The sequence below is a fragment of the Pistacia vera genome, unplaced genomic scaffold (genome assembly GCF_008641045.1).
Source record: "Pistacia vera cultivar Batoury unplaced genomic scaffold, PisVer_v2 Contig1143, whole genome shotgun sequence".
Lineage (NCBI taxonomy): Eukaryota > Viridiplantae > Streptophyta > Magnoliopsida > Sapindales > Anacardiaceae > Pistacia > Pistacia vera.
Window position 1 is genome coordinate 294,613 of NW_022195186.1, and position 72,089 is coordinate 366,701.

General features: G+C 35.1%; 1 protein-coding gene and 1 pseudogene across 1 annotated transcript; both read left to right on the plus strand.

Moving 5' to 3' along the window:
- Positions 1-2,070: 2,070 nt before the first annotated feature.
- LOC116144857 lies at positions 2,071-7,418 on the plus strand (annotated as a pseudogene).
- Positions 7,419-11,060: 3,642 nt separating this feature from the next.
- Positions 11,061-24,010, plus strand: LOC116144887 (GLABRA2 expression modulator-like). The gene is made up of 4 exons (XM_031430308.1): positions 11,061-11,597; positions 11,677-11,778; positions 21,588-21,859; positions 23,549-24,010. Exons 1-4 carry the CDS (start codon positions 11,177-11,179, stop codon positions 23,735-23,737), a joined length of 984 nt encoding a protein of 327 aa, XP_031286168.1. The 5' UTR covers positions 11,061-11,176; the 3' UTR covers positions 23,738-24,010.
- The last annotated feature ends 48,079 nt before the right edge of the window (positions 24,011-72,089 follow it).

A 72,089-nucleotide genomic window follows, 5' to 3' on the forward strand; every position in this document is an offset into this window, starting at 1 on the left:
TTACATACTTTGCACGTCTCTTCCCCCTTCCCACTAGGCTTTGCTTGTTTTGATTTGGTAAAGAATTGTCATACCCTGGACACGACCCTCTTCGACGGTCTTGTCGTGGTGCTGCAGCTTGCTTGTGTTTGGTTGGATGTAGTCTCGATTGTTTCTGGTTGTGGAATTGCTACGTCTGGAAAGGGTGAAAATGGATCAAACCCTTCCATTTCTTTGGTGGATGGAGGAACTAGAACATAATACTCATTTGGGATGATGATCCTCCGAATCCATAATTTAGGGAATTCACAATGAATTTATGATAAAATAATAAATAACTAAAATGGAAGAAATTAAATAATATAAATAATAATATGAGTAATAGATGAATGAATATAAATAAATTGAAGAGAGTTTGAGAGCCGGAGTAGAGAGAATGTGAGATTGAGAGTTGAGAATTGTGAGGAAAATAGGTGGAAATAAGGGGTTATTTATTGTTTAGGTTAGGGGGGAAGTGTAAGGCCCCCCCCTCCCCCGGTGATAGTTGTTGAGGCAATGGTCCAATTTTTTTAATTTTTTTTTGTAAAATTTTATTTTAACTCCTATATTTATTATCAATTTCATATAATATAGGGGGTTATGGATATTTTTAGGAGTTTAAATGCAATTGGGGAGGGGGTTTTGGGCTTGGGCTTGGGCTTGGGACTGGTCTAGGCTCAGCCCCTTAAGGAAGGATTGGCCCTAGGAACGATCCCTCCTCTTTGGGCTTAGTGCGGTTTTAGGCTTGGGCCTTATAGGACCGGTCTTGGGTCCTTTTTTTGGGGCCGGTTTTTTATGCCTTGGCCAAAATTCCCACCTCTACTAGTACAAATGTTAAAACTATCATTAAATCTTTATAAATGATAAATTAAACGAGTGCCAAATTCAACCATCACAAAGTTCAAAACTCTAACACAACTTTACAAATGCAAACTCCAACTCGTAAAAAATTGGAAAAGTAATATATAATCCCTGTCAAAAACAAAAATTAGGCCCCTATTTGTTACACTATTTCGAATCAATATTTTGTTATCCTATTTGGATTAAAAAATAGAATATGTGTTTGTTTACATATTGGGCCAATTCATTCAGAAAATTAATCTAACTCAAATAGATTTTTTTGTCTCAAAATGAAAAATGGGTGAGACTTGTTTTCTATTATCATATTTTATTCAACTCAAAACATTTTTCCAACTCTATTCAACTAAAAACAATTACCTTTCACTCATTCCAATCTGAAAATTAATCCACCCAAGACCACCACCTCCGATCGCCAGTCACCACTGCTGCCATCACTAGCCATCATGACCGTAACGACGCACGACCAGCCAGATGTGGTCGATTGTACGCCGATTATACTGTTTCTGACAAAATCTATGGCTAGAGATCTTATCGTTGATGGCCAGATCTATCTAACCGTCGACAACCGCTAGATTTTGGTTATAGATCTAGCTGTTTTCGGCAAGATCTATGGTGGATCCGGTCGAAAACGGTCATATCGGTGCACGACCAGTCAAATCCAGCTAGTCGTGCATAGTTCCAGTGACTGTTGGCTGCCATTCGACGGTGGCGGCCGACTGTCCTCTTGGGTGATTGAGGTGCTTTAGTTAATTCTTAATCTTTTATTGTGAAGGGTGTTTAGCTAAATTAACAAATATAGGATGTTAAAAAATAGAATCTAAAATATTTTTCAAAAAATGTACCAAACAACTATTTAATATTTTATCAAACTTTGAATATACTTTTCTGATATTTTAGCAAACACATTTTCAGAATATGATCCAATTCAATTTAATCCAACTCAACTCAACTTAAAATAGTTTTTCAGAATAACATTTTTCATATAATCTATCAAACAAGCCCTAGACTTTGGTTAAGGAAAAAGGAAAGTACTAATGAATTATCATGTATATCAAGACTGTCCTCAATGGAAAATTACTGTGCATATATACACATGAGTATAAATAAACTACAGAGACTTGTCGGCAGGGTCAATTCTCATGGTTGGTGAACTAAAAGCTAAGAGTAAGCTAACAGAAGAAACCAATTAGAATGGATAGCCAAATCCAAAAGAAGCTTAGAATTATGTGTCTCCGTGGATTCAAAACAAGCAAAGAAATCTTGAAGAAACTGATTGGAAGATGGCCTCAAAGTCTACTCCAAAAGTTAGATCTTTATTTCCTTGATGCTCCATTTCCCGCATAGGGGAACTCAGATATTGAAGGTATTTTTGATCCTTCATACTACGAATGGTATCAAAACAATCAGGTTCGACTTCGATCTTTCCAACACAACATGATCGTTATCTTGTTTTTAAATTCTCAGTTTGAGATTTTTAAGTAGTAACGGTGACTATTAATTTTCTTATTTTAGGATTTTGTAGAGTATAGTAATTTTGAAGTGTGTATTGCATATATAGAAAATTGGGAGAATGACAATTTCCCATCCAAGGTTAGGCATAAGTAAGTTTTCCCACCCGAAAGGTTTTAGAGAAACAATGTCCCACCCATAGTTTAAATTCATTTGTTAACTTCAATTGAAGAAGGATAGAATGGTAAATTTAGTTTTTATCAAAAATCAAAATTAAAAAAAAAATAGACAAAATTCCTTAACCCCATCTTTCTTCCCCTGTCCCACCCCCACAACCCCAAAATCTGCATGTCTTCTGATCTTCTCCATTTAGCTTCCCCACCTCGCCTTACCCGCCCTCCACCATCAGTTCCTAACCTCAGCCAATCTAACCAAATCTCACTCCCCCCGCCTTGACAACCCAATCCCCCACCACACCCCCCAAACCATTGCATCTCTCATCCCCAAGTCCCTCGAGCAAGGCCGCAACAGTGGCTACAAGAGAGGCCATGATTGTGGCCTAATATACCTAAATCCTTATCTCTTGCCTTGACCTTTCTTGTTTTTCTATTTTCTTTTTACTATTTGTTGTTTAGAGTGGAATGGGTATACTGTTGGGAACTCATTAGTATTGTGCTACGAAATGAAATAGAAATTCCCAGTGATTGTGCAACGAAATGAAATAATATATGTGTTCCCAATGATTCCCATAAAACCCAAAATCAGGGAGTAGATTATATATGTGTTTACACACACACACACACACAACAACAACAAAAACATAAGGCTTAGTTTTATACTTTCGTTGGTGGTTCCTTATCTTTGTTCTTTGAATGTTTTCGTAAAACCGATTCAAGGATACAATCGAACTCACAGTATCGACACGAAGGCATCCAAAGAGAGACAAGAAAGATCAACTGCTATGTTGATTAAATGCAGTCTGGAAACTTTTGTGAATAGGAGCGGCCATGGGTATTTTCTCACTGTAATAGTGAAGGAATAAGTTTAATAGCTGCTTTTATTTTATTATGTGTAATTTTGTTAATCCAATTCCAAGAAGGAATATACATAGGCAACAACTTATATCCAAAACGAACAAAATGCCCCTTTCACTAAATTTCTCAAACCACCCTTTTGACTCAATTTATTAAAGGGATGTCATCTCCAATTCCTTAAAATTATGCAACAACATTATTCTAGGAACATGACAATCCATTCCATAAATATCAAGCCTCTGGTATTCAACCTCCTTATGTATGTGACCCGTAGAATCCCTATCATATTAGTAGTAAATAGAATCGTGATTGACATCAAACAATCATCTCCCTGTACACAGACCAAGATTGGCCTCTAGTAATGTATCATGGCCATCTAATAGATTAAGATTCAGCGAAAATTGTAACATATCAATAATATGATTACCGTGCAATCAAATTCTTTTATCACTCATTCTCTCATCAAGGCTGAGGCACAGAAGTAGTGTCATCCTCAGATTTGTTCCTTGATATATTGGTGTTTGGTTATCAGACCAACGACCAAACTTAAATTAGATTAAGCGACAACTCAATCCCATTGTGGCCACAACTTCCTAGTTGTTGCTATTTAGTCGAACTATGCGGTAAGATAACGACTCTCATAACCAGGAGTGATGGATCATTTGTTGATTGACCACAATCTCAATATACTTCTCGATGCAGCCAATCACTATTGTTCTGATAGTCCTACCAAGGACTGCTTTGGCCTAGTGTTAAACTACACTAATTTGTATACAAGATGCTCTGGTGATCTCAATTCTAAAGATCACATGCACTACCATTTGTTAGAGGATTTGTTTTATAAACACTAGGTGTACCATCTGCATGGAGTCCTCTGGTGGGTTATGTCTAGTGAACTTGCTTTTAACAAGCACTCATGTGTCACACCAGATTGTCACCAAATAACCTTGACATGTGAGATCCGCCATTACCTCTCGGTAGGGTTGTTCAACACGATGATAGTCTTACCGTATTATCTGTGCCCTTAGTCAGAATGACCACCATCTATGCTCACAGGGCCCTCACAATCAAGATTTAAAATACTTGATACCCTCATCACAATTCTACCATTCTAAGGACATATATCATAACATAAGTAATATACATTACATGATATAGAAAATTTGCCTTTATTAATGTATAAACATGATATATAAAGAGTCAATTACAAGATTATGATTGGCTCTAGGGCACCTACTCTAACATATACAATTTATTTTATTTTATTTTATTTTAAGTGTTGGATGAGTTTCTATTTTTGCAGTTGATTGTGAAAATATTATTGTTGTTGATGGTAGGGATTGGAAGTGTTGAATGTGGATATTTCGACAAAATCGCACCTAGTTGGTGCGATATAACCTGAATCGCACCTAGATTGTTGTGATTCCATCACTGGCGGCAAATGTTGCTACAAAAAATATGGAGGTTGGTGGGGTGGGTCTTTAGGGGTTGGTGAAGAACATGGCAGTTGGTAGGGGTGAAGTGCGTGGTGGTCAAACTTGGTCAAACTAAGTCAAATATGTTAGACCATGAAGTGCGTGGTGGTCAAACTTGGTCAAACTAAGTCAAATATGTTAGACCAAGAAGAACAATCGACAAAGGTTGATTTTTTTTTTTTTTAATTTGATTTTAGATTGTTTGGTGATTGCTTTTTATTGTTTCTGATTAAATGGGTTGAGAAAAATTGAAGTTTGGCTTGTACGGTGGGGACTTGTAATGGTGGCTCTACTTAGCAACCATTGTAGCTGCAACAGTGGCCTTGTAAGGTCACCATCGTGGCTACAATAGGGGCCTTGCAAGGTCACAATCACAACCTTCCAAGGTCGTTGATGACTTCGACTAGTGGGAGAGCAAAAGTGGAGAAAGTGGATGTAGGGATGGAGGTGAGGAAATGGATGAAGTGGGTGTGGGAATCGAGGACAGGAAGTGAGGTTGGAGGTGGAGTCGACGGTGGAAGACAGAGGACAAATTGGTAATTTACATTGCATTAATAGTCGAGGGCATATCAATAATTTTATATTTAAAAAGCAAGTATATAGGTAATTGACTATGTTGACATGACATAAATAATAAAAAAAATTATTAAGTCAAATGGTGAAGGGTATTTTCGACCTTGTAGTGATTGTATCATGTCAGTTAATGAATTTCACTAATGGATCTTATTGAAACCTTTTGGGTGGGAAAATTACTTACGCCTAACCTTGGGTGGGATATTGTCGTTCTCCCATAGAAAATTACATGGTAATGCATGGCCCTTTTGATGGCTTGTTGGGTTTCTCTCAAATGATTTTCTGGAAAAAAAAAAAAAAAAATCCTTCCCAATTTCTTGATATTTGAGATTTTAGGGGTCATTTATAGAGGTGGAAATTTTGGGCCGGGTTAGGCGGGTCAACCCTAACCTGGCCCGGACAAATGCGGGTTGAACCCAGACCGCCAAGATGGCGGTTCGGGTTGACCCTAACCCGGTGGCAACCCCCGGGTGGGCCGGGTTGCACAATGGCAACCCGCAACCCAACATGTTGCTGTTTTGTCTCTTTTGCAAGAGACCCGGCAACCTGCCGGGTTGGTTATGTGTAACCCGGCAGGTTGTAACGGCCAACCCGCCGGCTTGCAACAGCCAACTCGGCGGGTTGGCCAAAAAAAATAAAAAAAAAATTTATTTTATTTTTCAAATTATCCCTTTACCCTTGAAATATAGCCGTTTTATAGCCGTTGAAGTGGTCTTTTTCGTCATTTTTCTTTCCCATTTTTTCCTATAAATTGGCCCTAAACTCTCACATTTTTCTCACAACTCAAATTCTCTCATTCTCTCATATTCTCTAATCTCTAATCTCTCAAGTCTCAATTATTCATTTATTAGTTTTTGCAATTTACTCATATTTTAATTTTTATTAGTTTTTGCAATTTTTAATTCATATTTCCAATTTTCCAAATTCCAATTTCCATACTCCAATTCTCTTTCTTTAATTTAATTATTCTTATATTACAATTTTAATGTATTAAAATTGAATTAATATTTGGAATGTTAACAAAAAAAAATTAATTTAATTTAATTATTGATATTTGAAAAGAAATTAACAATTAACTAAAAACAATTATATTTATAAATTGTTAATTATTCATTTGAAAAGTTAATTAAACATTTAAACTTAAATAAAATAAAACAAAACAAAATAAAAAAAATAGTCAAAAAGCGGGTTAACCCGACCCAACCCGCGCCTAATCCAGCGGGTTAGGGTTGGCGGTCCGGGTTGGGCCAGCCAATTCTCTAATGTTGGCGGGCCTAACCCGGCCCGCCAATGTCGTCGGGCGGGTCAAGACCGACCCGTCATTTGCAGTAACCCGCCAAGGGCGGGGTCGGGTTGGGCTGGGCCGGACGAGTTGCTTTTCCACCACTAGTCATTTATATTAGCTGCTTTGCCAAGGATGCAAGAAGAGGTAAATATCAACTCTTAGTTTAAAATTGCATTTTGAATATTATTACTATTTTATTGTGAACAGAGTCAGATTTGTGTGGAGGGGAATGAGATTTGATGTACATACATAAATTGTGAAAATGTAGGCGGTGGCTCTTAGCCTCTTACAAAAGTAAAAAGAATAAACTTTGTGATATGGCGGATTCAAGTTTGGAGTCTTTGGACAACCCAAGCTTGCGGCTAACGCAATTTCATCTCCCATCCAGTGCCCATCTCTCCATTTCTTAGGTAACTCCACAAGGTCTACAGTTCTCTGGGCTTTGCCATAGTTTTTTTTTCTGAATATTGCCCCTAAATTTAATTAGAAGAACAAATATATATAAATTGAACAATAATGCTACATATACCAAATTGAGACCAACTGACATGAATTTAGAGAATGTTCAACAATGTATGGGTTGAGAGTCATAGGCGCGAGGTCAGAGTGAGAGACATGATTTTCATTTGTGGTGCAGGTGAGTCTGATTTTTTGAAGCAGGGAGGAACTACTCTTCTGGAATCATTTGTGGACCCCAAGGGGCCACTCTGTACCAAGACTTGATTAGTTAGGGGGTGTTTGTCTGAGCTTATGAAAATTAGCTTATAAGCAACAAGTACTTATAAGCTAATTTTAGCTTATAAACATTTGAAATTTTAAGCAATTACGTGTTTGGTTAAATTACTTATAAGTGACTGATAAGTAGTTGACGTGTTTGGTAAAATGTGGCTTATAAGTACATTTTATTATAAAATGACTAAAAAAGGTACTACATTAAACAAAGGTATACTATGGAATTTTAAAATTAAACAAGGATAATGTGGTAATATACTTGGTCAAACTAACTTATAAGCAGAGTGCTTATAAGCAAAAAAAAAAAAGTACCTCCCCCCAAACTTATTTTTTTAGCTTATAAGTTGGTCAAACTAACTTATAAGCAGAGTGCTTATAAGCCAAAAAAAAAAGTACCTCCCCCTAAACTTATTTTTTTAGCTTATAAGCTCAACTTATAAGCTTAAAAAAATTATAAACAAACAGGTTAGCTTAATTTTAGAGCTTATAAGCAAGTTTGACCAGCTTATAAGCTTAGACAAACACCCCCTAAAAATCTCCTCGTTTCAGTATTTCTACCAATTTAAACAACAATAATGTTCTGAAATTAATGTCACTTCAATGCATAAGAACCTGATGATCTTTATTTTTAATATCTTATGCTTGAGAAGTTATAGCTAACCTTAGGGGTGTTCAAAAAAATACAAAAACCGAATTAAACTGAATCACTAACTGAACCGAAAAACCGGTTAACTGAAAAAATGGTTTGGTTACGGTTTGAAAAATTCAAAAAACAGAATTTTTGGTTCGGTTACCAGTTCGGGAGAAATTAGAAACGGTTACCCGAAAACCGGCTTTCTAAACTAGTTTTTCAAATATATATATATTATATTAAATAAATAAATAATAACCTAAACTAAAATAAATTCCTAATTCACTCAATCTAAAATCCCAACCCAATTTTTTTTTTTTTAGTTCCCAATGTATTGTCTATATTTACAATTTAATTTAGGACAAAATTAAAAAAAAAAAAAAGGGAAAACCGATTAACTGAAAAACCGGTTTTCCCTAAAACCGGTTCGGTTTCGGTTCGGAAATTTTCCTAGACCAAAAATCTAGTTCGGTTTAGAAAAGCAGTTAACCGGTTCGGTTAACAGCTTTTGAACACCCCTAATTCACCTGCACTCTTGTCAACAAGAGTCAATCAGAGTTCAGAAATGTTTTATGTCGTCCAAACATTGCCACGTCGCGCAGTGACGCAAGGGGTATGGTTCTTGTTAGTACAGTAGGTGAGTGCTAGGTTTGCGAGTGGTTGTCCAAGCTCTACGGAATTTGAGGATATTTCTCGTGCAGATAACCAATGGGATGCAAAGAATGATTTACACCGTACCTACCAACTTACAGACTTATAATCATTACCTTGAACTCTCCCATTATAAATAGAGGACATCTCTCCCATTTACGGGATTGACTAATCTTATTCTACAATAACTTACACATTTTCTCTCTTGTATTCTTTCTAGATTATAATCAGCTCGCCACACGCGACCTAGTTTTATCCATCTATAAATACAATAACAGTGGACATATGATTCGCTTTTGAGCATCCAAACTACTTTAAATATCACTTTTTATTCATTGTTTCATTTTATGTTTTCTTATCACATGTGATTTCTAAGCCTATTTAACATTTTATGCGTGTGAGTTATTAGAATCAAAACCAAACATCAACATAATATCTCCCTTGTGAATTGTGTACGGATGAGAAAGGCTTACAGATAATGCTGAGCTTCAATCAGAAGTTTTGAATGATGCCTTTACATGACAAATACATTTCCTCGGATGTGAAGGTTGCTTTATTGTCCTCCTTTTATCAACATCTCTCATAATATCCTTACTTTTCACTATTTTAATCAAGGCCTTTCAAATCCTTTTCCAATCATTGATACATATTTATGGACGGCAGTGATGGCGGAGTAATAATTCATTATCTTTTCATATATATACTATTCGAATGTTACGTTACTTGAATTTTTTGTATCTTTGAATGATCTACAATAATTCTACAATAAAACGACCTTACAATAAATACACAATATTATAATATATATAACTAAGATCTGATTAAATTTCTTATTCCTTTAAATTATTAACCAATCATGAGCTTCATACGTGACCAAGTAAAACTTAAAATTTAAAAAAAGTAAAAGTAAACCAAATATATGTTAGTATAATTTTAGCTTAGACCTGGTAATGGATTGTGTTGAAATGGTTTCGTATCCGTTTCATTCGTTTTGTGTCAAAAAAATTTTAATCGAACCCAACTTGGTACCTTATTACATCCAAATATTACGACACGAACCCAAACGCTATTTTTAACGTGTTATCCAAATCCAAACCATTGAAACCTTCATTAATTTTTTTTTTTTTTCTAATTGAACATTGAAATATAATATCATCATTAATTCAAGTTGTAACAAGAACAGAGGTGGCTACCAATTATCATACCCAAATATATATAAACCTTCATTAATTTTTTTTCCTTATTAAACATTGAAATATAATATCATCATTAATTCAAGTTAAGTTGTAGCAACGACGAAGGGTGGCTGCCAATTAACATACCCAAATATATATATGCTCTTGAAGATAATTTTATATTTGAACTAAACTATATACATAAACACACATATATTGAAATGCATAAAAAAATCATAATCATATAATCCCAAAATACAAATAAAGCAAATCAAAATTCACCTGTTCTAAATGTGAAGATGACTAAAGAATCTTGGCGATAATGAAACTTTTTTCTTTGTTGTTCAATGATAATAGAAATTAGCAAGTATTTTAGAGCAATTAGGTTAAAATGTTTAAAACGGGAAATAAATAATCAAAATATTCCATATTATATGTTATGCTTTTTCAAATATTTTGTTACTAAAATTAATAATACATTTAATTAAAAAGTCAAACGAGTCAATCATTTTTTTATGACTAAACCTGAACCCTGTTATGAAACAGGTTACTACCGAGTTGACCTGGCAATGACCTAAACTAATAAAACTAAACCCAAACCCGTTTTTAATGTGTGGGTTCGTATCATGTTATCACATCATGTCCAATTTTGCCCATCCTAATTTTAGGTTTATTTATATTAATAATTTCTTTCTTTTCAATATCAATACAAATAATAAAAAAATGTTTATAACAAAGGCTTCCAATAATTGATTTATAAACCCTTTTAATACTCGAGTTATTGTAAGTGATACATATTTAGAATATATTTAGAATTATGATGAAAAAAAAGAAAAAAGAAAATATTTATATTTGTGGTACCAACCAATATTTTTATTGCTTTTTGTATCACAAAATTTGTAATGCTTAGTGAAATTAAATAATAAATACTGTCAACAAAGAGATTAGAATTTTTTTTTTTTTTTTTCCAATTTTTTCTTCAACTTTTGTGATAGCTATAGACCATTTTGTTTATTTTCAGTCTAAAAAATTATTTATTTATTTATGTAGCGAAATCAAAAGAGAAATTTTATCAGGAGGATAGAACAATGAATGCATGAAGTATTGAAGTCAAGTCAAAATGGTCCAACCAGTTCTTCTTGGCGCTAAAATAAGTCATCTCTTTCTACGGCCCATCACCGTCCTTTACGCTTAACCCTTCTTCGAATCCTTTGATCAAAAATCTTCCCCCACATTTCAAACTCCATTTCCAAACTCACTTTCCAAATCATAACTCGAAACTTCTAGAAATCATGGATCAACAACCTCCCAAGTTGGCGGACACCACCGACCACAATAGCAAGCCGGAACCTCCGGCCCAGGCCCTCAACCCCAAGCCCGATCCTAGCCCAAAACCTGCGGACACCGCCGAGACAACCAATGGCGAGGACAATAATAACTGGCAAAGTATCGAAATGGGATCCGAATCTCAGAAAACTGATACTCAAGCTGAAACTCAGAATAAGATCCAATTAGAGAAGTCCACCAATCAGACGGAACCGTCGCCTACGGAATCCATGTCTAGGAAATCGGTCCACTGGAGCCCCGATTTGGTGACCGAATCGCACGCTCAGAATACTCGTAATTTCGATTATAACATGTCTGATCGTGACGGATCCAATCCTTATGTTGCTCACGCTCCGGCCGGGCAGTCCTCTTCATTTTCTTTTAAAGGTATGTACCGTGTGTTGTATATACGATTTTTGTATTTTGTACAATTATAAGTATGTTTAAGGGGATTTTTTTGTATTAGATTCGATGGTGAATGTGAAAGACGTGCTCGGGCGGTGGGGGAAGAGAGTTGGAGAAGCAACGAGAAAAGCTGAGGATCTAGCGGGAAACACGTGGCAGCACTGTGAGTCTTCTTTTTCATTTTATTTCAGTTTTTAGTTATTCAGTTGTTTGTTGTTTTGAAGTGGAATGTGAGAATATAATTTTTTTTATTTTTTATTTTTTCTGAGTATTGGATCTCGGGGATAATATGTAATTGAAAATGTTTTGCAATTGAATTGAACGCGTTGTTGAGCTGAAACCGATCCATTGTTATGGTTTTATACAAATATAGGTAAGTGTGTTATAATTCTTGAATGAAACTAGTTTAACTACTGAAAACTTGGACCAATTGTGAGGATATACTAATAATTAAAATATATAGGAGATAGATTCAAGGGAAAGCCAAGAAAATTTAATTTTGGCATACTGTGGGTTGAATGAATTGTTGAGGGTCTTAATGTTAAATATAGACGATATGAACCTCATCAGAAAGCCGAGGATTTCGGATTAGGAACTTAAAGTGCTTAAGAAAGTACTGAAGGTGGGGAAAAATCAATATGGTGGTGAAGGCGGAATTAGCATAATTTAGGTAATGGTTCCTTATGAGAACCAAGCTTTGGAATTCTGAATAATGGAAAATCATTTGATTATTCACAATAGATTCAATTTCATCTCCCTTACTCCTTAATTTCTACATTCATACGCATCTCACTTCTTTGATTTGTTACTTGTCTAAGACGCCAAAAGAGATATTTTATGTTGGTGAAAATCAGATTGGCATGATATACCATCCTCACTATGATTTTAAATGACACTTCGCTCATGCCAATTTAACCAATTCGTAAGTTCTTCTTACACTGGTTATTATTCTTTTTTTCTTTTAAATATCCTACAAACATAGCATTTTCTATGCAATAGCTAATTATATGTTTTGAGTGGGTTGAATGTCGAAACTAAGATCAATTTCATTAACAGTTGTAATACAGTATGCTGTGCCTTTATCTTCTTGACTCATATTCTTTGCCTCTGCTCCAGCTTCCTAATTTCTCCGATCAAAAGTATTATCTTGACAAGTGTCAATCTTGGTTGCACAACCAAAGTATCTCAACCTGTCTGTTTCCGCTTTCACTCAGTTTCTGTGTCTCATACATAGAAGCAAAATGAAATCTGGATAAATATCTCACATAACTAATTGATTATGCAACTCTAGACTTTTGATTGACTCTCATTTTAGAGTTTGGTGAACTTAGGTTATATGTAAATTCTAAAGGAAGCAAGTGATCAAGCAAGCAATTACTCCAATAGGCAAGAAACAGGATAAAAAAATTGAAATATCCTGTGGGAAAATACATTGAAGTTAAATTTAAAAGGAAAGAAATTAAACTATGCAACGTACTCAAACTACCATATAAATTTTGTCTAAAGAGCTCCTAATTGAGGAGTTGAAGACCTCCCAATTGTGTGTGGTTTGGGCTCTCCTACTACTGGACTGTGAGACTTAAGGACACTCTTGCATAATGAGGACCATCACATGAGAACCAATTTTTCTAAGCTTCAACTCTCCCCTTTGACTCTTTTACCAATCATTACATAACGTAGCCCTTCCTATATAGATGGTGATGATGAGTTAAACTGTTCTTGTCCTCATCAATCTTCATGATCCTACATGGAGTTTATATGTCTAGAAGACTTACCCTTTTGAAGCTCCACTATTGTCTTTTCTATCTTTATTTTGGTCAAAATGTCCCTTTACTACTCTGGGGAAGTCCAAGGTTGTAGTCTATCCGTGTAGTTGATTGAATATAATCCTTGCTAATGTTGTGTATTTAGAGCATGATTCCAATTTTTGTTGACGCACTCCCCAATCAAGTGTCTATGCTTAACTGTCCCTTCATTTCTTTCCATAAGTCCTGCCAAGTGTTGATGAAACAACAAGTCTTCTCTTAATCTCTACATACTTAATGCCATTAACTTGCCACGAGATTGGCGAGGTAAAGGATTATGGTATGTACTTTGTCCATTCTGTCTTTTTTTTTTTTTTTGGGTAAATGGAAATAGTATAAAGAATAAAAGAATGAGACCCTAAATAGAGTCTCTACAAAAGTTTAAGCGTCTTGGACATTCCCAGGAACCAAAAAAATACAGCATATACAAAAAAACATCATTTACTAAAAGGTCCAAACCCATATACTAGCAGCAACCTCACTACTGACCACAAACCAAAGAATCAGCCAACTGTCCCAAGGCCATACTAAGTAATATTTGGTCTCCCTTTGGAAACCACTATGAAAGCTAGCCAAGAGCCACTCATAAGCCCACAAACAATTCCTGACACCAGCAAAAAGCATAATAAACCTCGAACATGGGCAATAGCATGTCCGAATAAAGATTGATCCAAAGGCCATGATGGGTGGCAGCAGCAACATCAACCAAAAGGAACAAGAGATATAAGGGGCATACATAAAAAATGAATTGAGGCATCTTGCTGAGCATCAACAAAAATTCTTCCCTTCATCCAAATCATAAACCATAGTTCTAGATTCCTTAGCCAAGAAGGGCAGCACCAATAAAAATCCAGACTCCTCACACTCCCATCAAAAGGCCTCATAAAGAGGAATGGTAAAACAAGCTAGGGTGTGTCAGTTTTTATGCAATCCTTAGGAAGGTTCCATTCTTCCACAACTTTACGGACTCTTCTGTTATCTTTGAACTTCAAAGAATGAAGTCTGAGTCTAACCTCCCCAAACAACAGAATTTCCTACATATCTGTACTTCTCCGTATGTTTTTGAACAATCGAAAGTTCCGCTCCTGCCATAAGAAATACACCACAGCGCTAAATAACAATTTACAAAGAACACTTTGAATCTTTTTACCTCTAAATTTAGCTGTACACCAGTTTACAATGTCAATCCATCCCCCTGGTGGTGGTCGAAACTGCCCCTTAATTTGAACAGCCTTCCACATTTTTTGGGAGTAAGGGCAATCAAAAAATAGGTGTTCATGTGAATCCATGGGGCCATTGCAGAGTCTACAACAAAGTTCTTTTGAATTCATCCATCTTTGCATTCTATCATGTGTTAGAATTTTTCGATTAATGGCAAGCCAGGCAATAAAAGAGTGGTGGGGTATACAAGTACCATTCCAAATTAAAGAACACCAAGGGGCAGACCCATTTTCCATGTAAAGGTCTTTCCAAACCTGTCTAGTGGAGGATTGGACCTTTTTACCATTTTTATCCTGCCAATATAGGGTGTCCCTTGTGCCAACCTTGGAGATAGGAGGTGTGTGATTGGTTACCACTGGATATTCTTCCCTAAGAATTTCTAGCCACTCCCATAACCCATTTCTAAAGATTGCACTCACTGGGGCATTATGCCCCAAGCCTGAAAGGTAGAAGATCTGTGAAGGAACAATCTCGTCAAGGGGTCCCTGCGGGTGCTAATTATCAAACCACAAAAAAGTATCCTGTCCATTACCAAGAGTAGTCCGAATATGCTTTCTGACTTTTTCCCTCATTTTCAATAATTTACACCAACACCAATTGGCATCCCATGCAACATTGATATTCCAAAAACTCCTCCCCTTTAGCCTGTAAGTATGGATCCATTTGACCCATAAGGAGTCCCTTCCTGACAATATACTCCAAAGGAATGTTCTTACTTCCGATAGACTGAATTCCCAAACCACCCTCTTTTTTAGGAATTCAGACATCTTTCCATGCAACCCTTAGCTTCCCTTTGCTCATGTCATTGCCAGACCAAAGAAACGATTGCAAAAGTTTTTCTATTGTCTGGATAACTGAGCCAGGAAGAATGAAGACAGAAGCCCAATAAATATGAATAGAAGAGAGCACCGAGATAATTAACTGCAGCCTACCAACATAAGATAAATTTCGATTTTTCCTTGACTTTAGCCATTGTTCCACCTTATCAATCAAGGGCAAACAATCTCTATGAAATAATTTGGTGGTAATAAGGGGGACACCAAGATATCTGATAGGGAGCTTTCCTTCAGCAAAGCCCATAATATTGTTGATAACAACTGGGTGCTCATCTTTCACATTATAGAAAAATGAGGAACTTTTGGCAATGTTTGGAACCAGGCTAGATAATTTAGAAAATTCAATAAGGGCGTTTCTCAATACTTGAACCGAGAAAGGGTTCCTGTGGCAAAAGAGGAATAAGTCATCCGCAAAGCAAAGATGACTTATCCCAAGTTTATCACAACAGTAGTGGAATTTGAGACCCTTTCTTTCCCAAATTTTATGACGGATAATGAGAGATAAAACCTGCATTACCAACGTAAATAAGTAAGGGGAAAGGGGATCCCCTTGCCTCAATCCTCTTTTTCTTTGAAAGAACCCATGATGTTCCCTGTTTATAGCCACAGAAAAAGGAGTGGTAACACATTTCCATCCTATCATTTTTTCTGGGAAGCCAAAGTATTTTAGAGTTTGGATCAAGAAGCCCCAATCAACACTATCATAAGCTTTTTGTATATCCACTTTAAAAGCACATCTAGCAGCTCCAGTACTACGGTGGTAGTTCCTAAATAGCTCTTGACCTAACAAAATATTGTCACTTATACACCTACTCGGAATAAAGGCTGATTGATTTACTTCCACAAGGTCTCCTAAGCACCGTTTCACTTGGTTAGCTATAATTTTGGAAATGGCTTTGTAGAGCACATTACAGCAGGATATTGGTCGGAAATCACCCACTTTTTGGGGCACATCCAGCTTAGGAACAAGCGCTATCACCGTAGAGTTCACCTCCCTCAAAAGTTTACTATTGTTGAAGAAGTCAATAATTGCCTCCGACACTTCATCCCCCACAATACTCCAAGCTGCTTTGAAGAATTTTGAGGAGAACCCATCCGGACCCAAAGCTTTTTCATCCCTGATATCAAAAATAACACTTTTAATTTCTTGTTTACTAACCTCACGGATCATGTTCATGCAATGCATCTTAGACACTCTGGACTGGAACAAATTAGTAAAGCCTTCCATACTTGAGACCAAGGGAGCTGTACTGAGGAGATTCTGGTAATAATCCACAAAAACTTTAGCCATAGCTTGACCTTCCACTACTTCATTCGAATCAAGAGATATTCTCTCTATTCGCCTGATATTCAGAGAAGATTTCCGAGATTTATGAAAGAAGCCAATATTCTGGTCCCCAACACTTAACTAGTGAATCTTGGACTTCTATTTCAAAAGCCTTTCCTCATCCAACAATGCTTCCCTAAACGACCATGAAAAGAATGCTTCTTGTTCCCTTAATTCTCTATGATGAGGGTCAACATCAAGGGCACTCTGAATATTTTCAACCTCTTCCTAAGCACTGCCACCTTCTGAGTGAGATTACCTTGCTTCCTATTAAGGGCTCTAAAGTAAGGTTGAGGGCTTTTAGCTTCTGCACCACCGAGAATAATGGGAATCCAGGTATATGAGTATCCCAAACCCGTTGAACCAACGATCTAAAATTCTCCTTGTACACCAAATAGTTGAAAAATTTGAAACGTCGAGGCTTACTCGACATGAGTTGGGGAAAAACAGTCATAGCAGGGCTGTGATCACTTATCCCTTGGGGAAAGAAGAATGTATTAGCTCTCAGAAAAGTAGCCATAAAAATGGAATTGCCCGTCACCCTATCCAACTTTTTCATAACCCCATTATCCCTGTGGGGTTTACCATTCCACGTATACAAAATTCCAGCTCTATTAATATCCTCCACCTCTAGATTATCAACACATTCCTTAAATTCCTTCATGCCCGTGGTAATATAAGAGACTCCTCCCAGACTTTCACTTATATTCATAGTTACATTGAAGTCGCCCATTAACAACCACGGTTCATTCAACACTTTCTCCATAAAATTCTCTAAATTCCGCCAAAGCTCCCTCCTATTAATATGGTAGTTGGCAGCATAGATGACAGAGCAGAAAAAATAACTATCACTAGTAAGTCCTCGGATGAGACAGTGCATAACTTGGTCAGTTTTCTCTTGAACTTCCACCCTGTAGAAAGCCAGATCCCATCCTATAACAATCTTGCAACCCTGATTCCCTTGATCAGCATTGCAATCCCAATTCCATCTTTTGAACGTATTATCAAAGACACGCAAACAATTATTGCGAGCTTCTCTGGTTTCAAGGCACAAAGAGAAATACAACGATCCTTCACAAAATTACGAACTTGCGCTTGCCTTAGGGGTTGGTTAAGACCCCTTATATTCCAACAAGCAATATTAACCATAAAGATTAAGAACATAATGGGGAGTTACCCCTACCTCCCCCTGCATCAGTACCCTGTGGATGGTCCAAGTCAACAACCCCTTCCTTAATGAATTCCACCATTGAAGCCTTATCAAATTCAAAATCCGAATTGCCCAACTATGATTCTTCTTTCATAACCATTTCCTTGTCTTCAGCAACCGTTGAGGTCCCTAGATTCTTAGGATGATCGGGAGGTTCATCTTGTCTCTCCTCTAGGGCTGTAGCTAGACATTGGAAGACATTACTCACACTGACAGTTGACTTTACTTTTGACTCTTTAGCCAATTTAGCCTTACACGGAACAATTTCTTCTCGCGACTTTTTAGAGCCACTAGCGCCTAAAATGTCTCCCTTTTGTGATGTCCCTTTACCTTTTTTAGTAACAAGTTGGAACCCTTCATTATCCACAGATTTCACTTTATGCAAATCCCCACTTTCAACTCTACCCTCATGCCTAGGCTGTTGCGGGCAATCTGCATCTTTATGACCGAAAACAGAGCACCGATCACACTGAGAAGGTCACCATTGATAATCAACACGGACACTAAACATTTTAGTCAAACCAGTCTCCTCACACGAGGTACAAACATTCAACACTTCAGGTAGTTTACGAGTAGCTTCAACTTCCACAAGAATTTTGGCATAACCAATACGTCCAGAGCTCAATCTACAAGTGTCCTCTGTGACCCTATCTATTCCTAGAGGCTTGCTCACTCCACTCTCAATATAGCTAAGGCCAACATTATTCCAAAACTCCAAAGGAACATCGAACAATTTCACCCACAGAGGAATTACTCAAGGAGCTTCCTTACTAAGTTCCATAGCTGGACACCATTTTTGAAGAAGAATTGGACGGTTTTGAAAGAGCCATGGACCATCCAAACATTGAATCATATCAGATTCATTCTCGAATTTAAAAAAGAAGAATGCTTTATCATTCATCATCGCCTCGGTGATCCCATACTTCCTCCACATTTTCATCGCATAAGATTGAGCAATATGAAAGGGAGGTTTTTTTATCTATAATTGTTTTCTTCCCTCAATAGCAACTGAAATTGGTGGGCAAATTGTTGTCACTCCTGCTGCATCTGTAGATGGTGCTGCATCTGTAGATGGCTTAAAATACGTCATCGGCATTTTAACTCTTTGATTTCGGTTGCCAGCAACTGACACCCAGCTTCGATGCTGACTACCCATAAATCTCCTTGCTTGGTTTTCTTCAACACCCCCCACATGAGAGCCCTTTCCATCATTCTGTCTTTCCATCCTAAGTACAGTGAAGTACCTTTCCATGTGCCACATAAATTGTTTCGGTGCTTTGCAATCCTCTTCCCATTGGGGAGCTCGGGGTTTGGGTACCTTTTACTATGAAAATGTGCATGTTGTACTTGCCATGATTGAGTTGTTTGCAACTGGCTTCTATCACAGTGCCCAATCTACTATGATGCCTAAGTCAGGTTCCCCATGTTAAGCTTTTAAACTCACCAATGTATTCAATACCCTTGCTTAGAATGCTAAGTTCTCTTGATGTTGTGCCTCCATGGTAGGATAACAATATTGATCTCATTTACCATGTTATGCACCATACCCTTAAGCTTCTCCATCTGTTGTTACGGTCGATTTAGTCTTTCCAAAGTGTTGTCGTGATTAGTTCCAGCCTGATCTCTGATACGTACACCTGCAAACAAACTAAAACCACAACCAAATAGCAATAGTTCTCACATAAATCACCCACTCACTGCCAAACCACAACCAGAAAACACAAGAATAGAACAGATAAAAACTCAGCACAATTTGTATTAATCTGATAACTTGAATGAAACAGATATGATATGTAATGATTGGAAAGTAACCCAAAACCCTGGCGTTTCGAGGAGCCAGGTACCTCCATTGTTTTTATCAATGCCAAAGATGATCCTGCTGCTAGACCCTCCCTGCTTATATACAGTTTCCCTTTCCACAATTACCCTTAGTCACACAATTCATATTCTCAAAACAAACTCTCATCCATGACACCTGTACCTTGTGGACCCTACTCCCTTAACAACCTTCCTAATGTCTATTATGCCCCTTACGGTTGTAAACCTTATGTATTGCTGGTTTATCAATCTCCTTGATCTCTTTTACCATGTTATGCACCATACCCTTAAGCTCTTCCATATGTTATTATAGTCGATCTAGTAGTAACAAAGTGTTGTCATGATTAGTTCCACCCTAACCTCCTTGGCCTCTATGGCACTTACAATGTCACTGGAGTTGTCCTAGCCATGAGTTGTCTTTCTCAAATTAGGAGCAACCTCACGTCCCTAGTGTCCTTACTCACAACTTGTATTTTTTTCTTTGTGTTTATCTCAATCCTGCAAATAGCCTCCTCTATAAACCTTGGCCAGTCTCAATTTCACAATAGTATCTTTGCCATTGTGTCTACCTGCAACTGTTCTCAATCCAGAAAAGGATCTCCTTTGTGTATGACTCTGTTACTAATTGCCATGACTTGAGAATTTTCTTATTTGTATTGTGCAGCCTTAACTGCTAGAGCTCTTCTTTTTAGCCTGCAGTTAGCCTTGCTTCACCACAAAAAAGAGGTTTAGATAAGATAACGAGGAGACCAGAGAGATGAATTGAGACATTTGGTCAAGAACTTTTATCATTTGCTTGAGAGCTTGAGTGTGTACACTGGATTATATCTTTTATTCTATGCTCTCTATCATTAGATCTTGTACTCAAATGGGGATTCTCCTATTTATAGCTCTTCCACCTTCTCAATTTATGGCTAGTATTAATCGTTTTTTTTACAAGTATTTATTTGCATCATATGGTTAATATTCTACTTTTATAATGCTCTCAAACTCCTAAGATATTTAAAACATTCTTACTCTATAGTATATTAATACTGTACGAAATTCTTGACTAAAAGCATCTTTGAGTGCTCTAGAGACTTGCTGATTCTTCTCCTTTTCTTTTGAGACTTGTGTATACTTCCAGAATTTCCTGGAGAATTTCTGAAGTTCCTTTAGTTTCTATGTTGTTCTGGAACCTTCTATAGCCTTGCATAATGTTCAGAACCTTTGAGGACTTTCTGCACCATTTCAGAAGATTTCGAGCACATTCTTGAAACATATGGCGTATCCAATATACTTTGAGTTCTTCTAGAAAACCCGCTGGTTTTTCAGGAAAATGCTCTGAGATACTGGGCGCAAAGCAATGCATGTCTAAGCATAATTACCTTCACCATCTACTGAAATTGTTTTTTTCTTGGTTAGTTGTTGGATTGGAGAAAAGAAGAGTTGAGGAAAGAAAAAACCGTGTAGAGGTGGAAGTGGAATGGATGGAGATGAGAAACCTAGTGAAGAAGATAGGTCGAAGGGGTAATATGGGCAATATGCCATCAACACTTTTCTTAATTCGGCCAACTAAAAAAGGTCAAAAAATAAACCCCATTAGTATCCTAGCCCATGGTATATCCCTAATGTAGAAAATTTATCCAAACTCTCTGATTTTTGCTTTCTTCTAGGGCAATGACTTGGTTATCTGTTTTTTTTATCAGTAATTTTTTTTTTAGTTATTTTACATCATAAAAATCACTGGTGTGACTCCTTTCTGCATTAAATTAGTGAAAACGGCCCCAAGTTTTGCTGATGCTGCAATGGGAAGACTAGCACAGGGAACTAAAGTTCTGGCAGAAGGTGGTTATGAGAAGATTTTCAGACAAACTTTTGAGACTGTTCCTGAGGAGGAACTTCGAAATTCATATGCTTGTTACTTATCCACATCAGCTGGTCCGGTGATGGGTATCTTATATGTATCTACGGCAAAGCTTGCATTCTGTAGTGACAATCCGCTTTCTTATAAATCTGGTAGTCAAATGGAATGGAGCTATTATAAGGTATTTTGCTATGCTTCTAAATACATTATTATTATTGTTATAAATATAATTAGTATTTTTTTGAAAAGAAAATGTTACTCTGGAGATCCTCTTTTTATCTTCAGTCCATTAGATTATGATTGGGTGATATATGACTAGTCTTTATTTATAATCGTAGACTCTTATTTGTGTAAAAGAACGTTATATGAAAGGGTACGCTTGAGATTTTGATTCAATGTTACTGTGAGATAATCAGAAGAAAAATTGGTCCCCCTGGCAGCCTGCTTAAGGGTGATTTTCCATCTTGTACATTGTAGAAGTACAGAGTATGGATGGAAGTAAGGTTATAGCTGTTCGTCCACTGTGTAAGTTATGAAGTTACTAGATTACTTGCTAATTCATTTTAATTCAGCATGAGATATCATGTGCTTTTGTTCTTTGCATACTCCTCGTCACTTCCCACCTTTCTACTATTTCGCTTAGATGGCCTGCTCAGTTATTGTGATAACATCTTTGCGAGTGTATTCTTGTGGTCTATAAACTTTTATGATTAACCGAAGCAGATTCTGCTTTTTATCTTTTAAATGAAATGACTAAGCCCTGTTCTTGTGAGATTGGACTCTTGGTAACCTGAAAGTGGTTCCTTTGGAGGGGTGTATCTGTTCCTCACTTAGCCTGTTAGAAGGTCTATTTTTGGTTGGTAGATATTTGTTTCACCATCATCAATTTTGGGAATAGTTCTTACTGGGTAAATTTTTTTTAATATTTGTTGTGATTATGCTATATTAGTCTTTTCATTTAAGACCTAATGGAATTTGAGCCATAGAGGAATCATTTGATGTGGCTCAAAATCAGATGGTAATATTTTCACTTCAATTTGAGCCATGGAGGAAATCATTGGATTTGACTTGATATCGGATGGTGATATTTTACTTTCTTTTATCCTGGATCTGTTTAGAAAATTATGTGTGGGGTTTATGAGACCAGTTTCCCGTGGATTGAATTTAAAGGTGTTAGATGGGGACTCACTGTTGTCTAATTTCTGGAGTGGATCTTTCTCGTTTCTTCTGGAAGTGTTGCATGATTCTTTTATCAGATGTTCTAATAATTTACCTGTAGTTTCCAAGTTTGTTGAAACCCCCACCCTAAGAAAAAAAAATAAGGGATAGAATGAAAGTAAATTGTACAACAAAAAAAGAGATAATAATTTTGTAATAACATTGGATTTAGTCCATCTTTGGTATGCTCTAGAGCAAGTTCAATTTTATTTTTTGCCCAATTAATAAAAGCCCTTGCCTCTTAACTTCAGCAACGTATAACATTTGTACTTAAATCTTTTGTGGTTTAAGGCTATTTATGTTTTATGCGTTTTGGGATTTGGCCTGTAACAGATTTCTGTTCCTTCTTTTGTCAATGAGAAGAGGGTGAACAGTGGGAAATTATTATAGGGGAAACACATTCTTCATATTTGCTCCAGCTATTTTGAACTCTGAAGTTATTAGCACTTAGTATTCACTATAGTTTGTTTTTGTTAAAATCTTTTAGCCAAAACTTGGTGTTTCATATTGCATTGCTCTATTTTTTTATTTTTTTATTTATTTTTTTTTTTGTAATTTTATTGTGATAATAGACTATTGTCGTTTGTTCTTTCTTTTATCATTTATGATTTTTTTGTGACAACGATTGACACTTTTTACCTAATTAAAATAGGTAGTTATCCCATTACATCAGCTTAAAGCAGTTAATCCTTCATCAAGCAGAAACAATCCTGCTGAGAAATATATACAGGTTATCTCTGTTGATAATCATGAGTTTTGGTTCATGGGCTTTTTAAACTACAATGGTGCTGTCGAGTTCCTGCAGGGAACTTTGGAGACCCGTAACTTGGAGACAGTTTGATACTTGACCTGGCTCAAGCTTTCACCCTAATGAAAGATGTTCTTCATGCAACCACCAAGTTTCCATCCATGTTGCTGAAAGGACTTGGGGTTCGAATTTGGAAATTAAACTAGGTAATTGTAGAGATTATGTCTGGAATATTTTCCGGAAGGGACGGTTAGAAAATTATAGACTTTCTTTTAGTCCACATGGTTGTAATTTTTGCGTTCATCTTTTGTCAGGAAGCTTTATATTGTATTGGATCTTATATGAATCTAGTGAAATTTACATTTGTTTCCCCATTGGGCCAGTCTCATATTTCTTGTGTAATTTCCATGGCCTGGTGCTTGTTGCTGTTTTTTATCTAGTTAACAACTAACATATATGGAATTAGACATATTATACGAATAGTAGTTCTTATGTTAAATGTTTTTAGGATATGATATCAGTTATATTCAACCATAAAATCAACACTTCATACCCAGAGCTTTGTGGATTGATATGGTAAGATTAAGTTTGGAACCTGCGACTGCATCCAAATGCACTCAAATAGTTGCAGATACCATTTCCAAATGCATGCAAAATTAACAAGCGTTCAGCCAATAACTGGTCCTTAATATTTCAGTTGTTTCGAAGACTTAATGATAATACGCTTCCAGTATCGTGGATTGCTTTTAGCTGGGCATGTTTGTGCTTGTTAATATGCTTATTCATTGTTTGAGTTGGATTATTGTTCGAGAAACTGGGTATATGAATGTCCTATTTGATCAGCATTCCAACTTCATTAAAGATGAAACCAAAAATGAACATAAAAGATCCTGAGCTTAGAAAACAAGAATGAATGTATCAAAAATATTATCACAACAAAAAAGTTATGCCTAGTTAAGAATTGTCTTCAATTCTAATTATGCTAAGACTTATTGAAGCTTTCTATTTATAATGACTAATGCCAGTCTGTTTTTTTTCGTCTACTCACTCTAATTACATTCGATGAATGATATCTTCAATACTTATTTAGTTAGTAAAACTGAAAATGAATAAAATTATATATTTATAAATTTAAAATTTATTCAGTTGAAAATTCAACATAAATAAGCTATTCGAATGCGTCTGAGTGTTGTTATACTATCAAAGAGTTCCAATGTGCTCTCTTTCTTCCTCTATAATGATTGAAGTTGTGGCGAAGTCTCGAGTAGTTTCATTACAATATGATAAACCAACTGTAAAAGAAATTAAAAAAAACGGAGTTCCATTCTCAGTTTCTCGCTTTCTTCGTTTATAATGATTAAAGTTGTGGCAAAGTCTTATCTAGTTTTGATTAATTAGAATAATGAAGGAGCTAGAGTATTCAGTTTCTAAGAACATATAGCATCCTGTTACGCTAGAACCACTTTTCTCAATTAAACATGCTTTCATTGGGATACAATGGCCATGAAAATGACTCTCCCTCCAACTCTTCTTCATTTATTCTTCTTTGTCGGTGACTAATTATATCACTAATTTAATAATTTACATAAATAAGGGGATTGTAATACTGCCAACACATTTTGTAGTGTATATTTCCCCGTAAACAGATTTCTGGATGCGAAAGCATGCATGGAGAACCTCTGAATTAAACAGTCTTATCATGGTTTGAAATCTAATTTAGCACCGCCCTTCTAATCATTTGGTAATTGCAAGTAAGTTGTGGTAGCACTGAACTTTAAGGCGTTGACCATTTTTTTATTAGTGATATCTCATCAGCTACAAATTCCTTTCATCCCTTTGAAATATGCCTTCTCTTCTCATCTCTACCAAAGAAAAATTACAGGCTCTCTTTTTAGTCTTTGATACCAAAGTAAATTCGGTGATTTGTAGTAAATAATTATATGATACGAACCCATTTAGTAGAATTCACCTTTACTACCGGTTTGCAAGGGGAGGGAGTCCAAGGATTAATAAACTTACCCACTAATCCTAACATCATACAAGAACAAGATCGTGTTTGATTTTAAATACTAAATGGGAATTTTTTTTTGTTTCATGTTGAAGACTTGAAGCCTTAGGTGATACGAAAATATTCTCAACGCGTGGACTCCCCATTCCCCAATTAGCTGCAGGGTCCATTTATTTCTGACTTTACCCAAAGTTGTGGAAGTTTGTAGGCCGGTGCATATAGCCCATTATTATAAATCAACTAAATCTTTGCATAAAGTAATAAAATCCTTGGAAATTGGGGTCATCTACAACCATGGGCTATGGCCTACCCATCAAGTGGGCCACATCTATTAGGCCCATTGACGCTTTCACTTTTAACCCGTTGACTCAACATCAAGTGGACCATCCAATTTAAGCTTTCGGCAATAGAAGTGATTAATTTCCTGATTTCACATACCATAAAAGAATTAAATAAAAAAATAACATCAATGTAAACGATTGATCTGAAAGTGGGTTTGAATCCTGATAAATTAGTCTTTTACCTTTGAATTAGAATGACAAATATCTAACCCATGACATTTGACAAAACCCAAATCTAATGGCGGTGGAATTGGAGGGAGACTTAGGAAGTACTCCCTCAAACTAATAATCGCTAATCAAATCATAACTCTAAAGCAACATTTTTACAAAAAGACAATTGAATTAAGAGTGAATTATTTATTATACTCTTATCTGTAAAACTGAATCATTCGTTTTACTCTTACAAGAGTAAATGTCTAATAAAATTAAGAGGATTTATTTTAGTAATTTAAACTGTTGGACACATATTAGACTCAAACCTTATGGGACGTAAATAAATATATCGTGAAATTGTGATGATTGTAAGGCTATAATATGAAATTAAAGAATACATGGTGACCCACACACAAATTGAAGTTGCACGCGCAAGCGTCGTTTCATAAGATTATACAATGGTTATGAAATCTTAAAGTGTAATTATGTTAGCGAAGCCTAAGCTATAAAGCTAAAGCCTCTCTCTGTATGTTCCCAGCAGCAAGTAATGATAACCTGAACATAAAAGCAATCAGAATAATATGTGCATTTTGCATCCCAGATCACCTTCTAATGCCTTTTCAGTTATAGTTATTCTCCCTTTTCTCTATATATTTTTCTTTGATATTTACAGGCCATCTCAGTCAAATTTCTAGATAACCTCTAAAATGCAATAGTTTTTAGAATATTTGAGATTGAGAGCCACAAAGAATATATGTTTTGGAAAAATACCGTAACTATTTTTAAGACAATATTGCTCGAGAGGTTTTTGAAGAAATTGCTTCACTTTTTCCTGGAATAATGAGTTCCATAAAGAAATCGAAAACAAAAACTGTTAACATTTTAATATGTACTGCTTTTGTAGTTTTTTTCCCCTTTAAAATTAAAAAATTTTCGAGTTAACTATTAAAATTTTGGATTAAAATGCTTATATTTTATTTTATTAATTTTTGAGAAATCATTTTCATATGTATAGGATAAACCAAAACAGGCCAAACCATTTTTCAAAACTTTCATTAAATTTCAAATTGTAAACTTCATAGATTTCAAGTTAAATTTTTTAATATGTTTGAAAAGGAAACATGAAGAAAATATTTACCAAAAGAAAAAGTTGAATATTTTTATCAGCCAGGATTAAAATATCCTCTGATTTGGATGAGAAATAGACTAGACGTGAGACTTTTTCAGTACTTTAATTAGTATCGAATTCTTTGACTGTTTGAATGTTCTTATTACATTTCCTCAAAACAGTTTTGCATAATTAAAAGCATTCCTTTACACAGTATCACACAATAATAAACCTATTCATTCAATTATCTGAAAGTATGCAGTTCTACTGTTATAATCAAATTATTGTCCTTCATCTCTCGACCTTATACAGTGTCGTTTATAATATTTGTGGGGCGTGATTCTGTAATCTTAGCCTCCCATGATCCCATCCCACCAATCTAATGAGCTCATATTTAATTATAATATCGGTCGCCTTCTATTTATCATGTGTCTTATTTTAATTAAGTCGCTTTGTTTGATGTTGTATCCAACGCTCTCGTTTCCATTCTTTTAAATATAAAATTTCACTAGAGCCTTAACTCGTATTAGATTTATTAATTGGTTCTAAAATTCATAAGGATCCTTCTCTTAAATCGCAGTGGTCATGATTTAAATGTATACTAATTAATTAATTACTCAAAGACATAAAGGAAAACTTGATTTGGAAAAAAAAAAAAAAAAAGATTTATTTCATTTTCTCCTACGAGATTGCTTAGTATTAAACATATACGCTTTGTTTCTTTCAGAAAGTATTAAAAGTTCCACTATAATTGTCAAAAGCCCTTTTAAAAATATCATGTATAAGAAAATTACCGAAACCCTTTATAAATATAAATACTGTACAAAACGGATGAAAAAATAAAATAAACCCTTTGTAAATGTAAATGCTGAACAAAACGGATGAAAAAAATTAAAATAAACCCTAAAAAAAATTAGCAAGATATACATTTAATTATATTATGAGAGAAATATTAATGGGAAGAAATAAAATGATATCAACCACATAGATTTCATCATTTATAAAAGCTAGCTTTAAATTGAGACCGAGAAGAAGAATACAAAATGAAGAGACTTGGGGGACGAGCTTATGCAATTGTCATAAGTTAACACATGATGATGTTGCAGCAGGGAGAGCTAGGGATGGGTAAAGCGACATTCAAATGCACGCAACAAGTTTTCAACAGTCACTAATGAAGAAGAGTATCTTTCTGTTTCAGTGCAAGCTGGATGCTCGTGGTGAATGCATTTGAGATTGTCAGCTCAATTGTAGTAGGCATTTGATTTCATAATCTTAGCTTTACTCTATCTCTTCAAATTTCTTCCATGTATATATCCTCCACATGCAACCAACTTTGTAGAGTTGAAGTAGTTTAAATGGAAAGGAAAAAACAGAAGCAACAATAAATGAAAACATGAGAGACTTGTAAGATAAAGGAAGTTACCTTTATCTAAAATACCAATTACCAAATGTCAACCAAACCAGTATTGGTGGAGTGGAAATGACAAATCACTCTTTGCTTCATTCTTTATTTCAAAATCAAAGTGAGATTTCTACCTTTTCTTTTACAATGTAATAGCTGTAGTAAAGTACTATAGTGATAGCCATTAACTAGACATCTCAACAAGTTAATAGTATCCTTCTAATAATAAAGAGAATAACTAATGATGTTATCAGTTTGATAAATATAGAAAGTAATACTATATTTACAAAGAAATTTTACAAAAATCTCCATACAAAGTGATGTGGCAAAAAATGAATGAAAGAATGAATTTAATAAGTTTTACTTTTTGTTTTACTTTTCCATTCATTTTTTGCCACCTCACTTTATATGAAATTTTTTGTAAAATTTCTTTGTAAGTATAGTATTATTGAATATGGAAAGGCCTTATTTTTCATTCCAAACAACAATTTTTGTTTGAAAATATTCAAGTCTTATAACCTTTTCATTTCATCCAAAATGGTCCCCGATATGGCCTTCAGATCTAGTCATTCTCATACCAAGTTACATCTTTTAATTTCTACTAATGTCTTAGAAAATCTTTATCACTAACATAATAAATATAAAGAAAGAAAGTCTCATTATGATGAATGAAGAGACATACAAAAATAAATCTTTTTAGAAAAACAATACAAAGATACGTGTTTTGTCCCTTGCTTAATTTTGCATCTAGCTATGAGCTGTAAAATCCAAAGGCTGAATAATGTAACACAAGAAAAGAATCAAAAGAAACGCAATGGACATAACATTACATATGTAATAACAAGCAAAAGAAAACAGATAAAATATAGTGTTATTGTTCATAAGTTAATAGGGATAGTGGTGGAAACAAAGCAAAGAAACAAGATGGGGCCTGGCAACTGTTTTAGAGTGAGAAATAAAAAGGCTGCCAAAGAATATAGAAATGGAAATCAAGGTCGTCCCACTCTTTTCTTGTATTGTCACCATCCACTTCTCTTTTCCCCGCATTTCTCTCTCTTTTCTCTCTTGTTACTAATCATTCCCACTCACCAACATCAACTCAACAATTTGTGTTTATGTTTAATATTTGTATTCCATGAGCAAAACTCATAAAGAAATTAAGGGCAAGCATATTAGGTTTATATTTGCATTTAAGTGTATGCACAAAGAATGAGAGTGCAGTAACTTAGAACTTTTGCGGTTCCCCGCCAACTGACAGCACACTGAAAGATGATTATGAGGTTTTGGATCAGTGGCTTGTGAATCTGTCAGCACCTTCCACAAACGTCTCTCAATCCGTTTGGCCGTTTTTGGCATCACATCAAACTCTTTAGCACGCCACCCACTTTAACCCTAAATTTAATTATTGTATTCTCTATTTTTTTTTTCTTTTGATAAATGTTTCAAGCATTTGTATCATACCTGTATGGGTAAAATTTGTTCACCCCTCATTCTTGTCAATCAAAGACAATTACTCCAATTCTCGAATTATTTCTGACCTACATTTTCTTTAAAAAATTCAGAGCACAATTCCTTCAATTCTTGAATTGCTTTTCACCTCATTACAGTTAATTATTATCAGGGAATTTTTTTTTTTTTTTCCTGCTAATGCTCTTCCTAAGATAAAGCTAAAAGAAGCTCTTATCCATGCTGATCTACCCTTGAAATTTAACTAAAATTCAACTTTATGGACAATATGTTGAAAACTCTGTCACATGATATCCATTGAATCCTAGGTGCACCCAATTATGTCAAGGGATGGGCATTTTCCCCGCCCTGAAACTGTCGGGGGCTGGGACGAGCCTAGGCCCAATGACATTCCCGGCCTCGGGGACGAAGGTAGTCATGTCCCTGGCCCGCCTCGTCCTTGTCCCGGCATTTTGTTATTTTCATAATATATTAATGTTAATTGACAGATCTATTAATATATTAGAATAATTACATTAATTGTTATTTCCTTATTAATTAGCAGAATTGTCCAAACTTTTATTATAATTAAATTTGAGCTAATTGTTATTTTCATATTCTATTGGAGATAACTACTTAGGTCAGACGTTGGGACCAAAATATATTTAACTCCAACCACTAGAGACACAAAATTATGTGATAAATGCTACTTTTGTTCCTATACTTACAAAGTTTAGAGAAAAATTCACATAATTATACCTAATTAGCAGTCTAAATAATTTGAAATATAAAGTTAAAATATTTCTTTTGTAAATATGATTTGTTGAAATGCTTATTCTGACAATGAATATTAAAAAAAAAAAAAAAATTTAAACTCTAAATTTAACAAAGGAATCTCTTGTTGGTTTTTTAATAAATTAAGTTAAAATACTCAAATAAATAATCTTGAAGTTGAAGATAATTTGTATAGATAATAATGTATTAGGGAGGTTCTTTAGCCAATTATTTCAATTATATAATAATCATCGTCAAAATAGATAACCTATGTGGTACTTGATTTGATAAATTATAAATACTATAAATCAAATTAATTGTCAAGTTAATATTAATTATTTGAAAGACAACATATTACTTTAGGCGGGCCGGGCTGAGAGTGGGAATAACCACATCCCTGCAGGTCGGGCTTGGGGATTCCCCTACATCCCCATCCTAGGGACGGGTCAGGCTCGGGGAATCCCCTTGAGCCCTAGGCTGGGCTTGGAGACAGGGGTCCTCGGCCCCGACTTGGCCCGTGCCCATCCCTATATGTCACTAGGGATGTCAACTTTCCAAGCTTGGCTAGATTTTTCTGTGTCCAAACCCGATCTGGAGAATGAAGAATGGACCCAAACAAAGGAATTTATATCCCAGGATCGATTCTAAAGTAACAAACCCAAGGCTTTAGACCCAAATTATGTAAATTGTAAACATTATGGCTTTCAACAATAACTGAATAACCTTTTTTTCTTTGAATTTTTAAAATTGTAACCTATAAGTTGCATCATGAATAAAAAGACTTTTCAAGCATAAACACTAATAAATTCTTAGTGTATAGAATATAAATAAAAGCATCCATAAAATATGGTAGAGCATTAACTATACATGGTAACATAATATACCAGCTAATATGGTGATGTATGAGTTGAGAGAGAAGAAATGCTCAAAGATTTATAGTGATTCAGAGCTCTATCCACAAGCCCCTTACATCCACTTCTTCAAGGCAACCTCCTTAAAGTTCCACCAGAATCAGATTGCGCCAAATACACTAGTTTGATAGGATTTCACCTCTTTATAATAAATTGACAGGATTTCACCTCTTTATTTACATGATTTCGCCACCAAGATGTTTGCATAAAATTATATGAAAGATTACCTCTTAAACTAGGCTTAAACACACAATAAAAACAACACTCTCAAATGTTTTCAAATGAGTACAAGAGAGTGATGATTTGATTTGGATTTTTAGCTCAAGAGATTATGTGAGAATGATTTTGATAAGACTTTGTATCTCTGATATTCTCTACATCTTTCTTAGCAATAAAATGCCATATTTATTACTCATATCTTCCCTTAGAAACAAAGAGTCGTTGCTCCATTTAATGCAAGGATGTAAAGCTTGTAGACACGGAGGAATAGGCATTCCACCATTGCGAATGGTCGTTCTTGTCACCAACGATCATTTCGTACAACTATAGGGTTTCTGGTATGATCGTTCCACCATCGTGAACGATCATACCACCATTACGAATGGTCATTCCACCACGGGGAATGGTCGATCCATTGACTCCTTAAAAATCCATACGAATTCCAGAAGAAGGGACGACTTCCTGGAATGATGACATTTTTGCCAAGAGCAATCTTTGAGTGTGAATGGTCATTCCACCATGAGGAACGGTCATTCCACTTTAGATGCTTAAACTTCAACTTGATCTTCAAAGCTTGTCTTCCAAGATTTGTCAAAGGTGCGAAATGTTTGAATTCTAAGTACTTTGACTTTTTACTTGGATAGAATAAGCGTGCTACTTGGTTGTGCTGTTGTGAGCGACTTGACTCAATTTTGGACAGAAGCATGCACGGTCATGTGGAATGTTGATGTGTTGAGAGGAACATGCATCTGGGCAACTTTTTGATACATGGAACAACATTTCTTGGTCTTGCATGGTCATACCAACTTGGAAAAACGCATTTTTTTTTTTTTGTTATGACTTCCTGTCATACCTTGGCATGTTTGCTATAGAACCAATCAACTCTTTGGTTAGTTTTGGCACATCAAAACATATGTAGGCTCAACAATAATGTACAATCATAGTGATATGGTAACTTAGTCAACAACTAACGTTTCCCCTGAAACTCAAGATAGGGAAGTGGAAACCAACTTGAGTTTGGAAGTCAAATCTTGAAATTGTCTAGGAAGATGAGCTTTGGTAAAGACATTTGTTCGTTGATCAGTTGAGGGATTGAAACAAGTTGAGTAGTTCCTCAAGTAATGTGTTGGTGGGCAACATGATTGTCTATCTCTATTTGTTTTGCATGATCATGAAACAAATCATTATGAGCTATTTGAATGGCACTTTGATTGTCATAATTGTTGGACCCTTGTGTGTTTTGATGTGCCAAAACTAGCAAAACAATTGTATGAGGAATAACAAAACTCTAAGGCATGACATAAGTCATGACCAAAAATGAAAATGCAGGATTTAAGCTTGGAACGCATGTTCCTAAATGAGGAACTTCTGTTCTCAACTCTAGGCAAGCACCCCTCATATCCTTACGCTGTCCTTTAGAACATCTCTTCGGTTTAAACATTTGAATGTCTATGACCTATAAATGCAATCTTACTAGTCCTAGACTCAATGACTTCACAATATAAGGACCGAAAAACAACTTTAAAGCCCGTATCACTCAATTGACTAATGCTTAACAAAGTATGCTTCAATCCATCAACAAGCAACACATCACGAATAGTTAGAGACTTGTTACCAATAGAGCCAATGCCAATGACTCTTCTTTTTGAGTTTTCACCAAAGCGGACATTTCCTCCATTCATTCAGGAGAAGTTGGCACGAAGCCTTTCCAGAGATCAATTTTTCAAGATTTCAGTTTTTGTTTTTTCTTGCTCTACTTTTATGTATAAGTTTCAAATTGTTATGATGATGAGTTCAAAACTGATGTTGATTATTATCACTTTGATTATGGAGTAGATTTTTATTGTTAAGGGGTAGATTCTACCGAACCATGTTGACTTTATTTTCAATTCTATCAAAGTATTAAGGAATTTTATTGTTCTACAAGAATCTGTGTAATTTGTTAGAATAGGTGCCCCAGAGCCAATCATATTGTTGTATATTAACTCTATGGATCATGATTAGTCCATTTATAAAAGGCATCGTTTATATTATGTAAAACATATTCCATATGTATGTATTAATATATGTCCTTAGAGTAGTTGAACCATGTGGAGGGAATCATGCAGTGATAAGTCTTGACTGTGAGATCCCTATGATCACATTTGGTGGTTATTCTAGAAACGTCTGTGTTAGTAAACGGTCCCGTATACGTAGCGAAAACGAAAAATATAATATAACAGGATCGTTTACATGAGCCAAGATCAAGGGTATGATTTTACAATTTATATTAAATAAAATCTGCATAAATATTCAACATGAGTTAAGAGAAACAAACGCACATTGAAGGCTCCTCCAAATTTGTCGACAAACGTTTTGCTACCGATCCAAGTGTAGGATCGAACCTGCGTAGTCCACACGAAGACAATCTTAAAAGAACCAAAGAGGGATTTGCTAGATCCTCTTTGGCTTCAAGATTAAGAAGAAGACAAAATCAATTGAATTGATTTTAGGCTCAAGATGTTACTGCCGTGGGAGAAGCAAAAGGGCTGCTGTGTGTATTTTGGTTTTACAAAGAAAAAAACTCCTCAATTAAAAATCACACACTTTTCCTTTTATATTTAAAAAACAATTTGCCCTAATCCCATACGGAATAGGCTTGGGCTCCAACCCAAACGCCCCATGTTGCCAAACACTCCCAATTTGATTTATTTTAATTTCCATCATTATCTCAATTAAAATCAATTAATATATATATTTAAATATATATTAACATTTAACAATAATGATAATATATTTAAATATGTGCGAACACACATTTAAACGTAATTTCACTTATTTAATTTTTCTAACAAATTAAATAAAGGCTACGACCTCAGCAAATTTAATTGCACTGTGAAATTACCAAAATACCCTTTCGCCTTAAAAGACGAAAACGCCCTTCTTTCTTCTTGCATCTTAAATTGTCTTCTATGTGTGTGACCCTTAGGCTCCTCATCATATCGGCAGTGTATAGTATTGCGATTAACACCAATTAATCGTCTCACTAATACACAGACCAAGATTGGCCCCTAGCAAGGCATCATGGCCACCCGATAGATTCGGATTCAGCAAAGTAGCTACCTGTCAACGATATGGTTACCGTGCAATTCGATCCTTTCATCATACGTTATCTCGACGAGACGAAGGCATAGAAATAGTGTCAACCTTCGGTTACTCTCGATATTATTTATTCAGTTTCTGGACCAATGACCCGTATTATAAACTGGATAGAGCAACAACTCAATCCCACTGTGGCCACAGTTTTAGTGTCATTGCCATATACTGAATTGCGCCGTGAGATAACTTTCTCCCGTACCCGGGAGTGATAAATCCTCTGTCAATCCACCATAGTCTTGATACACTCCTTGATGCAGCCAATCACCACCGTATTGACAGCTCTGAAAAGAACTGCGTTAGGCTAGTGTCAAACTACACCAATCGGTGCACAAGGCGCTCCGGTGATCTCAAGTCTAAGGATCACATGCACCACCATTCGTTAGAGGATTTGTTCCATAGACACTGGGGTTACCATCCATATGGAATCCTCTGGTGGGTCAGTCCAGTGAACTTGCTGTGGTGTAATCGCCTACAACAAACACCCATGTGTTGCACCAGGTTGTCATCAAACAACCTTGACAAGTGAGATCAGTCACTGCCTTTCGACAGGGTCGTTCAACACTATGATAGCCTTACCGTATTATCTGTGTCCTTAGTTCAGAATAATACTGGGGCTACGGACGTTTCTAGAATGGCCACCATATGTGCTCCTAGGGTTCTCACTATCAAGATTTGAAACACTTGATACCCTCGTCACGGCTCCACCATTCTAAGGACATATATCAATACATATTGCAATAATAATGATTTATGCGATATAGAATAAAATGCCTTTTATTGATTAATGAACATTATTACAAAGAGTCAATTCTACAATAATTGATTGGCTCTAGGGCATCTACTCTAACTGTCTGTAGCCCCAGTATTATCCTGACTTAAGGCACAGATAATATAGTAAGACTATCATAGCATTGAACAACCCTACTGAAAGGTAGTGACAGATCTTGCATGTCAAGGTTGTTTGGTGACAACTTGGTGTGACGCATGGGTGCTTGTTACTCATGAGTTCACCGAACTGACCCATAAGAGGATTCCATATAAATGGTAACCCTAACGTCTATGGAACACATCTTCTAACGGATGGTGGTGCATGTGGTCCTTAAACTTGAGATCACCGAATCGTCGTGTGTAAATATTGGTGTAGTTTGACAGTAATCCTATTTAGAGTTATCAGTATGGTGGTGATTGGCTGCATTGAGAAGTACGTTATGATTATGGTGGATCGACAAAGGATTTATCACTCTTGGGTGCAGGAGAAATTATCTCGATGAGATATTCGGTAAAAGACAATGACCTTGAATCTGTGGTTACAGTGGAATCGAGTTGGTGCTCGATTGGCTGATTGGTTTGATAACCGAATCTGAATATGTCAAGGTGGTTTATACTTGAAGCTAGCATTATTTCTATGCTTCAAACCTTGATGACATAATAGATGATGAAAGGATTTGATTGCATGATAACCATACTATTTTCAGGTAGCGAATATGTTGAATTTGAATCTGTCGTGTGGCCATGATGCCTTGCTAAAGGCCAATTTGGTATGTGTGTAATGAGATGATTGATAGGGCATTGATCACGATATTACTCACGGCCAACATGATAAGGAGCTTATAGGTCACACACTTAAAAGGCAATTTAAAGAAGATAACGAGTAAGGGGTATTTTCGTCATTTATTGACGAAGGGGTATTTTGGTAAATCTTACAAAGCAATTAAATTTGCTGGAAAGGTTGTTGCTTGGATCCAATCCCGTATTGGATTTAATATGTAAGATTGATTATTTATTTAAATATATATTGTCATATGTATATTATAAATAAATAAAACGTCATTATTTAAATCACATATTGGTATATATATGTTTTAAATACTGAAAACTCATTATTGGATGAAATACTAATGGCCTAATACCCAGTTAGTGATTTTCTTTGGAAATCAAAGAATCTAATCATTTAATTAGTTAAGGGTATATTAGTAATATATTCTAATTAGGGAAATTAGGGTGTGCCTATAAAAAGGCACTTTTCCCCAAATTTCCCTAAGAGTCCATTCATTGCCGCCCAAGAGAAAAAGTTGAGAGAATTTTTCTCGATTTTTGTTACTCCTTCTTTAAACATCACCATCAAACTAGCAAAGTGATCGTGTGTTGATTCTTGCCTTTGTGTGGATATCGTGGGTTCACTTCTATCCATGAGGTGTGAGCGTTTTTCAACGATCAAGTAGTGGAGCCATCAACGTGGGTAAGAATCTAAAACCTTGAATGGATTTTTGATGTTCTTGTAAACAACTTATTTCTCATATATGGGTTTTGGGGCTTTAGGTTTTAATTGGTAAATTCTTGTTTTCCGCTGCCTATTTCTTTGATTAATTCCTAATAGTGGTATAAGAGCCTCTTATATGAGATTACAGTGTTTATTCTTTGTTGGAAATTGTGTGATTTGATGATTGCATGATTTGGGTTTTAATTTGATTGATTTTGATTTTGATTAATTGGATTAAAATGGATATTATTGGGTTGATGGGATTATTAAAATCTGTTGTGATTGGGTTGACTTTTATTGAAATTGGTGCGGATTTGAAACCCTAGATGCACCAACGTGTGTGGTGGTGTTGACTGTCATGTGTGGTGGCGCACGACAGTGCCGTGACTCAAAGTAATAGCAATTCGCGAGCTGCTATAGCCAATTACACGTGTGCGAGAGCACGGTTGCTGTTTTCTTTGCACATAGTAGCCGCCTACTACCATGCATGGAGGAGGGGATGGCTAGATGTTTCAACATGCATCCTTGGCTAAAACCCATCGAGGTTTTCAGGGGTTATGTGCCTCATTGTCCCTAAAAGCGTCGGTTGAGAAATGTGGGACTATTGTCATTCACTAAAATGTTGTTGTGTACGGTGGTTGCCTTGGGCCTACCATTGCCGCAAACGGCCCAACCTTGTTGGCCATGTGTTTATCCATGTAGTCTTGACCTTCATCTTTTGTTTTCACACAAGTGTTTGACACGTTATGCATTTTTATGCACAATTGTCCTGTTCTAGGCAGCTTGTATTTTCCTCCAGGGAACTCGCTCTTATTTACACTACAGTGCTTATTTTATAGTGATTCAAAATCTCACGTGTCATTGCATGTGTGAGGATTGCTTCAGTGGGTTTATGTTAGTTTTTGAACTTTTGTAGCATGGTGTTTCAGTCTATTTACAGTTAGTCGACGCTGGTGCTCGTTAATTCGCTGCAGGTTCGTAAATAGGTCATAACAGATTCAATAGTGAGTCAATTGACTCACGGTTTGTACCAATAGATTACTAACATGTTGGTGCACATTTAGCAAGTCTTTAATGCTATTTCCCATATGCGTCGATGCGCATAAAAGCACTGTTTTGGGTAGCTTACGCGTTAGTGCAAGTGAGCTTCATTTTGGGCTGTTTTTGGTATTGTTGCGCATTGATATTGGCTCAAAATTTAATATAATTGTTGCTGCATATTATAATCATTCTGGAGGCCCATTTTGGAAAGGCCCAGCAACAAGGGACTAAACTAAAAGGTTTATAACTTGTTGGGTTTAAACAAACAAGGAATAACATCAAGGGGTAGTTCTTAATTTGCCAAGTGATAAAAAAATGTGGTTTTTGATTGATTTTTATATGCATATTCTTGAGATGAAATTGCATGGTGTTGGTTGCATTTGCCTTTAGACGTAGTTAAATTTAAGGATTGTAAATTCAATTTAAATAAGGCCTACGTGCCTTGCCCATCTTTATAATCTCTTGTATTCTCTCTCTCATCTTACTGCCCTCGAATGTAAATCGAGGTTTCTCTTTATTGATGTAAATTTAAATTAGAATTTATTTTAATTTAATGTAATGATCGACAAGAAGAAGCATTGGATTAAGAAGGCATGATTTTAAATTGAAAGTCCTCTTGTAATTTAATTACCTAGGTTGACATACAAATTCCCCAAGGCTTGAGGAATTTGGTTTAGTTAAGGCAATTCATCAACACGTTTATCTTTATTGCTTAATTGGCATGCTAAGGTTGAATGTTATGGATATAACATGTTAAAAAAAGATAATAAAATGATGAGACCAAAAGCAAAAACAAAACCCTCATAAAAGGATATTAAGTCTATGATTAGCTCCTTCCAACATCATGGGGCTTAGTCAAACCATCGATCGTTGTAACCTTTTTTATCAACGAAGGGTATGCGTCTATCAATGGGAGGCTAGGTTGCAATGGAGTTTTTCCTTAATGATATTGGGTAAGGTTGAACTAGTAGTTTGGCTTGTTCGATCAACAAAGGTTGAAAACGTACTAGAGGCACACGTAGAGAAGTGCAATTTTACAGTGCATGGGATGATATGTAGTATCTACTCTACGGATCCAAGAGTTGCACTTGAGTTCAATGGTCAGTGCCAATTAGATTGTGTAATTGGTTTGCTACCCAATATATATGTGAGGATTAATGGTTGGTGCCATTAGTTGGTATAAATTGAGTCTGTGGCCTACCTAAATCAACCCATTTTTAACTTGATTCAATTAATGAAGGTTCAAAATAGAATTGATGGGATCTTGGCTCACTAGGAAGACCAACGGGCCTTCCCAAGTTTAATAGTGGGGGCTACTAGAACCTAAGTAAAATAGTGAGAATGTTTAATTAATTAAAAGACCTTGATTAATTAAATTATAACATGATATAATCTCGCTTTATTTTGCACTTGTAGACTCACAAAAAGACATCCAACAACCTATCAGTACAATCGATCATCGAAAAGGAAAATAGGCTAGACGGTAGTAACTTCAAGGATTGGTATAGAAATCTTCAGATTGTACTCAAATCCAAGAAGTACTTGTATATGCTTAATAACCCTGTTCAGGAAGTGTCTCGTCCTGAAGCTACTCAAGAGGAGAGAGATGCTTATGGAAAGCATCTTGACGATGATGACAATGTGCAATGCCTCATGTTAGCATTGATGACGCCAGATCTGCAAGAGCAACATGAACACTTGGATGCTCAACTATTATGACTTATCTCAAGGAGTTGTTTTAGAAGCGTGCTAGGCACAATCGTTATGATGCATCTAAGGCATTGTTTAGATGCCGAATGACAGATAGATCCCAGGTTGGGCCACATGTACTCAAGATTATTGCGTACATACAAAAGCTTGAAATTTGGGATTTGTCATGGATGTAGAATTATCAATAGACCTCATTCTGCAATCCTTGCCCGACACCTTCTCACAGTTCATATTGAACTTCAATATGAATCGTATTGAGAAGACCCTTCCTGATCTCCTAAATATGATGAAGATAGCAGAGCAAGACTTGAAAAAGTCTAAGCCAATGATACTAGTTGATGTTGCCCTTGGGAGAGGCAAGGGAAAGGGAAAGTGTAAGGCTAAGTCCAAGACCAAGTTAAGTACAAGTCTTAGGATGTCTTGAAGCCTGATAGTGGTGTGAGCAAAGATGGAAAGGTAGTTTGCTTTTTCTATGGCAAGTCTGATCACTAAAAGAAACATTGCAAGGCCTTCCTAGAAAGTAAGAAAAAGAATGATGCTTCTTCTTCTAAAAGTATGGTCATGATTGATATAAACTTATCTCCTAACACATCTTGGGTCATTGACAGTAGATGTGCACCTTACATTTGTACTAATGTTCAGGGACTGTGATAGAGTAGATTGCTTAGCTGAGCGGAGGTAGACCTACACATTGGGAACGAAGCTAGAGTTGCTACTTTAGCTATAGGTGTTTATTAGTTATCTTTGCCTTCTAGCCTTATCTTGGAACTTATGGATTGTTATTATGTACCTTCGATTTCGAAGAATATTATTTCCGTGTTTGCTTTGGACAGTTTTGGATATCATTTTGGTATATCTAACAGATTGTTGTCTTTTAGTTTGAATGGTATTCATCATGGAAATGCTAGGTTACATAATGGTTTATATGTTCTAGATATGGATAAACGGACATTCAATCTTGAAAATAAGAGAGCTAGGTATGGTGATCTTAACCAAAAATTTCTCTGGCATTGTAGGCTAGGTCATGTTAATCAAACTCGCATAGAAAAACTCTATAAGGATGGATTCTTAGACCCATTTGATTTTCAAACTTATGAGGAATGAGAGTCATGCCTTTTAGACAAGATGACCAAGTTGCCTTTCACCAGCAATAGTGAAAAATCTGCAAAACTATTGGGCATCATCCATAGCAATGTATGTGGTCCAATGATAGTTCAGGCAAGATGCGGATATTCTTACTTCATCACAATTACTGATGATTACAATAAATTAGAGGTGGGTAGGGCCCAGTCCCAGCCAAACTCGGGACTGGTCCCAATTTACCTGGGACCAATCCTATGGTCCTAGAAAATTATATTTAGCCCCCCTAATTTTTTATATCTTTGGGATAATGTTATCTAATTTGTCAGGGGGTGATTTGTAAATTTTTTAATTAATTAGTAAATAAATATAAATGAATGGTTAATTGGTTATAAATTTATATGCTTTTAATTTAAAGAGATAATTCAATTTTAACATAAATATAATATTCACACTTCACAAATAAACAATAAAATAAATTTGTTTTTATTAAGTTATTAATTTACATCATCAAAATTTACATCGTGCAAATTTGTGTTTTTAAAGAGGTTGAGTAGTTTGGCATCTTCAGGGTGCTATTGTAGTCTCTTGTCTGCATGAGTCCAATCCTATAAACATGTTATGACTTCAACCATCTCTTGGTTAAACAGCATCTTCTGTCTTCAACAATGTGGCCACTAATTAAGAATTTTGACTCGGATGCAATTGTCAAAACTGGCAAAGATAAAATGTCACGTGCCATTTGGGGTACAATGGGGAATCGACTTGCATTTTGGTTCCACCATTGAAGTAGAACATGTCCATTTGTAGGTACTGCTACAGCTCATTTGGTCCATGTTTGTACAAGCTGGAGCTACTACTTCCACCACCACCATTACTAAGTTCCATATACGTCCACATGCTCGATCCTTGTTGATAAATGTCTTCATCAGGGTCCTGTTGGGCATTCCACTGTACCTAGTCTGATATAAAGAAAAAAAGCTTTCCAATTTTCTGTTAAAGTCTATCAACTAAGAACTATATCATGTCCTAAATGCTGGCCTATCTCAGTAACCATACAATTAATTACATTTAATTTAAACCTAGGATCTACAATAAGACCTAATCCATATAAAAATGGAATATCTAACCAATATTTCCAGTATTTTGTTTCCATGTCTGAAACAATATGCATTAAGTCTGGATTATATCTATGTTTAGCAAAAGTTTTAGACATTTGAAGTAAAATATCTAATGCTAAATTAGTAGTAAGATAATAAATACCACTTAATGTATTAGTGGAATCATAAAAAACTTTAAGAAATGAATGAAAAACATTGCAAACTGTCCAATCATCATTGTTGACGACTTCGTTTGGATAGTTCTTCTGGTTGATGAGCTATATAATTTGCTACGATTGGCATAGCTCTTTGCAACATTAAGTACGTGGAGTTCCAATGGATAGGCATGTTTATACATAACTTCTTTGGTCGAACTGGTGACTCCTCTTGGGGACAATATTTTATGTACTCATTCCATCTTGTATTGCTACCAGTGATGAATCCGATAGTCACACGCACCCTTTCATACCTTGTATGTATAGCTTCTAAACCTGCTTTAACAATCAAATTGATGATGTGGCAAGCACATCTCTAGTGAAAAATTTGCCTTCACCAAGCGGATCCAATCTTTTTTCAAATAAAGAAATTGTTGCAGTATTAGTAGCTATATTATCAAGCGTTAGAGCCACAACTCTCCCAATTAGTACATAATCTTACAAAACTTCAATAATTGTAAAATAAATAGTCTCAACACTATGTTTAGCATATAATGGTTTAAAACCTATCAATTTTTGTTGTAAACGCCAACTATGATCTAGGTAATGTATTGGACACTAAAAAAATTTGTTTTTGATCTAGCAGCCCATATATATGAAGTAAGTACAATAGATATATTCCTAAAATTTTCAAATTCTTTTATAAGTTGATCTCTTATTTTGGTATAAAGTTTTTGTATGTCCCTTCTACTTGTACCTCTACTAACAGGGCCAGATTGTGGACAAACAGTAGTTGTAATCATATCAACAAAAAAAAGAATTTCAGATAAAGAAAGGGGAAAGTCTGTAGCAACTATGTATCTTGCTATTTCCTCTCGTGCATGGAGTGCATTGTATTGCTAGGTTGAGAGAGTTGAGAATTGTGGATTAAAATTAAGTTGCCTTTGAATTTGCTTACTAGGTTCGATTGAAGTTGAACTGGATTGCATATATTGTGGGTGCTTCTTCTCACAACTGCATCCCACGTGGTAAGTGAAGATGGGGTCAAAGTCATGAACCATCTCTTAGCTGCATCCTTCAATGTGTAAGGAAAACAACGCATCCATAATTGATCTTCTGTCAAACTTTGCAAACGGAAAGTTTGAACAGTTGAATAAAAATCCCGAATAAACATTAATGGGTCCTCTGTGGTTATGCCATGGAATGAAGGTAACATCTGAAAGTGAATGTTCTTCAGCTCATAGTTCCTTGCTGCATCATTCAGAACTATGCAAGATGGTGACATTCCTATAGTAGAACGTGCATACTCCTTCATAGGACTAGTTAATTTAGCCATTATCTCTAGTTCTGAGATTGAATCTGATGAATTTTCGAGAGCCTCTGGTTTCGTCTTCTTTCTACCTATCAAATCTATTCTATAAACGTAAGGAAATAATTCTTTATCCAATGATCGGTGACCTTGCATTCAAAAACCCATACACCAAAGAAAATAAGACAAAAAGAATAACCAAAAAAAATAAAATAAAACAAATTAAATTAAATAACAAAAATAATAGTAATTAAAGCACATGTTATCAAGAAAACTAAATAACTTAAGGCAAATCCCCAGCTACAGCGCCAAAAACTTGACGAACAAATTTACTTCCTCGTAAGTGCACGAATTGCTATCGCAGTATTGTGTTCAAAAGCAAGGGTCAATCCCACAGGGATTTGTAAGCATTCAATGAACCTAATAAATTGTGCCTTAATTAAAACAAATAAACTTAAATAAATCTAAGGAATTGATGAGTTAACCAACCTTAGTCAAACAACTAATGCTAAACAAACTAACAGAGAACAAATAATAAACTGGTCTAAAATCCAATTAACTAAAACGTAGGGTTCCAATTTCACCATAACCCTCCAGCTCTATGTCAACCATCTAACTACTATATATCAATTCACCTCCAGGATTCGCACTCACTAAACCATGTTATTGTAAGTAATTGATCTACCATACGCAGCGGAAAACAAAAATTCAATCGATAAATCAATTAACTTTCTTTGCCAAGATCCGAGTATAGATTATACCATTTACATGTTTATAAACAAAATCTGTATAAAGTAAATCCATTCAAGGATTAGAATACTTACGTACATTTGGAGGCTTCTTCGAATATCTCTGATTTCCGACACGAACACTGTTCACGGTTACTGTTCACGTGATTCTTTGCTAATCGATCCAAAATAGGATCGCACTCATGGAAGTCCACACGAAGATAATCTGCAAAACCCTTGATTATTTTACTAGAACAATCAAGGGCTTCAAGAATCAAGAAAGAAGAACAAAAAAAGTTTCCTTCTTGAGAGAGAGAGAGATAGGGTGGCTAGGGTTTTAATTGAATGAATAATTCCCTATTGTTTTAGTTTTAAGTTGCACTTATATAGTGCAACAATTAAAACCCTATTCCACTTAGGAATAACCATGGGCTCCAACCCTAGTTCACCTTGCAACCAAACACACCCTTTATGGTATTTTAATTAATTAATTATTATTATAATTAAAATCAATTAATATATAATAATATATTAACATTTAATTAATAATAATAATTCATTTAAATATATACAGAGATATATATTTAAATATAATCTCACTAATTTAACTTTAATATTAAAATTAAATACAAGCAACAACCTCAGCAAATTTAATTGCACTGTGAGATTACCAAAATACCCTTTCGTCCTAAAATACGAAAATACCCTTCTCACAAATTGATTCTTAAATTATCTTCTAAGTGTGTGACCCGTAGGCTCCTCATCATATCGGCAGTGTATAGTATCGCGATTAACACCAATTAATCGTCTCACTACACATAGACCAAGATTGGCCCCTAGCAAGGCATCATGGCCACTCAATAGATTTGGATTCAGTGAAATCGCAGCCTATCAATGGTATGGTTACCGTGCAATCAAATCTTTTCATCAACTGTTATCTCATCAAGACCGAGGTACAGAAATAGTGTCAACCTCAGATATCCTCGACATGTTTGTATTCAGTTACTGGACCAATGACAGGAATATTAAATTGGATTGAGCATCAAATCAATCCCTACGTTGGCCACAGATTTAGTGTCATTGCCATTTACTGAATTACCCAGTGAGATAACTTCTCCCGTACCTAGGAGTGATGAATCCTTTATCAATCCACCATAGTCTCGATACACTTCTCAATGTAGCCAATCACTATCAATTAGTGCATAAAGCGCTCCGGTAATCTCAAGTCTAAGGATCACATGCACCACCATCCGTTAGAGGATTTATTCCATAGACACCAGGGTTACCATCCATATGGAATCCTCTAGTGGGTTTGTCTAGTGAACTTGCCTCTAGCAAGCACTCATGCGTTGCACCAAGTTGTCGGCAAACAACCTTAACAAGTGAGATCAGTCACTTCCTTTTGACAAGGTCGTTCAATACTATGATAGGCTTACCGTATTATCTGTGTCGTTGGTCAGAATAATACTGGGGTTACGGGCATTTCTTGAATGGCCACCATATGTGATCATAGGGTTCTCACTATCAAGACTTGAAATACTTGATACCCTCATCACGGTTCTACCATCCTAAGGACATATATCATTACATACATGATATAGAAGAATATGCCTTTTATTGATAAATAAACATTTATTATAGAGTCAATTTTACAATAATTGATTGGCTCTAGGGCACCTACTCTAACAGGTATTACTGTAAGGCTTTCGGAATTAACCTAGTATCTTTAACCCAAAACTAGCTAGGGCATATAGTCTAGCCTATAGATTAAAAACCCATTAAACGTGGGAATACTTGAAACCAAGAAGGCATATCTATCAGGGCGTATGCACAAATACTAAATCATTCAAGAAATCATGAACTAATTAATATTCTTTTAGGGCGTATGCACAAAATAATGATCATTCATTCACATGAGATAGTTAAGATTAACATAGATATGTCTACTCTTAATACATACAACCTAATGCTCCACATTAAGGGTTGTCACACAATAATGAAAATCAAAGATTGAATAAGTACCATGAATGAATCAAGAATTCCATTGAATTGATAACAATAATTATAAGTTTAAACACAAAGCCTTCCAATTAGGCTACATTGGATCCCTAGAGAAGAATCTAGTTACACATCAACATGAATAAAGCAAACCATAATTTCCCCAAAAGCATGAAAAATCCAAAAACTCTAAGAAGAATCTCCTTGTCTTTCTTGCTCAAAAGAAGTCATAATTTAGGTAAAAAAGACTCTCCCAAATAATTTACAATGTCCTATTTATACTTTTCCTTTGCTAAGGGTTTTTTTGGGAAAGTATAAGTCCAAGTCCAAGTTGGAAAAGGTAAGACTTTTCCTTTCTTCGCGATCCACGCCGTGGAATGCTTTTATGGAGCCGCGACGTCGAATTCTCACATAATCCACCAATCGCTAAAAACCCTATCACGCCGCAACGTCGAATTCTTAACGCTGCAGCATTAACCTTCTGCCTAGATCACATTTTTGCACCATAGTGCCATCCAATAATTTCGTATTCTTTCTTCCCCTTGATGATCTAGTTTCTCTTTCTTAGCACATCCAAGGCCTCCAACTATCGTGCGAGTATAAAATCATCACTTTTCCACCTAAAAACCTGATTATACACATACCTGTGATTCTTGAAAATAGAAATATATAAAGAAACTTGCATAAAAATAATCCATTAAAGTCATGAATTCCCTACAACCTACCCATAAAATCACGTAATATATATATTATTTCACCACTCATCATCACCTCTTAGATTCTGACCACTTCAAGAGAAGAAATCCAACTTGGAGGTTGCAAATTTAGTCTCACAAAGAACACAAGGCATTCTACCAAGTAACACTAAGAAAAACCCAAAAGAGTGAGTCAACGCCATCACGTTGGGAAGTGGGAAACAATTGGAAGAAACCAGGCAAAATGAAGGCTTAAAGTACTCTCAAGAGGAGCAGGCTCGATAGACAGAGAAAAAGGAAGAGCCAAATTTGTGTGACACAACCAACACTGAAAAGAATGGTAAATCGGTTAGTAAAAAAGTTGTCTAGAGGAAATATATTCCTTCTTTTCTTATCCTCAAAAATTGAAACAAGAGATCCTTGACAAGCAATTTTTTAAATTTTAGATATTTTTTTTAAAATTGCATATTAACATTCCGTTTGTAGAAGCTTTATCGTAGATGCCAAGTAGATCCTGTCAAACAAGAGGATGATGGATGATCATGGAATGTGCAGTGCAATCTTGCAGAATAAGTTACCTCTAAAGTTAAAAGATCCAGGGAGTTTCATGATATCTTGTACTATTGGAAATGTTTGTTTTGATAAATTTTTGTGTGACCTTGGTGCAAGTATAAATATGATGCCATATTCTATTTTCAAGAAATTGGGGTTAGGAAAAGTAATGGAAACTACTATATCTTTGAAATTAGCTAATCGTTCGATCAAGAGACCACGGGATGTAGTTGAGGATGTAGTTGAGGATGTGTTGACGAAGGTTGAAAAATTCATCTTTCTCATGGATTTTATTGTATTGGAGATGGAAGAAAATTGTGAAGTTCCCTTTATATTAGGAAGACCATTTTTAGCCATGGGAAAAACTTTAATTGATGTTGAGTAAGGAAACTCATTTTGAGAGTGAATGACGAGCAAGTAGTTTTTGATATGTACCAAATGATGAAACATCCTTCTAATGATTATACTTTTTTTCATGTTGATATTGTTGAAATTTTTTAGGAAAACATGTTAACAGATCTGTTGGACTTATTATGTTCGCCCTTTCTTTTTGTTTTCTTATTCTTATGCTAACGGTTATTTCATTTTGCATAGGCTTTCATTGCGAACATGTTGTTTTTTTAGAAGGCTTACTCTTTGGTCCTAAACCAAAACAGGGTAGGTGAAAAGCTCCATAAGACCAATAAAGAGTTTCAAAAGGTTAAAGAGGAGCTTCGAGTGGTAATGAACAAGCTGGCTGTGACCAAGGTCGTGAAAGATAGAGGGACATGACTTACAATTGTAGCTGGTTGAGAAGGAGAAACATCTTACTTCCTTTGTTAAGAGCAAGCACATTCACAAATTGGAGGTGCAAAAGAAGAATGCGAATCAATGAGGGAACTTGAGGCCAAATTACGAGCTACCTCTAAAAAACTGATGATGATCAAAAAATATTCAGAGGAGGTCAAGCCTTCTAGGGATAAGCTTCAAGAGGAAGTAAACAAGCTCCTAGGAGAGAGGAACCAGACCGTGTAGGAAAAAGAGGCAGCCTTATACGAAGTAGATGTTAGAGTAGGTGCCTTAGAGGCAATCCATTATTGTAATATTGACTCTTTATGAGAATATTTATAATTAATAAAAGGCATTTTTCTACATCATGTAATCTGTATTCATTATATGTTGTGATGTATGTCCTTAAAATAGTAGAATCATGATGAGGGTATTGAGTGTTGCAAATCTCGATAGTGAGTACCTTATGATCACATATGGCGGCCATTCTAGAAATGTCTGTAGCTCCAGTATTATTCTGACTAAGGATACAGATAATACAATAAGGCTATCATAGTGTTGAATGACCCTATCGAAAGGAAATGACTAATCTCACTTGTTAAGGTTATTTGCTAACAACTTGGTACAACACATGGGTGCTTACTGTAGGCAAGTTCACTGAACAGACCCACCAGAGGATTCCATATAGATGGTAACCCCAGTGTCTATGGAATAAATACTCTAGTGGATGGTGGTGCATGTGATCCTTAGACTTGAGATCATCGGAGCGCCTTGTGCACAATTGGTGTAGTTTGACACTTACCTAATGTAGTTCTATTCAGGATTATAAGAACGGTAGTGGTTGGCTACATCGAGAAGTGTATCAAGACTATGGTGGATTAACATATAATTCATCACTCCTAGGTATGGGAGAAATTATCTCACTGAGCAATTCGGTGAATGGCAACAACACTAAATCTGTGGCCACAGTGGGATTGAGTTGTAGCTCAATTCAATCTATTTTGATCGTTGGTCCAATAACCGAATATAAAGATGTCAAGGACATCTGAGGTTGACACTACTTCTATACCTCAGCCTTGATAAGATAATAGATGATAAAGGGATTTGATTGCACGATAACGATATCATTGATAGGTAACTATTTCGCAGAATCCGAATCTATCGAGTGGCCATGATGCCTTGCTAGAGGCCAATCTTGGTTTGTGTTTAGTGAGATGATCGATTGAGTGTCAATCATGATACTCCTCACTACTGATATGATGAGGATCCTTCAAGCTACATACATAGAAGACAGATAAATTATAAGTAAGTGAGAAGGGCATTTTCATCATTTAAGATGAAATGGTATTTTGGTAATCTCACAGTCAATTAGATGTTGAGGTCGTTGCCTATATTTAATTTCATATGGAAATTAAAATAAGTGAGATTGTTTTTGTGTGTGTGTTTTTTTTTTTTTGTTTTTTTTTTTTTTATATATATTTATTTTTTTTTTAATTTTTTATTTTTTTTTTTTTTTTATTATTTATTTTTATTTATTTTATTTTAATTTTAATTTAAATTTAAAATTAAAATACCAATATTAGAATTACCTTGTCTTGGTAATGGAGTAATGCTACTCTAAATATAGATTAAGTAGATGGCTATTCCATATTAGGTTAGGGTTTTAATTGGTGCACTATTTAAGTGCAACTAAAAATCAAAACAAAGTATTATTCAATAAAATAAACCCTAGCTGCCCTCTTTCTCTCTCTCTCCCAAAAAACTGTGAGCCCTAACTGTTGAAGAGAATTTTTCAAGAGAAAAGTTTTGCATTCTTGTTCTTGAACCAATCGATTTATCTAGCACATTAAACCTATTAGTGATCATCATCCTATCTTTGTGTGGATACCGCTCGTGCATTCATTCCTTGGAGTGAAAGTGAATGCAATCAGAATTAATTGAAGAAGCCTCCAAAAGCTAGTATGAAATTATATCAGTATGCATGAACGATTTAAATTGGTATAAGGATTGTTAGGTTCAAAGGTTTATGGATCAAATATTTTTTTATATTCCATTGCATAAATCTGATCTGCAAACCTACAATGGTATCAGAGCCTCTTGTACTTGATAACATCACTTTAATTATCATTTGGATGAGTTGGTTTCAATAATTGTTGATTAGGGTTTTAACATGCTGATTAAATCTAAAAAATTGTTAAATGTATGTTTGGTTGATGTGTTGTGTTTATAATTGCATCTCAACTATTTCATGATTGATCACAATCAAATAAAACTTGATTTCAGTTCGTAGAGTGCATTGTCATGAAGGCCAGTGCACTGCTACTAGGCTAAGCGCTCATTATAGCATACAACAACACTATTATTGTGCACTGCCATGCGTGGGGGATGTGTGGCCACATGCTCAGGCATGCGGCCTTGGTCTATGCCGCAGCAAATGACACAACAACAGCCTTGTGTGACTGCACAAAGGTTATTACCGTGCACAACAGTGCATGCGAGTGCATTGCTACTGTCCCCTTCGAAATCTGCCATGTGTGGCTGCCTTGTGATGGTCACCCTATGATGGCCATGTGCTCCCACACTTGGAACGTGCTCGAGGTTTCTGTTCAATTTTGTTAAAATTAGAATGTAATTTTATTTTGAAACTTGTTTAATGTTTCAGAAGAAAAAGAGATGGAATGAAGAAGGCGAATTACTTGAAGAATTCAATTATTCTCTTTTGCCTAGCTTGACTTACCGATTCCTCCAGGCTCAAGGAAATCAGTTTTAGTTAAGGCTATGCACCAACACATTTCCTTTATGCTTAGTATGCATGCTAAGGGCGTATGCTATGACTATAACATGCTAATAAAGATAAAACTGGTCAGACATAAAATAAAAAAACCCCTCAACAAAAGTATATTAAGTCATTTAATTAAAAGGTCTTCCATCAACATGAGTTTGATCAAACCATTGTTCATTGGAACCTTGATCGCTAAAGCGAAGAGTACACTTTTACCAATTGGAAGTCAAACTTCATTGGAGTTTCCTTAATGATGATGGGTTGACTTAAATGATGTGTTTTGCTTGTTTTCCAGAGTGAAGGTTGATAAACACATCATAGGCATAGTAGGGAAGTACACTTGTTATGTGTACGTGGTGACATGTAGTGTCTACTCTACTGATACTGAGAATTACACTTGGAACAATGGTTTGGGCCATTGAATTACGTAATTGGTTTGTTGGCTTATTTTGCATTTGATGTTGGTAGTTTGAGCTATCGACTAGTGTGAATTAAGTTTGTTGACCTACCTAATCAACTCATTTTGGCATGTTCGCTAAAGCAAAGGTTTGAAATGGGCTAAATGGGATCTCGGTCCACTAGTAAAGCCAACGGGCTTTTCCAGGTTAATAGTGAGGGCTGTTAGCTTGAGGAAAATAGTGGAAGCAATTATTTAATAAAAGACCTTACTAAATAATAATAAACATTATAATAAAATTTGTTTTTCTACACTTATAGAATCATAAAATGAGCAACAACAACCTTACAAGGCTTGCGATAATCATCATAGGTTGGATGGTAGTAATTTTTTAAACTGGTATAGAAATCTTCGGATTGTATTAAGTCTAAAAGTAAATTATATGCCATCGATCAGACTCTGCCTCAAGAGCCAGGTGATGACATAACCTGAGAATAGCGAGATGTTTACCAAAAATGTCTAGATGATACTAACACAGAACTCATTAAGTACATTATGTTAGCATCAATGACACCTAAACTGCAAAAACAATATGAAAACATGGATCCTTTTACCATGATTTTACCTTCAACATAATGAAAGGTATGAGGTATCGAAACAGTTGTTCAGGTGCAAAATGGATAAGTATCCTGAAATTGGCCCTCATGTACTCAAGACGATTGGGTATATTGAAAGGCTTGAGACTTTGGGTTATGGTTTGGACAATGACTTGGCAATTGACTTAGTCTTGTAGTCCTTACCTGATTCTTATCCTCAGTTCATAGATAATATGAGCACGAAGACTCTTCTTGAGCTCTTAACGTTTTTAAAGACTATAGAGCAAGACATTAAAAGTCTAAACCAGTGATGTTAGTTACTGCTAACACTAGTAGAGGGGCGATCAAAGGTAAAGGTAAGGCTAAGGCCAAACCCAAACGTAAGTCTAAACCTGGCCACTGGGAAGGTAGTTAGCTTCTACTGTGGCAAGCCTGGCCACTGGAGGAAACATTGCAAGGCCTTCTTAGAGAATAAGAAGAACACCTCTTCTTCTAAAGGTGTGTATTGAGATTTATTTATCTCCTATTACATCTTGGGTCATTGACACTAGATATGGTTCTCAAATTTGTAATAATGTGAAGGGACTACTGCAGAATAGATCGCTCGATCGAGGAGATGTGGACCTATTAGTTGGAAATGATCAATAACCCTTAAGCCATAATGAAGTTAAATTTCAAAGAACCTTTTTAGGATCGTACGTTCCGTGTAGTAAACTCCCTCCGTTGTCTAATTCCGATTAAGAATGGGTTCATGGTATGTCAAAATCTTTAATCAAATCGTCAATCAATACAATGGAACGTGTCATCATGAAACTCTTTTCATATGACACTTTTCATACTCTGGCTAGAGATTTTATTTTTCCAATGTTTATTGACATTTGTCTCAGAACTTGGGAGCAAACTATTTTTAGTCAACGAATCCCATCTCGACCATCACTTGTCTTCACACATGAATAACATATAACCAAACAGGCTTTTTACATAAGACATGACTAGTCTCACATTTATACACCATATGAACCATATGCATTATGTCAAATCCAACCATTATGTCTCAGGTCTAAGGATTAATGGTACACTAGTACAACCCTACAATGTATCATTGACCAAATTCTAAATGTCCATGTGATTTATCGTAATCGGTCATATTCGATAAACAATTCACTAATCGTTTATCCATGCTAATGTCCTAGTGACATAACTCTTATAATCACCTACACTAATACCATCACATGATATTCAATGGAGACATTTAGCATGCCTACTATGCAATGTTATTGCCCAATTAACATTACTTACCTAGGGAATGCTTTGATGATTTGATCTTTCAAAGATCTATATCATCCAGACATTTCACATACATTATAAATAATATAAATGAAGCAATAAACATACATGTAAAATCAAAACTCTTTCTTCCATTCTTAAAAGAATATTTACAAGACATAATGCCTTGAAACCGACAACATGATTGGTTCTTAAGGCATACACTAACAGTTGCGTCCAATGTCTTAATGAAAGTGGCAATATTTCATTGGGTCACATATATTGCATTTTCCCTTCAAAGAGACTGCTTCAGGAAGCAATCATGCATCCTTTGAGACTACAAAGACTCGCTTAATGGAGGGGACCAGAGGAGTATAGTTGGTGTACCGAGGGAGCGATGAAAGCACTTTTTTAGATTCGACTTGCTATTTCTTAATCATTTTTCTTCTATCCTCGTTACCCTTTCTATCTCGGTCTTTTCTCCTTTTTCCCCTGACATGTCTTCTATTCAAACATGACCACTAGTTAAGGCTTTGTGGTCATGGCTCCTTAAGGCAGCTATAGAGTTTTCTATCTATAAGTACTTTTTCGCCATTTTGTAAAATTAAGCCAATGACACATGATCTTCTGCCTAAAGCTCCACCCATAAATCAGTTTGTTGGTGAACTCCAATGATGATGAGTGTCTGGATTGCCTCTTCAAGAGTGTTGGCCACTCTGTTTAACTCAAAATTAAATCTTTCTAAGTAAGATTTTAGTGTCTCATTTATATCCTGGTGAATATTGCTAAGATAACGTGATGGCATTGAGAATTTTCTGTTTGCCTGGAAATGCCTAAGAAACTGTGAGCTCATCTGTTTCCAGGAAATAATTGATCCAATGGGTATTGACCTTAACCATCTTTTGGCTCTTGTGATCAAAGTAACAACCAAACAATGACACTTGGCCAAATTAGAGACCCAGTGTAACTCCATTAGGTCATTGAAAATGTCCAGGTGATCTTGTTGGTCTCCTTTCCCATCGAAAGCTCTTAAATCTGGCATTCTGAATCTCGGCGGGAAAGGTGCATGGAGTTTTACTGTATGCCCTAGGAACCAATCGTGTTGTCGGTTCTAGGACATTAAATCTTATAAATATTTTATTAATAAAAGAAAGTGTTCTTGTTTCACATGTTTATTTACTACTTCATTTATATTATTAATGTTGCATGTGAAATGTCTGAATGATACGAATCTTCAGAAGATCAAATCATAGAAGCATTCCCTATGTAAGTAATGTTAATTAGGCAATAACATTGCATATTAGGCATGTTGAATGACTTCATTGAATATCATGTGATGGTGTTAGCGTGGGTGATTATAAAAGTTATGTCACTAGGGCATTAGCATGGATAAATGGTTAGTGAACTATTTATCGAATATGACCAATTACGATTATTGATGCAAATTTTTTCACTGACTAAAGCGCTAGGACGAAGACACGCATCTACCGAAGATAGTCGATTGACTCCGAGGAGAACCAAGCAAGATGGATGTGTGATTCCTGAGAACTAGCAAAGAAGACTCGAGCCACATGCAGAGATAGCCAAGGTTATGATAATGTTCCTCTTAGAGGATGGTTCAAAAACTATGTGTTTTTAAAGTGGTTCGGCTAGTAAACGAATAGGCCTATGTCCACTAATACTTTATTTAATTATGTGATGTTGGGATACAAGAGAAAGGTTTCCCCCGGCGATTGGGGGGGAGGGGAAGGGAGGGAGTATATTTCCATTTAATTTCTCTACTTTGGACCTAATGCTTGGACCATAGAGAGTTTTCTTTGTCCTCTCTTCCGTATGTGTCTCTTTTCCCTTCAGCCTCTCTTTGGTTGTTGTCGTCTTTTAAAGAGAAAGAGGGCTTCGATAATGTTATGATGATAAATGCGTCAACCACGTTGTCTGATGTCACACAACAATCGAAAACTCACATGCCCTACGTCGTAGCTCATGATGGTGTTTCCTCTTATAGCAGGTGTCTTTACAGGTCTCCCCTTGGATGAGTTTCATGGAGAGCACGTGGAGTTTGAACTACCATGTGCCTCTGATCGTGGTGTATGGCGTATACATGGAAGATGATTTGTCCAATCGGCAAGATTTCTTCATATGGCGGGCCCTTTTTTTATCTCGTCACATGTCGCGCCCTCACACATGGGCTAGTTGCTCATGCCTTTCGCCAAACACCTTTGCTCTGAGCCCGATGTTCAGTCTGTGCAAAGGTATGTCCCAGGCTTTTCTATTGAGTCCAAGATGAGGAGTTTTATCGTACAACAATGATGAATCACATGGACATTTAGATTGTGGTCAATGATACATCGTAGAATCGTACTAGTGCACCACAAGTCCTTAGACCTGAGACATCACAGTTGGATTCGTCATAGAATGCATATGGTTCATACAGTGTATAAGCACGAGACCATTTATGTCTTATGCAAGAAGTCTCTTTGGTCATATGCTATTCATGTGCAAGGACAAGCGATGGTCAAGACGGGATCTGTTGCCTCGAAATAGTTTGATCTCGAATTCCCAGTCGAATGTCAATAAACATTGGAAAAGGGAAATATCTAGCCAGAGTATATAAAGATGTCATATGAAAAATAGTTTCATGATGACATGTTCCATTATATTGATTGACAATTCGATTAAAGATTAAGTTAAGGGTTTAGACATACCATGAACCTATACTGAATCGGGATTAGATGACAAAAGGATTTTACTACACAGTACATACGATTGGAAAAAGGTTCATTGGAGTTTAACTTCATTGTGGCTTAAGGGTTATGGAGCATTGTTAGATGCCTACCATGATCAATGGGAGTTTCGATCATAAAGAGTTATGACAAAATATATCGGAATACGATATTGGGCCCATGGCTAGGTCATAGTGAACCTAAGTGGTCACACATAAAAACCAAATATGAGAAGAGAGAGTAATACATATTGTTAAAGGTTAATGATATGCAGATGTAAACGTGTGCATCCAAAATTATGTATTGATGAGAAATGATTACTCATGGAAAGCTAGCACTTACCAAGGGTAATAAGGTCATTTGGTTATTATTGAATTAGATTCAGTAATGGGATAATATATATTTATTGCATTGGATTCAATAATGGGTTGATTTTCAAGGACAAACAAGAATAAAGAAATTGTATTAAGGAGTTAATAACAATTTCAAAATTGTTAATTGCTCAAAGGATATAAATATGTGATGTTTATCCCATTTGACCTAACTTTTACAAGAAATATCTCACCCAAATTCGTTTGGCTCTCTTTTTTCATCTTGGTGTGGACTAACTTTGAGGATTCTTCATAGTTTTGAAGATCTTTGAACCCCTTTTCAAGTTACAAAAGTTGTAAAGCTTCAAAAGGTACACTTTCTACCCTAATTTTGTTTCATAACATGCCATATGACACCTTTGCCATGTTCATCATGTTTTACACCTTGTTCCATCAATTTTATCCCTAATAAGCATGAATTTTTTCATGGAGAATCACAATTGAAAATGGAGAATCTTCGTATCCAATCTCATGCTTATCCTGCTAAGCTAGGAGCTCGTTGAGTGCTTTCTACACAACGTCTAATTATGGACTTACCGAGTGGCTACTTTCTGCAACCTTGGTATGGGCCCACCAATTATTCTATGACACGTTTAGACGATCGTGGTGTTAATGTATGCCTTAGGAACCAATCATGTTGTCGGTTCCAAGGTATTATGTTTTGTATATGTGTATATGTTAATATATATATTTTGTATATACATGTTTATCTTATTAATAAAAGAAAGTGTTCTTATTGCAGATGTGGTTTACTACATAAACGCATATGGTTCATATGGTGTATAACCACGAGACTAATCATGTCATGTGTAAAAAAGTCGATTTAGGCATGTGTTATTTATATGTGAAGACAAATGATAGTCAAGATGGGATCCGTTGACTTGGTATAGGTTGATATCAAGTCCCTAGACAAATGTCAAGATACATTGGAAAAGGGAAATCTCCAGTCGGGGTATATAAAATGTTACATGAAAGGTTATTTCATAGTGACGTGTTCCACATGTATTGATTGTCAATTTGATATAAGATTGAGATAAAGATTTTGATATACCATGAATCCATTCTTAATTAGGATTAGACAACGAAAGGATTTAATTACACAACGCATATGATTATAAAAGGGTTCGTTGGAGCATATCTTCATTGTGACTTAGGGGTTATGGAGTGATAAGAGTGTAATTTATATATTTTTATTCCTTCCATATTATGTTTTTTTGTTATGTTTTATGCCTAGTTGAGTTGATTAGAGTTTATTTTGTAAGTTTGGCATATTTGGATAGACTTTATGAAATAATTGAGAAAAGATTAGGAAATTCCAGAGTTTTTGTTATTCTGACCAGTGCTGCGTTTTTCAGGTTTTTCATGGAGTCAGATTTCTCGATTGCAAAAAGGATCTTCAAGAAAAGTAAAGTAGACGAATCAAGCTTTCTAGGAAGGTATTATGGATGAGAATTCGAGTTCGTTCGGGCCCTCATTAGTTGTTGCAAAACCGGACCTGAAATCCTATTTGCGGAAGGATTTCCTGGCTGAGTATTGAGTCTTCGAATGGGCCTAACTGGAGCTTCAGATATCGAAAGCAGGTGATTCAAAATCCCAAATTCATCTACACATTCGGGAATACAACTTTTATGAGTGACCAAGCCTATAAGAGTTCTTTTACATTGCGAGAATCCTGGTGCAAGCTGGATTCAAAATTCTGTTTTCCATATCTGATAAGATTTTGACAGTTTTGGAAGTCTATCGTTTAGCAAAGATCTAGGAAAGTAATTTCCATTTTTTATGGGAGAGAATTAAGGAAAAAAACACATTATTTATTTTAGGAGTTGTTAGGTTAAAGGGGGAGAAGAACAACAGTAGAGTTTAGTTTTAGTTTTTTTACTTTCCACATCAAGATGTGCGACTGATCTTTCTTCTGCAGTTCAAGGGGATTTTGAAGCCTGAATTCATGTCATTGGTGTAACTTAACTTCTGTAACATTGTTCTTAATCTCGTTCTTTTTGGAATTGTTTATGTTATTCTGTTTTAATTGTTTATAATTTTCTGTTTGGGTGATTTAGTAATGGCCTGCTAAATTGTTTAATCGGAATTTTATCTGTTAGAATTAGGAAGTTTGATACATAATTGCCCTCTTCTATTCAATGAGTAACACTTGATGATAGATGATTACAGACAAGTTTTCAGTATGTCACCTTGAATAACATAACCTAAGTTAAATAATCCGATCTTGCGTGATTGTTGCTTGGATTGATCTATTTTCCTAATTCTTAAGGCTACCATTGAATTAAACTTAGAGAGCTTATTCTAGGTTGTTCAAGGGTTAGGATCTAATTGAAGAGCTTATTTCAGTAGTGACTATTAAGGGAAAATTCGAGTAACAGAGCTTGTTGTTTCCTAGGGTTAGTAATTCCACAATAACGAGATAGAATAATGTTACGGTTAGTTCATGTCCAATGCATGTTTAGGTGGATCTTGAACCGAGAACTGGTTGTTTTTAATCTGATATTTTCTACCATTGGAGATTTATTCGTTTCACTTTAGATTGCATTGTCTACAACCCCTTTCATTATTTTGTTGTCATGTTTACTATTTAGGATTTTATTTTATTTTTCTTTTGTTTTTGTTGTGGTTATTGGATAGAATATAGGAATTAATCGAATCATTCCCTGTGGGATTGACCCTTGCTTACCCTATATGCAATTTAGTAGTCAAGTTAGTAAGGTTAATTAATTTGGTGCATTCGGCACGCTACCATGGAGCATTGCTAGATGCCTACCATAATTAATGAGAGTTTCGGTCATAAAAAGTTATGACAAAACATATCGGAACAGACTATGATATTAGGCCTACGGCTAAGCCATTGTGAACCTAAGAGGTCACACATAAAAAAATAAGGAAAAGGGAGAAATAGCCAAAGAGAATTGATTATTCAAGGTTGGCTAGCACCTACCAAGGGTAATAAAGACATTTATATTATTATCATTGAATTAGATTCAATGGAGGGTTATATTTGTAATTATGAAAAATTTAAAAGGTTAAATTGTTAAATGGAATTAAGTGTAATTCTAAGTTCATAATTAATCATTTTTTTATATTAAATTAGATTTAATAGTGGGTTGTAATTGTAAATATATAAACCATTTAAGTGTTAAATTGTTAATTATGATTAAATGTTAATCCAACGTTATTATTTAAAGAACTTTAATAACTTCATAATAATTATGGAATTATTTAGAACTCTAAAACAATTATGGAATTATTTAAAGAAGTCCAAAACAATTATTGAATTGTTTACAAGGCTACATATATAAAGAAAATGATATATCAATTTTAGGGTAGAGATCAAAAATGTCTAAGAACCCTAAATATCTCTCTTGGCCTAATTCTTCTTTTACCTTAGTGTCGATACTTTTTTGTTTAATTTCTCTTGAAATTAAAAGTCTCCAAGGGTTCTAAGGACTTAAGGTAATAATTTTTACCTTACTTGTTTTCAATTTGATTGAAAAGTTTTGCAAAATACTAATATACATATTATAGTATCACATGCATCGTTCTCCATGCATTCCAACTTTCAAATGGCATCAGAGCCAAGGATTTGATCCTTATTTGCCTAAAATTGGCCAAAAAGTTCATATTCAAATGTTGAATAATGTTGTGTAATTTTTCAAATTTTGATTTGTGAAGTTACATGTTAACTTGTTTTGTAAGAGTTGTAGATCCATGCATGTGTATCCTTTATGTGCCATAAAATTTGATTTGGATCATGTTAGTTGACTAGCGAAATTCGGCCATGGCTTAAGTTTTTGAAATTTTTAATTTCAATTTATGTTCTTATGATCTTTGTTTGAAGAACATGATGGTTATGGCACAAACATCAAGATTTAATTGAAATTTTAGTGTTTGATTGAAGCTGGCCAAATAAGATTTGGGTTAAGATGTTGCTTGTTCAATTTTCATGGCTTGAAGAATATGATTCTTGGTGTAAGAACATTGTATGGATGCAAACATGTCAATTTTAATAGAAAATTTTTGTTGTTCACATAATTTTGAATATGTGAAATTTTGGCATGACAAGTTTGTAAATTAATTGTTGATTAATTAGCATACTTGTTTAGACAGTGTAACATCTACTGAAAACTGTACAATGCATGCATAATAACAATAGAAAAGAGTTGGGCCCAAAGTTTTCTTTTCATTACAAATCATGTGTCTTTTATACATAAAGAGTATTGTTTACAAAAAATGTATTTTAAAAGACAAAACAGGGGAAACAGTGTAGCTATTCCTCATTGCTTGCCGACGCCCCTCCGACCGTAACGTCACCTAGAACCTGCATCCACAAAGGAAAATAACGGGGTGAGCACAAAATAATGCTCAGTAAGCAAAACTCTCTATATCTGTCTGTCCCCGTATGAATAACTCTTAATTCTTTCCTTATGCTATCTCTGATTCTATTTCTGTTTCTAATAACATCATGGCCTCATCTTACCGGAGGTACGGCCGGATGGCGTTCACACAGCACCATCTCACTCTCTATGGCTATCGGGTGGAATTCACACAGTACCAACCCGTTCTTAGTGACTACCGAGTGAGGATCACAAAGCACCACCTCGGTTCTTCCTAACTATCGGGTGGAGATCACCTAGCACCTACCCGTTCCTCATGAATTTTGGGTAATGATCACCAAGCATTTACCCGTCTCTAGTCACTATCGGGTGATGATCACAAAGCATCAACCCGCTTCTACTAGCCGTTGGATGATGATCACAAAGCATCAACCTACATATCTCTTAACTAATCGGGTAGTGGTCACAAAGCATCTACCCATTCCTATTACTCATTGGGTGACGATCACTAAGCATCGACCCATCTCTCCAAGGCTATTCGGATGATGATCACAAAGCATCAATCCGATTCCCATAACGGTCGGGTGATGATCACAAAGCATCATCCCAACTATACTACTCTTCTAACTCATTCTATTGTAGCATTTTTCAATGCTCTCTACCCTTAGAGTAATTTTACCCACTAAGCTCTCTACTCATAGGGTATTTCTATACACAAAGTTCCCTACTCTTTCTTAGGTCACTTGTCAATGCATATAACAATGCACATGGATGATTCATCTCTACTAATGCACTTGTGAAATGCCAACATGCAATGTTGCAAGAATTAAGGTTCATTACTCACACTCAATTCTCTATTAGGCATTTCATCAAACAACTCATGTGCACTATAAAACTCTATCATAGCCATGAATCTAAAACTTTTCCTAACCATCCAAAATGGGGAAAAACCCCTTCACAAAGTCATAATAACCTGTCAAACAACACACTTCCAAAAAGGGTTCCATAACACCCCTTCAAATCCATCTCAACTACCTTGCCAATCCAACAACCCATTTCTCATATTTGCAAGGTATTAACATTCACAAAGCATAGAAATCTCCATTTAATACTCCATACATGGCATATTACATGCACATCACATACATACATCATTTCTATCAAAACCCTAATCAAGAAATTTCATGAATCTCAACTTGGGTTGGGTTTTACTTACTTGCTATGGAGAGACTTCACCAAATCTTCTTTCCACTTGGTTTTCTTGACTATTCTCTCTACTCTTAACCAAAAGAATGAAAACCCTCAAAATTCAATATGAACTAAAATCTACAAATCACACAACTTAAGGAGAAATCCTTACCTTAGGAAGCCTTAGGTTGTTTTCTATACCCCAAATCACTTCAAAATCCCTTGGAAATCCTTGATCAAAAGAAAAGAGAAGTTGAGAGGAGAAGAATGAAGAGTCACGTTTGAGAAGAAGAAAATGAGGGGTTTCTTTGATTCTAATTCCTTTTAATGAAATATAAACACACTCATTCCCATTTTGCCCTTGTTCTACTTTGGGAATTCCATCCATATCCTTTGATTCATTACAAACTCACCCCTAACTCAACCTATTCTCCATGAAAAATCCTTACAATTAACTCCCCACTTTTCCTGCTAAATAGGGGTAGAAAGGTCAAATTGTCCTTAAGGAAGAAAATATCTAAAACTCAATCAACCTTTTATTCGGCCTGTCGCCGCGGCGAAACTGTCCAGGGAGTTTCCCTTGGTTTCACACATCTTCGCCGCAGCGAAGCTTCTTCTTCGCCCCGGCGAAGCACGGCAGACTGAACTTCTTCTGTTTTCAACCAATTTTCAGGGTGAACTTTCAACACAACACTCAATCAAACAATAATAACAAAAACCAACTCGATTAAGGGCAAAAGAGGAAACAATAACAACGTACCTCAAGCGGGGCGTTACAGACAGTATAAAAAGTTTTAATGTTTTAATAGTGATTAAAATATTTATGGATGTATATAGTTGAATTCATGTCATGAGAGAAATGTTGCATAAATTTTGATTTGATATAAAAAGGGTTATTTGATTTTTTTTTATCTTATTTGGCATCATGTGTTATGATAAATTGTGTTTGTTAAATATGTGATTTAATGGACATTAAAAGGGTATTAAGGTAATTTGTCTTAAAGAGTTAAGGGTAAAATTGTCTTTGTGCCAAAAACATGGAAAAGTAGTGTGAACACAATTTAATTGTTAATTATGTGTTTGGTAAGGTTAATTGGATTAATGTATATTAATATGCCATGTGTCTTATAAGATAAGCCTAAATTTTATCCACCAATTTTTAATTGCCAAATATTAGTTATATAATTGCTTATTTAATATAATGTTATATTATACCTTAAAGTTTAATAAATTGGTTTTTAATTAATGATTATTAATGAACAATTTATTAAACATAATTGATATATGGGATATATATGTTATATTAAAATGATGCATATTTGTTAAGTTTGATAACATGTGATGCCGTATTGAAGCATGTAATATGCTTGTATGTTTAATGCAAATTAATTATGCCATTGTTTATAGTAAAGTTTTAATATTTATATAGAGTGTTGAAACTTAATTATATGACATGACATTTAGTTTTAGGTTTTTAGTTTGGGGTTTATGTTTTATATTTAGTTGATACATATGGCGGATATGTATAGGGTAGATATTAAAACATTAACCTAAAACAAAACCTAATCTTTAAATATTCTCTAATTAAAATATTAAGTCTAAGTCTTCCATTATGAGTCAATTAATTCTTTGCCATTTGAATTAGAGATCCCAAGATTATTGTTATGTGAGGGATGCTAATTTTATGACATAGAATTGATTGTCTTAGTTCTTGGATAAAAAATTTCGTTGTATCCAAGATTTCTATTATGTGAGGGTATAATAGGAATTCTATTTTAAGAAAGAATAACGGGTCGGATTTAACTAGTCTAGGGTACCAAAATTTCTATTATGTAAGGTATCTTTAACTAGAGACAGAGAAATGAATCATAGCTTATATGGTGATATGAAAGGAAATAGTTTCCTACTTACTGAATTTAATGGACCAAGATTTCTATTATGTGAGGTTTATTAAATTTGATAAGAATTTGATTCCCCACTAGAAATTTTAATCCAACGAAATTTCTGAATCTTCATCCACGAAAGTATAGGATTTGAATAAAATAATGGGAGCTAATTTGATTAGCTTCATAAAAGATATATGTGACAAAACACTCATATTTTTTTTTTCCTTGCAGCATCTCTCATAAAATATAAAACCGCAAGAGATGAATAATCTACTGTTGAAAATCCTGGATGAGAACAGCAAGTTAATTGGTTGTAATTTCAATGATTGGCTGAGAAAACTGACAATATATTAAATTAAAAAAACGCAGTCTGCGTTTTAGAAACGCCCTTACTTGAACCTCCTCCTTCTGATGCTCCTTTTGATGAGCATAACAAATATAAAAAATGAAAGGAAGATGAACTTAGAGCTCGCTCTTATATAATGGCATCGATGAGTAACAAACTCTAAAGAAAGTGTGAAAAAATGAAAAGTGCTAATTAAATTTACCTCGTGTTACAAGAGTGGTACCGTGAAAATTCAAGGATAAGGCAATATGAATTAAGTTCAAATTTATTCAAAATGAAGTTGAAAGAGGGTGTGTCACCAGAAGAACATGTCATGAAAATGATTAACATTCTAGGGCAATTACATGCCATGAAAATTGAAATGGCAGACACCCTCAAGGTGGATTTAGTTCTCTAATCTCTACCTTCAAGTTTCACACCTTTCATCAATAATTATCATCTCAATAGGATTGAGAGAAAACTTCCTGATTTGTTGAATGAGATTCAATAGTTTTATGATTAGGAAAGAAAAGGCAAAAGGCAGGAGGTTGTTAGTATGACTTTTTCCAATACGACAAAGAAGAAAAAGCCAATGAAATTCCAAAATAAATTGGGAATAAAACCCAAGGGAAAGGGGTTTAAGAAAAAGGCTACACCTTAAGCCAATAAATCTAAAGAAAGGGGCCAATGCTTTTGGTGGAAAGAAAATGGGCACTGGAAGAGGAATTGTCCTCTCTATCTAGAAAGTCTTAAGAAGACTAAAGCTCTTCTCATTGAGAAGACTGGATCAGGTATATCCCAATGCTATGTCGTTGAATTTAAATTAAATGTTAGTTCAAATAATTCATCTTGGATATTATATTTAGCTGCTACTTCACACATTTGTGTTTGTTTGCAGGATCTACAGAATAGTTCTGCTTTGGAAAAAGATCAAGTCATGCTAAGAATGGCGAATGGAGCAAATGTTGCAGCCGAAGCCATGGGAACATGCAGTTTGATGCTTCCATCAGGACATTTTTTGTATTTGTACAATGGCTTGTATTTTGCTAAAGCTACTAGAAATATAATTTTTTTTTTCTGTATTATGTAAATATGGTTACAGTGTATAGTTAAATAGAAATGAATGTCTAGTTTATTTTGGAAATAAACTTGTTAGCAAAGCTATCAATACAAATTTTTTGTATATGCTAGAATTAAATGACCATAGCATAATGAATTCCATAACTAATAAACGAACTTGAAATGAAATTAATCCTAAATTACTTTGGCATCATAGATTAGGTCATATAGGAGATAGAAAAGTAATCTAGTTAGAAGAAAGTGGACTTTTAAGTTCATTGGATTCAAAACCCTATCCAACCTATGAATATTTTCTTCAAGGAAAAATGACCAAGTCACCCTTTAAGAGTAAAGGGGAAAGGGCCAAAGAATTTCTGGAATTAATACATACAGATGTATGTGGATCATTTAATGAAATGGCCAGATGAGGTTTTCACTACTTCATTACCTTTACTAATGATTATTCAAGGTATGAATATTTTTATTTAACAAAATACAAATCAGAATCTTTTGAAAATTTTAAAGAATTCAAGAATGAAGTAGAGAAACAAACTGGAAAGAGTATTAAAATTCTATGATCAGATCGTGGTGGTGAATACTTAAGTACAGTATTTCAAGATTTTCTAAAGAAAATGATATTGTATCACAATTAACTCCTCCATTTACACCACAACACAATGGTGTATATGAAAGGAGAAATCATACTTTATTGGATATGGTACGATTGATGATGACTTTTATGGACTTGTCGATTTACTTGTGGGGTATGCCCTACAAACAACAATTTTAAATAGAGCACCATCTAAATCAGTCCAAAAAACACCATATGAAGTATGGTATGGCAAACCACCTAGTCTTAACTATTTAAAAGTCTGGGGTTGTCCAGCTTATGCCAAGACTGTCAAAACAGACAAGTTGGATGTAAGATCTGAAAAATGTGGGTTTATAGGGTATCCTAAAGAAAGTTTAGGATATTTTTTTTACTTCCCTACTGATCAAAGAATCTCAATCAATAGAAATGCACATTTCCTTAGGAAAGAATTCTTAGAAGAAGGAGGTGCGGGAAGAAAAATTGCACTCAAGGAATATTCCGAAGAGTCTCAAATCAATAATACTTAGATAGGTGAACCAGATCAAGAACATTTGACACATGACACAACAGTTCCAACCCATAAATCTTCTAGAATATCTTGACCTCTAGAGAGATATTATGGCTTTCTACATGAAAAAGTTTTCGAATCTTTTTCAGTGAGAGAAGTTGATCATGGAGATAATCCTAAAACTTATGAAGAAGCAATATTAGATATCGATTTTGGAAGATGGCTAGAAGCGTTGAATGCTGAAATAGAATCCATGCACGCTAATCAAGTTTGGACACTTGTTGACCCTCCAAAAGGAATAGTTCCTTTTGGTTGTAAATGGGTCTTCAAAAAAAAGGTTGGCAAAGATGGAAAGGTAGAGACATATAAAGCTAGATTGGTAGCAAAAGGTTATACTAAGAAACAAGGGTTGGATTATGAGGAAACTTTTTCACCAATTGCAATGCTTAAATCCATTAGAATCATGCCAGCCATAGCAACACACTATGATTATGAAATTTGGTAGATGGATGTCAAGACCGCGTTCCTGAATGGATTTATTGAGGAAAACATATATATGCAACAACCTGAAGGTTTTGTATCCAATACTAAGAGACATAAAGTGTGAAAATTACATAGATCCATTTATGGATTGAAGCAAGCTTCCAGAAGTTGGAATATCCGGTTTGATGAAATGATCCCAACTTTTGGTTTCATAAAGAATCCGAATGAACTGTGTGTATACAAGTGGATAAAAGATCATGTCATGATTTTCCTCATATTATATGTAGATGACATATTATTAATGGGAAATGATATTGGCATGATGATCGAAGTTAAGATGTGGTTGTCAAAGGCTTTCTTAATGAAAGATTTGGGAGAAGCAAATTACATCCTAAGAATTCACATCTATAGAAATAGAGTGAAATGATTGATAGCTTTCTCAATGAAAGATTTGGGAAAAGCAAATTACATCCTAGGAATTCGCATCTATAGAAATAGAGTGAAAGGACTGATAGGGTTATCTCAAAGCATGTATATAGAGAAATTGTTGAAAAAGTTCAACATGCAAGACTCCAAAAGAGGCTTTTTGCCTTGTAGTCATGGACTACATCTTTCTAAGGATATGAGTCCTAAGACTGATCAAGAGCGATAGTGGATGCGTAATATACCCTACACTTCAGCCGTAGGTAGTCTTATGTACGCAATGCTATGTACAAGGCCTAATATAGCCTATGTTGTAAGTGTTGCGAGTAGATATCAATCAAATCCAAGAGAGAAACACTGGTTAGCAGTTAAATCAAGCTTTAAGTACTTGAGAAGGACTAAAGATTTAATACTGAGTTATGGAGGTTCAGAATTGAAAATCTAGGATACTCAAATTTTGATTTTCAATCAGATGTGGATGATAGAAAGTCTACATCCAGATTCATCTTTACATGTAATAGAGGAGCAGTTAGTTGGAAAAGTTCCAAGCAGTCGACCACTGTTGACTTCACTACAGAAGCTGAATATATTGCAACTTCAGAAGCAGCAAAAGAAGGTGTGTGGATATGCAAATTTGTAGTTGAACTTGACGTAGTTCCGAACATGAGTTATCTGATAACCTTGTTCTACGACAATAATAATGCTATTGCACAAGCAAAGGAACCAAGAGCACAACAGAAATCAAAACATATTCAGTGTAGATATCATATTTTCAGAGAGCTTGTTGAAGCTAGAGAAATTTTGGTGCAGAAAACACCTTCAGCGAATACGATAGCTGACCCACTTACTAAAGTAATGACACAGAAGCAATTAGATCATCATCTTGAGAAGATAGGTATTAGAGACCACAACGATTAGCTCTGTGCAAGTGAGAGTTTTGTTAGAGTATGCCCTAGGAACCAATTGTGTTATTAGTTCCAAGGTATTATGTTTTGTATATATATGTTAATGTATAAATTTTGTATATACATTTTTATCTTATTAATAAAAGAAAGTGTTCTTATTTTACATGTGATTTACTACTTCATATATATATATATATATATATATATATATATATAAGATCAAAATCATCAAAGTATTCCCTAAATAGGTAATATTAATTGGGCAATAATATTACATAGTAGGCATGTTGAATGCCTCCGTTGACTATCATGTGATGGTGTTACTGTGGGTGATTATAAAAGTTATATCACTGGGGCATTAACATGGATAAGCGGTTAGTGAACTGTTTATCGAATATGGCCACTTATGATGAATCATATTGACATTTAGAATGCAGTCCATGATGCATCATAAGATCGTACTAGTGTACTATTAATCCTTAGACCTGAGATATCACGGTTGGATTATGCATAAACACATATGGTTCATATGGTGTATAAACACGAGACTAATCATGTCATGTGTAAAAAAGCCGATTTGGTCATGTGTTATTTATGTGTGAAGACAAGTGATAGTCAAGATGGGATCCGTTGACTTGGTATAGGTTGATATCAAGTTCCTAGACAAATGTCAAGATACATTGGAAAAGGGAAATCTTCAGCCAGGGTATATAAAATGTTACCTAAAAGGTTATTTCATGGTGACACATTTCATATGTATTGATTGTCAATTTGATATAAGATTAAGACAAGGATTTTGACATACCATGAATCTATTCTTAATTGGGATTAGACAACGGAAAGATTTAATTACACAACACATATGATTATAAAAGGGTTCGTTAGAGTATGTCTTCATTGTGACTTAGGGGTTATGGAGCATTACTAGATGCCTATCATAATCGGTGGGAGTTTTGGTCATAAAGAGTTATGACGAAACATATCAGAACAGACTACAATATTGGGCCCACAACTAAGCCACAGTGAACCTAGGAGGTCACACATAAAAAACTGAGAAGGGAGAAATGGCCAAAGAGAATTGATTATCTAAGAATGGCTAGCACCTACCAAGGGTAATAAAGACATTTATATTATTATCGTTGAATTAGATTCAATGGAGGGTTATATTTGTAATTATGAACAATTTAAAAGGTTAAATGGTTAAATGGAATTAAGTGTAATTCTAAGTTCATAATTAGCATTTTCTTTATATTAAATTAGATTTAATAGTGGGTTGTAATTGTAAATATATAAACAATTTAAGAGTTAAATTGTTAATTATGATTAAATATTAATCTAATGTTATTATTTAAAGAAGTTTAATAACTTCATAATAATTATGAAATTATTTACAAATCCAAAACAATTATGGAATTGTTTAAAGAAGTCCAAAACAATTATTGAATTGTTTACAAGGCTACATAAATAAAGAAAATGATATATCGATTTTAGGGTAGGGATCAAAAATTTATAAGAACCCTAAATATCTCTCTTGACCTAATTCTTCTTTTACCTTAGTGTGGATACTCTTTTGTTTAATTTCTCTTGAAATTAAAAGTCTCCAATGTAATATACTGTATAGCTAGTAATTCTTTAAGAAATATAGAACAAAATCCACTAAATAACTTTTATAAACATATATACATAACGTAAATTCCAAAAATTCTAATTTCAATTAATATAAATATATACACAAAATAACTAATAGTGCAAGGTAGACTTGGACAGTGCTGTCAAACTCCTTCGCTTCTTGACGTTCCACCCAATCGTAAATCATCAATACCTGTAAAATAGTAAAATAACGGAGTGAGCACTAATTACTCAGTAAGTAAACCAAATTACACTATTGTGTTTCCTCCGTTACTCATGTTCTGATTTTCCTTTTCTCATTTTAATCTTTGATAATATTCTTCATTCTTTTCTGATATTCTGCATTCTTTTCTGATACTCTGATTTGCTACTTATTAATGTGCCAAAACAATGAATAAAATTGTACATCGTCGAGCACATAAGAAATACTAAATCATGTAAATAGCATAATACATATGCAGAATAATAAACTTTCCTAAGAAAAGAACTTTCTTTTCTTTTCTGTTATCTGTCTCTTTTACTGTATCTTTTTCTTTTCTTCTCTATTTCTCTTTCTTTTCTTTCTTCTATTCTGGTTTGCCGATCGGACTAGGTTGATGCATGGATTTGGAACCCTGGCCATGTGAGTTGGTACAGTCCTCATCTACATGCACTGCTGACAGACTATACAAATGATGTATCTCTCTGTTGTGGCCACTCGCTTGTGGCGACGTGCATGTAGGTATGCTCTGCTAGGTACAGTCCACATCCACACACACTACTGATGAACTGTACAAATACTGTATCTCTTTGCTGTGGCCGCTCGCTCGTGGCAACATGTATGTGGGCACCTCTGTCACTCATGGTTTCCCCATCGCAAAAACCTTATAACATAGCATGCTGTAGAAAGAGAATAGAAAGAGATGCTATACACATTTCAACATGAATTTCCAAGCTATGGAAATTCTACACTTGCATTCTTTAGTAAATGAGAAAATATACATACTTGCATATTAGCTTAAAAGAAAATTACTAGCCATTTTCTTTTTCTTTCTTTCTCATTCTTTGCTAATATATTCTTTCATATTCTCATTTACTAAATCAAGGCTATATATAAATCATATGCACAATATATGCATGATCAAGCCCATTCTTTGATGTTCTTTCCAAGTTCACATACACAAACTTGAAAATTCATTATGGCATAACAGTCATGACATATACTACCATTCTCTACTATCACAATTGCCATATCAAAATAACACTTTAACTTGCAATTCCTTCCTAACACTTTCATGTGTTATTCAAAAAGTAGGAAATGTTCAAGTAACTAGAAACAAACACTAAGGGCCATTTCTCTCATGGAACTAGCATGACCAAGTGATATTCTAAATATTGGCATAACAATATGCACCCTTGAACACTAACATTTGCACTTGGTTAAGCCCAGACATAATCTTCCTACTTCAATTCTTGCCTCTCTAACCCTTTCTTCATTAGGGTTTAGCCAACTTATACATGTATTTTCTCTTTGGATTTTCATCAAATACTTCATATGCACATGCAACTACCATGTTGGCTACACTTCCACATCTCTCTAATTCCACCAAAATGTGAGCCAAAAACTCACTAACTTTAGTATCAAACCTGGCCAATTTCAACACTTCTCTACACTTCAAAAATTTCAACACTAATTCTTCCATAACTTCACCAAATCATCACATAACCATACACTGCTTCTCATGGCTGAAAATTATACATCATTAAACATAAAAAAAACAGCCAATAATTCTCTCATACCATCATATACAAACATGCAAAAATTAATTCAACACAAGTCTTGCTCAAATCAAGGCTAAAATTAGGTTTACTTACCTTGAATGTGTGGGATCACTTCCTTTTGCTAAAAACTCTCTTCCTCTTGGACCTAAATCATATAAAAACCATAAGAATTTAAAATTTTAAAGTTTAATCACACTCCTTTTGCTAGAATCCTACCTTAGGATGCTTTACGATTGAAAATCTATGAAAATCCAAGCCAAATCCTATGATTTCCCCTTGAAATTTAGTGAAGAAAATTGAGAGAAAATGGGG

What these genes read in the sequence shown, in the direction of transcription:
- LOC116144887 (XM_031430308.1), top strand. Translation starts at nt 11,177, where the DNA reads ATGGATCAACAACCTCCCAAGTTGGCGGACACCACCGACCACAATAGC. An exon ending in CTCTTCATTTTCTTTTAAAG is followed by an intron (nt 11,598 to 11,676) that starts GTATGTACCGTG and finishes TTTTTGTATTAG; the next exon opens with ATTCGATGGTGAATGTGAAA. An exon ending in GGGAAACACGTGGCAGCACT is followed by an intron (nt 11,779 to 21,587) that starts GTGAGTCTTCTT and finishes GCATTAAATTAG; the next exon opens with TGAAAACGGCCCCAAGTTTT.